The 72089-nt window shown below is 41.2% G+C and overlaps 1 protein-coding gene and 1 long non-coding RNA gene across 2 annotated transcripts; both read right to left on the bottom strand.

Moving 5' to 3' along the window:
• Nucleotides 1-15656: 15656 nt before the first annotated feature.
• On the bottom strand, nt 15657-37406 carry LOC127653380 (epididymal sperm-binding protein 1-like). Its single transcript, XM_052140053.1, has 9 exons — nt 37118-37406; nt 36135-36305; nt 35463-35636; nt 29481-29651; nt 28854-29024; nt 28177-28350; nt 27556-27726; nt 17472-17518; nt 15657-15884 (listed from the first exon to the last, which is right to left on the bottom strand). Exons 1-8 carry the CDS (start codon nt 37185-37187, stop codon nt 17508-17510), a joined length of 1113 nt encoding a protein of 370 aa, XP_051996013.1. The 5' UTR covers nt 37188-37406; the 3' UTR covers nt 15657-15884; nt 17472-17507.
• A 22087-nt stretch (nt 37407-59493) lies between these two features.
• LOC127653387 (uncharacterized) lies at nt 59494-63864 on the bottom strand. Its single transcript, XR_007971798.1, has 4 exons — nt 63209-63864; nt 61021-62407; nt 60765-60796; nt 59494-59786 (listed from the first exon to the last, which is right to left on the bottom strand). It is a non-coding gene; the product is annotated as an uncharacterized LOC127653387 (long non-coding RNA).
• Nucleotides 63865-72089: the final 8225 nt, after the last annotated feature.

Below are 72089 nucleotides of genomic sequence, written 5' to 3' on the forward strand. Positions count from 1 at the left end.
CACAAGAAGCACTCTATGTCTCATAACACTTTTGATTCCATTGACTTATACACCTGTATTATTCAGTGGGGTATTATCTAGGCAGCACTATTGTTTACACCTCTGCCTAGATTCTACCTCCCTCATTATTCTGCATGGATGCTCAAAAAGTCATACAAATAGGTACAGTGCATTGACACAAGAAGCACTGTATGTACCATAACAAATGTGATTCTATTGACTTAAGCACGTATATTATTCAGGGGGGTATTATCTAGGCAGGAACATTTAATAATTAGAACATTGCTATAAATGTGATTTATGAGGACATTGCGTAGTGCAAGCTCCTTTTTTTTCAGAGCCATTCTGTGCCAACTTTCTTTCCTCTGTTAGGAGTTAAAATCTGTTAAACGGTGCGCAGTGAACCTTTTCTCTTTCTTGCATTCAAAAGAAAAAAAAAGGGGAAAAAATAAATAAATATATATATATATATATATATATATATATATATATATATATATATATATATATATATATATATATATATAAATATGACAGGAAGTCAAGACAAATGATTTCCCTGCCTCCGCTCTATATCCATGAGGTACACGCATCAGTTTTGTTATGTTTGTCTGGGGGAAGAGCATGCTGCTGTCGCGTTGGGGCAGGGCGGGTGCGAGCATTGCGATATGCTTTTGGGCAAAATGCTTCGCTTACTTCCGGGAGTAAGTGCCCACACTTTGTTCGTGATGCTCTCGCATGGATCTGGCTGAGGAGCGAGAGACGGGTTCGTCCCTTTCGCTCATTCTCTCCCCAGACCCAGCTGGTCCTTCCCGCGATCTCGAAGTGCGCTCCGGCGCCTATTCGGTTCATGGGGGGACCTTGAGTCTCTTGAGTCAGTAGATTTCGAGTTACCCACCTCCGATCATTCCGGCCGTGATAGTAAATCAGCGGATGAATTACTCGACGTGGTTACTCGTGTGGTGGCCAGGCTACAGTTAGACTGGACACACCAACAAGAGACCCCCAAACGCTCCAAATTGGAGGATAGATTTCTGTCTAGCGGCTGGGGAAAGGGAACGCCTCATGAGTCTCTTCCCTTCTTTAATGACCTCCCTGACGAGCTCTCTCACTCATGGAGGAAGCCTTATACTTCCCGTATCCACGTGCCCTCAACGTCGATATACTCGACTATCGTGGGTGCTGAGACACAAGGTATTCGATGATGCTGACGGTTGAGGAGACACTTGCGGGTTATCTCTCGCCGGGTTCGGCATAATCCCTGAAAAAACCCTCTCTCTCCACGAAGCCATGCAGGACCACCTCCACGCTAGTGGGGAGGGCTTATCAGGCATCGGGTCAGGCTGGTGCTGCTCTGCACACTATGGCGGTGTTGCAGGCATACCAGGCTGATCTGCTGAAGGACCTGAGTGCAAGTTCAACGCTCAACGAAGAAGCACTCACTGAACTTCGTCGAGCCACGGACCTTTCTCTCTGTGCGTCCAAACAGACAGCCTGTGCCATTGGCCGGTCTATGTCTGCTTTGGTCAGCACGGAGAGACACCTATGGCTCAACCTATCGGGCATCAAGGACAAAGATAAAGCTTTCCTACTTGATACCCCGGTTTCGCCTTCTGGCCTATTCAGAGACACGATGAATATAGTTATCTCCAAGCATCGGGAGGCAAAGAGCCATGAGGAAGCATTTGGGCAGTTTTTTCCTCGTTGCACTCAGGGGGCGGGGCCGTTGGCCACCCAGTCAGGCCCGGTCCTTCTAGAAGGGAGGCTCTGAAGCAGAGCGTGGCGAGTCGTGCTCTCCCTCGCGGAGACTGGGGACAGGCTTGTCGCCCTCGACAGCTCCCAAAGCAAGACCTCAGGGAAGTAATTTCTAGAAGGAGAAAGCCCTGACGGTCTTGTGCCTAGCCCTTTGGGGGTAGCTCCTCTCGGGACGGGGCGCGTGTATTATTCACTTCGCCCCTCCCGGTACCCCATGAATTCTCTCCTTTCCCGCCGCCTCTGGTGTTTCGGGAGGCAGAGGCTTCCAACAAAAATGTGGGTGTTCCGCTGCTTCCTGCATTTATCCAGGACGCGGAAGACTCAACACCCCCTCCACAGGATGTCTTAAATTAATACCCATCTCAAAGTACCTGGCAGCGTGGAAACATCTGCCAGATATTTTTATGTGGGTCCTAAGAACAGTAGAATAGGGCTACAGAATTCAGTTAGCTCGCCTCCCTCCGTGTTTCAATGGCGTGGTCCCAACTACCGTAAACAGGACCAGGCATTTCTACTGTGGAAAGAACTGCGAAATCGCTCGGTCTAAGGGGCCAGAGAACATGTTCCCCTTCCAGAGAAAGAGTCAGGTTATTACAGCGATTAATTCTTGGTTCCCAAGAAGGGAGGGGGGTTGCGTCCGACCTTAGGTCTTCAAGGCTTGAACTGCCCAGTCAGGGTGTTCAAGTCCAAGATGCTAACTATCAAGACGATCATGTCTCAACCCCAACATCATGTTTGGCTGGTCATCATCGATCTCATGGATGCATATCTTCATATAGAAATTCCACCACAGCACAGGAAGTTCCTGAGGTTTGCTTTCGGGGGCGAAGCCTTCCAGTATCGGGTTCTTCCATTCGGCCTAGCCCTATTAACCCGGCACTGGCTCCTTTGCGACTCCGGAGCATCCGCATTCTGAATTACATAGACGACTGGCTGATCTTAGCGCAGCTCCAAGAACTGGCAGTTCAGCACAGGGATATTGTCTTAGCTCATCTGGTTTCTCCGGGTCTGAGACTCAACGTGAGCGCTCTCTCTCCCACCCGGGAAATCACCTATCTAGGGGTTATATGGAATTCGATCAAGATGCGGGCACAGTTGTCTCCCGCTCGTATCACGTCCATTCAGAACACCCTGAGCAAACTCAGGCTAGGTCAAGGTTGCACTGTTCACCAGTATCAACAAATACTAGGTCTCATGGCGTCTGCGTCCACAGTGATCCCTTTGGGCCTGCTCCATATGAGACCGTTTCAGATGTGGCTAAAAGCCAGGGGATTTCATCCAAGGGCCAGTCCCCTAGGGCTAATAAGGGTTATGCGCCGCATGCTTCATTCCCTTGTGTGGCAGCGGGGGCGTGGTCAAGCGCCCGTCCGGGAGAGAAAAGCGGTAAGGGCGCTTACACCTGAGCTAAATTATGTCTAACACCTGTCTCTAATTTCAGTGAGTACGAGGAGAGCGGCATAAAAAGTCAGCGAGAGGGCCCCACGAGGGAGAGAGATGACAAGCGAACTCAGTGTTTGGCATTGTATTGTATGTGTGATAGTTGTATGAAGCAAAAGGGAATTAAAAACCTTACCTTGTGGTGAAGACCTGTTTCCTGTCCTCCTTCTTTGGGAAGTATTACACTGGTGCCGAAACCCGGGAATTTAAAAGGAAACATGGAAAGTGGTCGCCCCATAGAGTCCTCCCAGCTGGCAGAAGTCCTCCAGTCCCTCGCGACGCTGCATCAAGGCCACCAACAATCCCTGCTTGAGCTCCGGCAAGACCAAGATCGCCGGTTTTTCGAAATCATGCGGGCTCAGGCAGAGGACCGGCTCGCCATCCGGAGCCTCCTCAGCCAGGAGGATGCGTCAGCCACAACCGCGACCCCGGACACCCGCGCTACGCTGCCCCCCCATGCTACAGAAGATGGGGGCAGCAGATGATCCTGAGGCCTTCCTCGATTTGTTTGAGCGCTCAGCAGAAATCTGGGGCTGGCCCCGCGAACAGTGGGCAGCCCACCTGATTTCCCTCCTGTCCGGGGAAGCTCAACTTGCGGCACAGCAGCTGCCGGCGACGAACCTCCTGGCCTACACCGATCTGAAGAGGTCTATTCTGCAGCGGGTCGGTCGGAGCCCGGAAGAGAATCGCCAGCTCTTCCGGGGCATGAAACTAGGAATGTCCGATCGCCCGTTCGCTTTCGCTCAACGGCTCCGGGACACCTGTCGGAGGTGGCTGCTCGCGGGGGACCACGACGTCGAGGGAGTAATCGACCAGGTGGTACTGGAACAGTTCGTTCAACGGCTGCCTCGGAAGACGGCGGGGTGGGTCCAGTGCCATCGCCCGGCGTCGCTGGAGGAAGCTGTTCGGTTGGCGGAGGACCACTTGGCGGCGATCCCGAGGGCGGACGAGCCCTCTTCTTCTTCGTCTCTCTCTCTTTCCCTTTCCCTTGTGTCTGCCCCTGCCCTCGCCCCCTCCCCTATGTTCTCTCCTTCTGTTCTCTCCCCAGGGCCCGTTCCTGCCCCGCGCAGGCGTGGAGGGTTCCAGAGACCAGATTCCCGGCCTTGGGAGAATGTACCCTCCCATTCCCCGTCATTCAGCCGCTCTCCTCCTCAGGTGGGGGTGCCCGCCAGCACAAGTGCGGCCGCAACGCCTGGGCCGGCCTGTTGGAGGTGCGGAGACCCGGACCACTTCCGGGATCAGTGTCCGCTGATGGAGGTGGGGACGGTGGTGCGGGTCTCCGATGTCCCGCAGGCTGCCCCCCTATCGGGCTGGAGCATACCGGATTCCGGTAAGGATCAGGGGGGGTATTTACCAAGCTTTGCTGGATACCGGCTGCAATCAGACCACCATCCACCAACGCTTGGTTCAACCCGGGGCTTTGGGTTTAGATAAACTGGTGAGGGTGAGGTGTGTGCATGGGGATGTTCACAAGTATCCCATGGTGACTTTGGCGATTAAATTCAGGGGAAAAATCATAGTGTGGAGGCAGCGGTTAGTTCCCGCCTCACCCATCCGCTAATCTTGGGTACTGATTGGCCGAATTTTAAAGATATTTTAGAGGGTATTTGTGCGGATGGGTCCTGCATAAAGAAGTGTGCGGTGTGCGATGCTTTGGCGGGGGAGGCGGAGCCGGGACCGTCCTCGGCTGCTCGGAATGACGAGGGAAGGGGCGAGGTGGCCGCCCCTCCTCTCAGGGAATTCCCTGAGGGGGACTTCCCTCTAGAGCAGTCACGGGACGAAACCCTTAAACATGCTCTTGACCAAGTGAGAGTAATTGATGGTCAACAGCTCCGGCCGGAAATCGCCATTGCATACCCATACTTTGCCATGATTAGAGATCGGTTATATAGAGTGACGCAGGAGGCTCAAACAAAGGAGGAAGTAACACAATTATTGATTCCACGGAGCCACCGGGAAATGGTTTTCCAGGCAGCTCACTATAATCCTATGGCCGGTCACCTAGGGGAACGGAAAACACTTCTCCGTCTAATAGCCCGTTTCCATTGGCCGGGCATTGGCGGTGAAGTCCGCAGGTGGTGTGCGGCGTGCCGTGAATGTCAGCTGGTAAACCCACCGGCCACCCCAAAAGCGCCATTGCGCCCTCTACCATTAATCGAGGTCCCCTTCGAAAGAATTGGGATGGACCTCGTCGGGCCATTAGAACGGTCAGCACGCGGACATCGCTTCGTGTTAGTCCTAGTGGATTACGCGACGCGATATCCGGAAGCAGTGCCTCTGAGCAACATCTCCGCACGTAGTGTCGCAGGGGCACTCTTCAAGATAATCTCCCGGGTCGGGATTCCGAAAGAAATCCTCACCGATCAAGGCACGACTTTTATGTCACGAACACTTCGCGAACTTTACGAGCTCTTGGGCATTAAATCGATTCGCACTAGCGTTTACCATCCGCAGACGGATGGCCTAGTGGAACGATTTAATAAAACGCTCAAGAACATGATTCGTAAATTCGTACACGATGACACTAGAAATTGGGATAAGTGGCTAGACCCCCTGTTGTTTGCAGTACGAGAGGTCCCACAAGCCTCCACAGGGTTTTCCCCGTTTGAGCTGCTGTACGGGTGATGCCCCCGCGGTGTCCTTGACGTCATCCGCGAAGCTTAGGAGGAGGGAACTTCTAATAGCAAAAATGAAATTCAGTTTGTTCTCGATCTTAGAGCAAAACTCCACACACTGGGGCGACTAACACAGGAGAATTTGCTCCAAGCTCAAGAACGCCAACGCCGGCTGTATGACAGGGGTGCTCGGCTACGGGAATTTGCACCGGGAGATAAGGTACTCGTATTACTCCCAACATCGAGCTCTAAATTACTCGCCAAGTGGCAAGGACCCTTTGAGGTCACACGACGAGTAGGGGATCTCGATTATGAAGTTAAACGTACCAATAGAGGGGGCGCACGTCAAATTTATCACCTCAACCTCCTGAAATTGTGGAGGGAGGAGGCGGCCTCTGTGACGTTGGCCATGGTAGTTCCGGAGAGGGCGGAGCTCGGACCGGAGGTAAACAAAAACTACAACCTTAACACTCCGCTTACTTGTGGAGACCACCTCTCACCGCGTCAACTCACAGAGGTTTCTGAATTACAAAAGGAATTTGCGGATGTGTTCTCCCCTCTACCGGGCCGTACAGACATCATACAGCACCACATCGAGACCGAGCCGGGCGCGGTGGTGCGTTGCCGCCTATCGCTTACCCGAACATAAAAAGAAAACAGTATGGGAGGAATTAGATGCGATGCTTGATATGGGCGTAATAGAGGATTCCCACAGTGATTGGTCCAGCCCGGTTGTTCTTGTTCCCAAGAGTGATGGGTCTGTTCGATTCTGTGTGGATTACAGAAAAGTCAATGCGGTGTCTAAATTTGATGCGTACCCAATGCCCCGTGTTGATGAACTGCTCGATCGTTTAGGTACTGCTCGATTTTATTCGACCTTGGATTTAACAAAGGGTTATTGGCAGATCCCCTTGACACCAATGTCCCGTGAGAAAACAGCCTTCACTACGCCGTTTGGATTACACCAATTTGTGACGCTTCCTTTCGGTTTGTTTGGGGCTCCGGCCACGTTTCAGCGCCTCATGGATCGGATCCTCAGACCACACACCGCATACGCCACTGCCTATTTAGATGATATAATCATTTATAGCAATGATTGGCAGCGGCACATGCAACATCTGAGGGCCGTCCTGAGATTGCTGCGGCGGGCGGGGCTCACAGCAAACCCTAAGAAGTGCGCGATTGGGCGTGTGGAGGTACGGTATCTGGGGTTCCACTTGGGTCATGGCCAGGTGCGTCCCCAAATTGATAAGACCGCGGCGATTGCGACTTGCCCTAGACCTAAGACCAAAAAGGGGGTGAGGCAGTTCCTGGGGCTGGCTGGCTATTATAGAAAGTTTGTGCCTAATTATTCAGACGTCACCAGCCCGCTGACTGACCTCACTAAAAAGGGGGCTCCAGATCCGGTCCAGTGGTCGGAGCAGTGCCAACAGGCGTTTATGCAGATTAAAGCCGCACTTTGTGGGGGGCCGCTTCTTCATGCACCTGACTTCTCTCTCCCTTTTTTATTACAGACGGACGCTTCAGACAGAGGGCTGGGGGCCGTACTCTCGCAGGTGGTGGAGGCGGAGGAGCGCCCGGTGCTGTACATTAGCCTTAAGGGAGACTAAGTACAGCACCGTGGAGAAGGAGTGTTTGGCCATCAAGTGGGCGGTCCTCACCCTCCGTTACTACCTGCTGGGGTGGGCCTTCACCCTCTGCTCGGATCACGCCCCGCTGCAGTGGCTCCATCACATGAAAGATACTAACGCCCGGATCACCCGTTGGTATCTAGCTCTCCAGCCCTTTAAATTCAAGGTGGTCCACAGACCGGGGGTGCAGATGGCTGTCGCTGACTTCCTCTCCAGAAATGGGGGGGGAGTGGTAGGCGTCATCCGGCCTGAGTCGGGCGGTGGGGGTATGTGGCAGCGGGGGCGTGGTCAAGCGCCCGTCCGGGAGAGAAAAGCGGTAAGGGCGCTTACACCTGAGCTAAATTATGTCTAACACCTGTCTCTAATTTCAGTGAGTACGAGGAGAGCGGCATAAAAAGGCAGCGAGAGGGCCCCACGAGGGAGAGAGATGACAAGCGAACTCAGTGTTTGGCATTGTATTGTATTGTATGTGTGATAGTTGTACGAAGCAAAAGGGAATTAAAAACCTTACCTTGTGGTGAAGACCTGTTTCCTGCCCTCCTTCTTTGGGAAGTATTACACCTTGCTATGTGGTTCAGACCCTGGTTTCTTACCTTGGGTTCCACTCTAGGTGCGTCTCGTCGTCGCAGGCTGCTAACGGCAGACGCCTCCCTGACGGGCTGGGTAGCGGTCTTAAGTGGTTGTCCAGCTCAAAGGGATGGGAGGGTCGTCAGCTCGGTTGTCACAGTAACTGTCTCGAGTTGATGGCTGTATTTCTGGCCCTGAAATACTTCCTCCAGTGGCTGCAATGTCTTGATGCAGGTGGGCAATACAGCGGTAGTCTCTTACATACACCATCAAGGAGGTCCACGTTCACGTCAGCTAAATTTCTGGCACTTCGGAGGAAGTTTATATCCCTGGATGCCCGTATGTGGGAGCAGATTTACTGTCCAGACAGAAAATACCTACGGGGGAGTGTTTAACCCCTTGAGGGTCTGGATGAGACCCTTTTTGAACCTCTAGAGCATGGATGCTCAAAAAGTCATACAAATAGGTACATTGTATGACTTTTTGAGCATCCATGCAGAATAATGAGGGAGGTAGAATCTAGGCAGAAGTGTAAAAAATGGTCCTGCCTAGATAATACCCCCCTGAATAATATAGGTGTTTAAGTCAATGGAATCAATAGTGTTATGAGACATAAAGTGCTTCTTGTGTCAATGCACTGTACCTATTTCTATGACTTTTTGAGCATCCATGCAGAATAACGAGGGAGGTAGAATCTAGGCAGAGGTGTAAAAATGTTCGTGCCTAGATAATACCCCCCTGAATAATATAGGTGTTTAAGTCAATAGAATCAATAGTGTTATGAGACATAAAGTGCTTCTTGTGTCAATGCACTGTTCCTATTTTTATGACTATTTGGTCATCCATGCAGAATAATAAGGGAGGTAGGATCTAGGCGGGCTTAATATTTTTATGATTCTTTTAATTATTTATTTTTTACTGTCATGTTTGTTTTCTAATTGTGCATGTTTAATGATCTCTTTTCATTTTGTTGAGTTTCTATGTCTTGCCTGCTCAAATAATATAAAGAAATTGCATTATTATTTGGGTTGCCATGGGATTTGTATGTGCACTTACTGTATGCTAAAACATTTTAAAAACAACCAAGAAGAAAAACTGTTTAAGTAAATAGAATATGTTATGGGACAGTACACAGTATATGATATTCGGGATTCATACAGGAGGGATTAGTGTTCACACCTCAAAAGCGATGTGGTCATATGCATTTTTGACCACATCCATATGTGTTTTTTGTTATCCGATTACAAAACATTTTAGACAGCATTTAGACCTGTATATAGAACTGACCACATGTGTTTTTCTTATGTCATCCATCACACATACAAGTACGAGGCAAGACCATACGGTCTGTAGTGTTCATTTTTGTTTACCACAGTGCCACGGTTCTGGCATTAGTGCCAGCTCATTCTGTTGTTTGTTTTACTCTGACTCGTGTCCCACAGGTGGAGATGGCACATGTTTCCATGTGAACGCTGATCGATCGTGAGGAGACTCTGATCATGGCAGTGAATTACTCACCCATTTCCACCTTCTTCACTCTGATTGCACTCTGTTTATTCCTTGGGTTTTCCTTAATTCTTTGCCAATATATTGTTCGCTGTCAATGTTAAAGGGTTAGTTCAACCAAAAATGAAAATTATCCCATAATTTACTTACCCTTAAGCCATCCTAGGTGTATATGACTTCCTTCTTTCTGCCAAACACAATCAGAGTTATATAAAAAAAATGTCCAAAAAAGCTCAACTATCCATCAAAAACGTACTCCATACGGCTCCACGGTGTTAATAAAGGCCTTTTGAAGCGAATCGATGCGTTTTTTTCTTTAACTGTGCTCTCTTGTGTAGTTGGAGCCTGTTCGTGTATCGTTTTTTTTGATACCATTGACTTGCATTGTATGGGCTCCTCAGCCAGATCCATATGTGACCCAGACTATGAAATGATGGGAGCCGGCTCTTGGAAGTAAGCGAGTCAAGCGCACAGCATCTTCACTCTGAGCAGCTCACATCTGCTCATCTGCCTGCTCCAACACAAGAGCAGCGTGCTCTTCCCCCAAACAAACAAAACAAAACTGGTGTGTGCCCGATTCGGCCATATGATGTAAACAGGGAAACACACACCGTTTGCTTTGTTTAAAACTTATTTTGCTCTTTGTTTTTCACACTTTAGTGACACTTAAGATTTCTACACACTGCCTGACAAATCTAACTATTATATAATAAAGAGTTTGAGGGGCTTGAGAAGCACAACACATCACAGAGTGGTCTGAAGACAAAAGACCTGATGATGCACCTGTGGCACATCTATTTATAGCCCTGGTACTGGCGCATTCTGATCACCAACAGAGGCTATAAATGTTGCAAACTTAATCACAGCTGGTCACTCCTAAACAACGTTCCCAAGGGGAGCATTAAGTGCAGCTTTTGATAAGGGAACATAATGAAACAATTATGCCAAATTAGGTAATGATTGCTTTAACAGCATTCAATATATTAATCTCTAACAGCTGAGGGTGCAGACATGAGACTGGTATAAATGTTTGTATAATAGCAACAGCACAACCTTCTGTACAGGGGTGAAATGTTTTTCATTAAATTGTTACATTTTTAAATTGTTTACACATTCTGTGTTTATGTCTTTCGTCGGAAGTTTGTCTGAGGAACCCTGCTCTAGAGTTTATTCAGAATGGTGCTAAAAAACAAAAAAACATCCAGTGAGTGGCAGTTCTGTGGACGGAAACGCCTTGTTGATGAGAGAGGTCAACAGAGAATGGCCAGACTGGTTTGAGCTGACAGAAAGTCTATGGTAACTCAGATAACCACTCTGTACAATTGTAGTGAGAAGAATACCGGTATCAGATGATCTTTATGACTTTCGGTTCCATTAACGGTTCCATTCCTGCATGCAATTTTCCACCGACGTGGCTGGAACAGCGTCCTTAAATTGTCTGACAGTGTTTCCAGCAGCACATCTCTGCAGCAGTGCTGACCTCTACTTAGTCTACAGTGTAAAACACAGTTCGACTCGTGAATTTAATTCCTGATCTCGAGCCGGCTCTTTTGAATCTACAGTGCGAAACATACAGCACTTCCAGTATTGTTAAATTCTCGAAAGAATAATTCTATTGAGCCGGTTCTTTTGAATCTACAGCGCAAAGCATACAGCGCTTCTGGTATAGTTACCGTGCATTTGGACCAGAGGCGGCGAGAGCATCAAAATTCACTCTGGCTGCCCTGCTAACAACACTATTGAAGAGTCATGGATGCTCTGACGTAGTTGAAATAGGCGGCAACGTTCGTTCAGAATGCTTGGTTTTGTGAACTATATTTAAAGGGGCCACAAAACATCCAGACATGTCGACCGGTATCTTTTTGCCGACATATCACAAGTATCCTATATCCTCATGAAATCTTTTAATATAGTATTATATAATATTATATAAACCATAATATCCACTTCATCAACTCACCTGGCACACCAACAATTTCAGACACCTTTGTCCACGTTGTTTTAAAAAAAAAAATGTATATCCTGCAAGCAAATAGGGGTAGATCATATATTACGGGAAAAAGATTCTTCACCATTTTGTCTTAAGAATTAATGTTTGGTGGGAACCAAAGTTTACACTGTTGTGTTCTCTAGACTTCACTAGAGTGGAGCACAATTTTTTTTATTAGAAACAAGCCAGGGGTATACATAGTACACAATACTACAGATATATTTTACAATAATGCAAATACATTATATTCATTACATAGTGCAATGGTTTTCAATGCTTTGGAGTTGTTGGAGGTACAAAGAATATTTAAATAATATTTCAAGTCTTTTCAAAAAAGTGCAAAAAGGGGCTTTATAGACATAAATTTACACTTATGTATAAAAACTTGGCAAGAAAAATAAACATATTAATCAGAAAATACAAACTTTTTAAGTTATCATAACTGTGCAAACCAAATAAAATGTCTTTATAAAGCAAATAAAAACTAGTTAAAAGTGTGTTTTAGTGGTACTAAATTTTCTCCAAAATACTACAGCGTGGACACATTCCCAAAAAAGGTGAGGGGCAGATTCATCTACATTGGGTGTGTATGTGCCGCAGCTGGGCATGCAGTGGCGGTGGGCCCACCTCCGCAGTGCCGAGCCTGCTGTGAATGTGTGGTGTCCGTCGAGCGTGATAACGACGGCCGTAATCAGCGGGTATGAGATCCAGGGAATGAGGAAACATTTTTGTTTTAAAATGTGGGGACCACAACCTCTCGGGCATGCATTGAAATCAAAAGAAAAGGCAACAAAGGATTCTCCTCCCGGTCCTCCACCGGGGGATGGAGTGATCTGTTTACAAACTCCACAGCTGTAGCAGGTCTCCACGTCCCTGTGTCGCCTTTCTCAGGGGTGCTTTGAAGCTTTCCTTGATTTCTTGGCAGCTGACCATGAGATGGGGCATCTGCTTCCTGCAGTGGGCACCACGCCAGGGCCAGGCCACCGGTGTCGTTGCCACAGGGGGATGCCTGAGCAGACGGGGGGGAGGATCTTGATCCGAGCCAGGGAAGGATGTTCTGGTTGGCCTCTGTCTGCTTCTTAACTGCCAAGAACTGCTGCGCAAAGTCCTCAACGGTGTTGCCAAATAGGCCAACTTGGGCGATGGGGGCTTCCAGGAACCGTACCTTGTCAGCCTCCCTCATCTCGACCAAGTTGGTCTTGGACCACCAAGGTGGACGCTGACTGCCCGAGAGTCAGCTCCTGCATTAATCCCGGGTCAGAACTACCCATGTGCAGTTCTCTCAATTCCTTGGCCTGGTGCACCTGCAGGAGAGCCATGGTGTCCAGAGCAGAGACGGCCTGTCCAGCAGTGCTGTAAGCCTTAGTCACCAGTGATGACGTAAATCTACAGACCATGGCAGGAGTCTCGGATGTGATCATCCTTAAACCCTGTTTCCTTCAAAGACTTTATGCTGCATTGTGAGAGCTTCAAAGGGCTGAAAGGTTTGTTCATTTTGTAATTTTTGTGGGAATTTCTGTTTAGAAATGACCCCAAAGCTTGACTACCATTATTATTGTTGCATTGAAAAGTCCTACGAAGGCCTCATTTAAGCCTTTTCAAAGTGTCCAAAAATCCCCAAGGCTACATTGCATTGACACAATATTTAAATGAGCTAAGGTTTTGGAATGTTTGTAATTTCAGCTCCCAAAACTTACACACAAACCCTTTAATCTGCTTTAAGATGCTCTTTCTTTCTTTCTTTCTTTCTTTCTCTCTTGACTTTCAGACAAGGTTTTGTCAGACCAACATTATAGTTTGCCTCGGTATCTAGTTTAATCATTACTTTTGAACCACACATCAATATTTTCTTTTCCCCAAACACCTAAGTTATTTTTTGTAATGTAGGGCAAACATGCAGTTATAGCAATGAATAGTATAATAAACATTTAGTTTGACAGCCCTTTTATACAAAGAATAAAGCTTAACCATATAAAACCTGACATATGAAATAATTTTTTAAACCTGACTAAACCTATTTTTCTATACAATAATGACATTTTAAGCACATGCTGCTTGAATTCAATAAGTACTAATTTTGAAATAAAACAAAATAAACGTTATTGTTAATTGTACTTTAGTCAGCAAAGGAGTCACATAAAAAAACTACATAGCAAGGTGTTCTACTTCCTGCAGAGCATGAAAAATGTCACCAAGAGACATAGACATTGCATACGCATTGTGATGACAATGTAGAGGCTTTAGAAAGTAATGTATCAAATATGATATGCGCAGCGTTATAAGGTTACTAAAAACATTTCTGAGGGGTCCTTTATAAGCTCTTAAATATGTAAGCATTTATTAACATTTGTTTTCAAAGTTGATGGGCCACGAGACCTTGAAGCTTGTTTTTTTTCATGGTCAGTTCCACAAGGATCAGAATACACACACAATGCAATATGACATGCAATGTAAAATAATGCAATAACATTAGGCATAATTTTGACATCTGGGAGCCATGTAGCTACAATGCCCAATGTTTGCAACAGAACAATATCTTTGTGTGTTAATAAATGTCACTAATCTTTGAGAATGTGTTCTTACTGAAGTTTCTGCTTCTGAGGGCAAAACCAAATGTGAGCACATATGGCATGGCAGGTGCCGTCATGTTTCATGGGATTCTTACCACATTTTGGGGTTTTCACGGAAATACATCCTCAAATTCTTTGATAAAAGTCCCATCGATCATGACACATGGGGACATGTGACGCAGAAGTTAAAAAACCATACAAATAAAACACAAATTCTTCCTTTAAGATATTAATTGTTAAGGTTAAAAGATTTGAGTCGTTTTTAAAATATTCACAAGTCCTTTGTGTCGAGTAAAGTCTGAAGTCATTTTAGGTGTATGACTGGAGTTGAGTCTGAAGTCTATAAAAATGCGACTCGAGTGCGAATCTCAAACTCGATTCCCATTTCTGTTTTTTATTTAGTGTATGCTCATGGTTAATTTCAAAATTAATTAAGGATTTAAGCACCTTTTAATTTAGTAAAACATGGTTTCCGCAACTGTTACTTTAAGGAGCTATTTCTCCATGGTCTAACCCTTAAATTGATTTTGTTGGTGTAAACTAATGTAGTCACGTTTATTAAGCAGTAGTGTAGTCTATGGCATACACTATATGCCCACCTATCTTTCAAAGAATTTTGCATATGACCAACTATAAAGAGTTATGTTATGTATGGCCACCAGAACAGAGTAGGATTTTGACCCATACCGTTTAAATATACTGAGGAGATACCCCAGCACCGTTGAGTGAAAAGTGATTTATTATAATTTTTTTAATAAGTGTTTTTAATAAGAGAAGAGATTCTCTCTAAATTTGCATGGAGCAATGGTAGGCGTAAGAGCTGAACTTAAGGCAGCTGAATCAGATGATTGCAACACACTCCAAAAAATGTTGGACAGTCGAGTGTTTACCACTATGAAACATCACCATTTCTTCTAATAACACTTATTAGGCATTTGGGCACTGAAAACACAAGTTTGTTAAATTTAAAAAGTGGAATTTTTCCCCATTCATCATTTGGTCACCAGATTTCTTGAATCTTTTAACTATATTGTCCACTGTAGAGGATGAAATGGCCCAAAATCCTTCCAATTTATCTTTGGGAAACATTGTTCTCAAAGTGCTGGATTATTCGCTGAAGCATCTGTTGGCAAATTGACAAATCTCGAATGATCCATGCTCTTGAATGAATAGGCTATTTTTGGAGGTTCTTTATATACTATGATACGATTGCCTCACCTGTTTAACATCTCCTGTTTCACATTGCCTTGTTATTTTAACTCCTCAAATTGTTATTAGTCTTAAATTGCCCGTCGCAACTTTTTTGGATTGTGTTGCAAACATCTGATTTTAAATTACTATATGTAACAAAAAAACTAAAACAAAACAATGAAATTCACAATGTAAAACATTATATAATGTTTAGTTGTGGTGCTTTCAATATAGCAAAGGGTGAATATAATTTACAAATCTCTCCTCTCAACTTTTTTGGAATTGGGGTTGTATAAAGTGTTCATCATATAAATGGTCATATCGTTCCTCGATAAATGTCCACCTCTTTAGTCAATACTACACCACTGTTATTAAGTGAAGTTAAATAATATGATTGACTTGATTAAAATCAGTTTATTTAGATGTTACAACATGAAGCACATTTTTATGTTAAATTTTTTTTTTCAGTGTATGTGTAAATAAAATAACAAAATAATGTTAAATTATACTAAACTGCAGTTAGCCCATTAGCATGTTAATGGAAGCGTTTGCAAGCATATATATGTGTGTGTGTTTGTGTGTCCATCTTCATGCTCCGGATACATCAGAGGGATCATCAGATCTTAATACAGAACAGAAAACATAATTATAGATAGACATATAACAACCTTTTTACTTTAGTTTACATGCCAAAACTAGGGATGCACCGATACCACTTTTTCTCTTCCGATTCCGATATTGGAAAACAGTAATTTCAGTATAAGTCATCAGCAGCAAATTTTTTTCAGCTCGTATCTCGACTTTAAAGGATTCAGATCTCTTTTTTTTCAATTTAGTTGGAACATTTTTTCAATATCAGCTCACTTTTCATTCACACAGTTATTTTTTGGAATCCATTCAACTTAATCATACCTCAATTTACCTCAATAGTAATATACCTCAATTGTGCACCTTTTGACACGGATCCACCGGTCTCTCTTTCTCTCACTGCTGTCACAGTGATCACTCTCCCCTGATTTCTGATTACATGCACCTACATATCATTAGTGGCTAATCAAGGACTGCATATATACCCCGATTTCACACACACTCTTTGTCTGTTCTCATTGATGGTATCTCTGACTCCAGACCTTTCTACTATGCCAAACATATATGGGTCTGCATTATTGCCTGCAAGCAGAATAAGACTGTTGTGAATTATCTGTTCATCGTGTCTATAACTTGTCTGGATATTACTCACCTGCTGTTTGCCACTCTGCTCAACTGGATTTACTCCCAATGTTTACATCACTGTTTCAGCCATCTGTTCAGTAAACCCTGCTGCTACTGAGTTCATATCTCTGCCTCTGTGAGTCTCTCCGTGTAACCTTTAACTTTTAAACCCTCACACTTTTATTTTTACATTCCGAACTCTCCAGGAAGTCCTGTATGGGTCTGTTTGTAGGCAAGTTCATGGTAGTTTAATTGGCTACTTATTCAAATTCTGGTTAAAAAAAATTATAAGAGCACCTTTTTCCGTTTTAAATGCCTATAAGTGAACTGAACTATTGAGCATCTGCACCTGAGATGTTGTTCATGAGTAGCGCTCAAATATTGTGCACTGCTAGGAAGGCTAAAAATAGGTGTGTGTGTGTGTGTGTGTGTGTGTGTGTATGTATATATATATATATATATATATATATATATATAATCAGTGCAGTGTCATTCAATAACGTGCTGGAGCTGCGCATGCATTTTATATATTTACTTATTAAACAGCCTTTTGTGATTCACAGAGCTGTCGCAAGTCTTCAAGTGGCTTTGAATAAAATGCACTCGAGTCATATGAACTACACTAATTGTGTTTTAATGGTTCTTTTATATAATTTTTTTTTTAGCTTGACAGTAACCAACATGACTAATACATACGATTTGGATCGGGCTCGTAGGACCGATACCTGTTACGTTTCAAAACGTCAGTATCGGAGCTGATACCGATCCAGGTATCTGATCAGTGCATTCCTAGCCAAAACATGTTCAGACACTTGTATAAGTTCAGTGTTTGTGTTTAACAATAACTAGGACTTCATTTCATAAAATTTTTGTGCTAAAAATAAATCTCCTGAAATCACACTCAACAGCATCATCATATGTAACATCATCATGTCCTGTTTGTGGTTCATTCATTTAATGACTCTAAAATTAATTGAGAAGTACATATTTTCATTACCTCAGTGTTTGCAATCCAGTTTCTTTTCAATCAAGATCATTTTTTGCCTGAAGAAAAGTATCACAAGATTATTTGCTGTGTCAATGACATAAGTGCAGAGAATAAAATCATTCAGTGTGAATGATGCTGGTCATTCATCCTAACCCATATTTAATGATATTGTAGCATTTTACTCTCTGCTTCTGGCACTTTAACCCTTTTCAGTTAAACATACAGATCTCCATGAATATAAACACCTTGACTAATGTGGGAGTAAAAATACACATTCAGATGTACTTAAAAAGCTTTGTCAGATTTTAACTCTCCATTAGAACACGACACGTCCAGATAATCAGATCTCCTCACACCTCCAATATACCATCCAGACTGGCAATAAAGTCTATGAGTGCCACCACGTTTAACAAAGATCTTATATTGGGGGGGGTTGAACATTGTTCTTCTCAGTAATGTCAGGTGTAATTTCACAGGGCTCTATGACAGATAAAGTCAATCTGATTAGACACAAATGGCAAAATAGTTCTTGATGAGAGTGAGATTCAAGAGAATAATTTAGAAATAGACGACTCACCCAGACACTTTGGAGGGGTCTCCCATCTCCCATTCTGACACTTATAATATTCCTGTTGTTTGTCTAGCTTTGACCTTGTGGTCAAAATGTATAATGCTATTTCTATTAATGCTAATAACAATGTACTCATTTAGCCTACTGTAACATGTCACAAAGTTTATTTTGCTGCTCATGGTGCCGATAATTGTGTTGACCCCGGTATCGCTGCTTGCAGCTATATTTTTATTCATGTCTGTAACTGTGATCAGATTACTTAATTTTTTTATTTGTAACGCATTACACCCAACACTGATCAATAGTTCCTCTCATTCATGCACAATTATATGAGGGTGATAAAGACCACTCAAAATTGTATGGTATTTGCTATTTCACCTGCTTCTATTAGAACAGCATTAATGGGGGTTGACTTTATGGCTCCAATACAGAGCCGTAGAGCTCTATACTGTAATCTATATATATTTAGTAGTATTGTCTTAGCTGCTGCTCCATAGACTATACATCCATAATCAATTGTTGATCTCATAATAGCTCTGTATATATCAATTAATGACTGCTTATCAGCCCCCCCCCCCCAATCAGATCCAGCTCATAGTAAATGTATTACTTTCTTACATTTTGATTCTATATGTTTAATATGCGCTTTCCATGTGTATTTATCATCTAGCCAAAGTCTTAAGTACTTAAAATCAGACACCCTCTCCATAGGCTTCCCATATAGTGTCAACTTCTCAACGTCAATCTTTTTCTTATTTGTAAATATCATATAGCAGGACTTACTAATTGACAGCTTAAACCCCCATTTATATGACAATTCTTCCACTTTCTTTATTGCTTCTCTTAATTTTCCTATTACATATTTCACATTTCTTCGCCTTATCCATATAGCCACATCATCTGCATATAATGCAGATTTGATACTTCCTTCAAGATCTGAGAAAATGTCATTTATCATTATATTAAACAGTATAGGACTGATTGCACTACCCTGTGGGATACCATTATCAATTTCAATGTCTTTAGACACTTCCTCCCCAACCTTGACTTTAATTTTCCTGGCTGATAAAAAGTCTAGTATCCAATTATATAATCGCCCTCCCAAACACATATTACTTAATTTAATGAGCAACCCTTCCCTCTAAATTGAATCGTATGCCTTTTCAATGTCAAAATAAACTATTGCCATTAGCTCTTTCATTTTCATAGCCTTTTCCACTTCATTACTTACTTGAACAAGAGCTTCAGTTGTGGATCTTCCTTTTCTAAATCCAAACTGATACTTGCATAATAATCCTCTATGTTCCAGAACATATGTTAATCTACTTTTATTTTTTTCCATCCATTTACATAAGTGTGAGGTCAAAGCTATGGGCCTGTAATTTCCCGGATTAGCAGGATCTTTCCCTGGTTTGTTGAATGGTAATATTATCGCCTCTTTCCACACGTTCGGTATAACTCCTTCACTCCATATTTTATTAAAGAGTCTCTAAATAATCTTCAAAGATTCCACAGGCATCTGTCTAAACATGGCATAACTCAATTGATCTTGTCCTGGGGCTGAATACCCGGTGTCTTGCAAAGCTATTTTAAGTTCCGACATTGAAATATCCACATCAAGTGCTGACAAATCATCTTCTCCCTTTTCCCTCATTTTCATTTACTCTGATTAGTAAATTATTTTCTTGTCTATGTTTATCATCTAGACGTTCACCACTGTGTATTGCAGCAAATGTGATTCCAAGAACATCTGCCTTCTCTTTATCTGTTACTGCCATCTTCTCTCCATCTACTTATGCAGGGAGTTTTGTTACCTTCCCATTTCCACTCATTTGTTTAAACATGTTCCAGATATCTTTTAGTTTGGTTTCACTACCAATGGTGGAACAGAATTCCCTCCATGTCCTCTTTGTGGTATTTTTAATTGTCCTTCGGGCAATAGCTTTTTCCTTTGGTAATCAATGATGTTCTTGTGTGTAAAGTTTTTCTTTAATACTCGAAATGCTTTATTTATTTCTTTTAATGGTTCTACTGCACTCCTCATTCCACCACAGTACAACTTTCTTTCTCCCTTTTGTTACTTTCCTTGGTATACATAACGTTGCAGCATTAAGTATGTAATCTGTTACTTGTCTTGAGCATTCCTCTATGGTACCTTCTAATGTAACCATGTGTGCTGATTCCCTACAACATATTTTACATTTTTCAGAATCAGCTTTATCAAAACACCATCTAGTGATTAAGTTCCCTTCTTGCATTGATACGTTAGTAATTATTATAGTAAGAACTGGGAAATGATCACTTCCTACAGTCGAGTCTTTCTTGACATACCATTCTCACTTATTAACTAACTTATCTGATACTAGAGTAATGTCCAAGCATGAAACTGACCCCCTATTCACATCTACTCTTGTTCCTGTTCCATCATTAATACAGACTAATGTTCTTTCATCCATTAACTCTTCAACTATTCTTCCATTACTATCTGTGTAATTTCCACCTCATAAACTACTATGAGCGTTAAAATGAGTGGTGTGGTGGTGGCGTAGTGGGCTAAAGCACATAACTGTTAATCAGAAGGTCGCTGGTTCGATCCCCACAGCCACCACCATTGTGTCCTTGAGCAAGGCACTTAACTCCAGGTTGCTCTGGGGGGATTGTCCCTGTAATAAGTGCACTGTAAGTCGCTTTGGATAAAAGTGTCTGCCAAATGCATAAATGTAAATATAAAATCACCACACCAAATTTCCTTTTTAAAAACCTTTCCACCTGCTTTATTTAACATTTCAAAAGTTAACTTTTTACATGGATTGTAAAAATGTATTAATTTAATATTTCCTTCTTTCCCTGCACAACAGATTTCAATTACAGTACATTCCCATGCCTCAGGAGATGTAATCACTCTGAAAGTTAACCCATCTTTGATAAAGGTAGCACACCCTCCACCACTTTGATTGCTTCCTCTATCAAGTCTTATTGCACTAAATCAATAAGATCAAAACTGGAATTCTAAAATCAAGCTGAGGTTTTAACCATGTTTCTTGAACACATACTATTTCTGGAACTATTTCCAAATCGTAAATATACTTTTTAAATTCTTGACCATTAGCTATAAGGCTTCTCGCATTTCATTGAAGTATGTGCAGAACCATGATCAAAATCTCAACCCTCAGCATGAGCATTTTCTCCACCTTCAGTTACTGTTAACAATGCATGTATATGATCTGCTTTAATTTCTCTCATGTCAAGAAACCTATCTGCCACCTCTACAATGACTTTTTTTTCTTTCACTTTTCTTTTTAAATTGTGAGGTAACATTAATGATGTGACAAATGAAGGCCACAAACTTCACTTTCTTCACTATCAATATATCCTCGTCAACTTTACACTTGTGATTACATTCAGTCACCACAGGGACCAGTCCATGGATTACCTCCTGACAACCTGATGATATGTCAACCCTTAGGCCTGTATAATTGTGGCCTCTTCTGTTGTCAATCCTGTAATATTTCCCTTCTCCTTGACTTGCTTTAGAGCTTCTGCATATGAGGTTTTACTCATTATTTTGACTCTTTGAACTTCTTTGGCTTCTTTTGCACAATACATCCTCCATAAGTTGCTCTGTGATCTCCTCCAAAGTTGTATTTCACTTTGGCAGCCTTTTCACATTTTCCATACTCATGCTGACCATTACATCTTGCACATCTTAGTTTTCCTTTACATTGCTGAGCTATGTGACCCATTCTTTGGCATTTATAACATCTAAGAGGATTCGGGATAAATTCCTGTACTCTAAAGCTCATATGCCCCATTTGCACTGATTTTGGCAAACTTTTCTCAAACTGTATTACTACAGATAATGTTTCCTTAATTGAACCATCCTTTTTACTTTTCAGTCTTGTGGCCTCTATTACTTTACTTCCTTGCATCTCTTTTTTGACATCTTCCATAGACATGCTCAACAGGACTTCTGAAATTACTCCTCTTAACTTTGACATAATTCCAGGTATGTGAGCTTTCATTCTTTCACCATTAAGTGTAGTCATCCCTAGTATCTTATCCTGCTGCTGTTTGTTGGACACATATATTAATACACGTTTGTTGTTCAATAATCTAGCAGATTTTACCCAATCTCTTTCTCTATTGCTCTTGTTGGTTTTATTGGATGATAATGCCCACCATCTTGATTGAATTCAACAACAACTTTCCACTCAATAGTTTGTGTTAGTTGACAACTGCTCTGATTATCATGCAGACTAGATCTCGATTTTTTCATAGTGTTACTTTCAGACTCAGACTCACTATTATCAGTCGAATTTCTCATTCTAGCCCTCCTATCCTCTCCTTTCAATGCTGTTTTCTGCTTCACAGATTAAGCTATAATCCACTCCATTTCATTTCCATTTTCTCCATCTGAGCTAGTTGACATGTTTATACAGTTGGAGTACAGTTTATGCTAACCGCCAGTCGATGTTGATTTACAGAATTCCGTCCGAATTTGCTCTTGCAAACTCCGGCTTCCAGAATGTGTTCCCGCAGCACTGTTAACTGTGGGACCTTACATAGACAGGTGTGTGCCTTTCCAAATCATGTCCAATCATGTCCAAAATTAAGAATTTAATCAATTTTGGAATAAGGCTGTAACATAACAAAATGTAGAAAAAGTGAAGCGCTGTGAATACTTTCCGGAATTTTCCACCTGTATTAAATTCAGTTGATTGGACATGATTTGGAAAGGCACACAACTGTCTATATAATGTCCCACAGTTAACAGTGCATGTCAGAGCACAAACCAAGCCATGAAGTCCAAAGAATTGTCTGTAGACCTCCAAGACAGGATTGTGTCGAGGCACAGATCTGGGTAAGGGTACAGAAAACATTCTGCAGCATTGAAGGTCCCAATGAGCACAGTGGCCTTCATCATCCTTAAATGGAAGAAGTTTGGAACCACCAGGACTCTTCCTAGAGCTGGCCGCCCCGCCAAGATGAGCAATCGAGGGAGAAGGGCCTTAGTCAGGGAGGTGACCAAGAACCCGATGGTCACTCTGACAGAGCGCCAGTGTTTCTCTGTGGAGAGAGGAGAAACTTCCAGAAGAACAACCATCTCTGCAGCATTTCACCAATCAGGCCTCTATGGTAGAGTGGCCAGACGGAAGCCACTCCTCAGTAAAAGGCACATGACAGCCCGCCTGGGTTTGCCAAAAGGCACCTGAAGAACTCTTACACGATGAGAAACAAAATTCTCTGGTCTGATGAAACAAAGATTAAACTCTTTGTTCTGAATGGCAAGCGTCATGTCTGGAGGAAACCAGGCACCACTCATCACCAGGCCAATACTATCCCTACAGTGAAGCATGGTGGTGGCAGCATCATGCTGTGGGGATGTTTTTCAGCGGCAGGAACTGGGAGACTAGTCAGGATCGAGGGAAAGATGAATGCAGCATCCTTGCTGAAAACCTGCTCCAGAGTGCTCTGGACCACAGACTGGGGCGAAGGTTCATCTTCCAACAGGACACAGCCAAGATAACAAAGGAGTGGCTACAGGACATCTCTGTGAATGTCCTTGAGTGGATCAGCCAGAGCCCAGTCTTGAACCCGATTGAACATCTATGGAGAGATCTGAAAATGGCTGTGCACCGATGCTCCCCATCCAACCTGATGGAGCTTGAGAGGTCCTTCAAAGAAGAATGTGAGAAACTGCCCAAAAATAGGTCTTCCAACCTTGTAGCATCATACTCAAAAAGACTTGAGGCTGTAATTGGTGCCAAAGGTGCTTCAACAAAGTATTGAGCAAAGGCTGTAAACTCTTGTGTATATGTGATTTTGTTTTATCTTCGTTTTTTATTTTTAATAAATTTGCAAAGATTTCAAACAAACTTCTTTCACGTTGTCATTATGGGGTATTGTTTGTAGAATACTGAGGAAAATTATGAATTTATTCAATTTTGGAATAAGGCTGTAACATAACAAAATGTGGAAAAAGGGAAGCGCTGTGAATACTTTCCGGATGCACTGTATATCATCGATCAGCCACACACTAAAACCACCTGCCTAATATTGGGAAGGAGCTCATCGTGCCGCTAAAACAGTGCCAACCCGCATCTCAGAATAGCATTCTGAGATTATATTTTTCTCACCACAATTGTACAGAGTGGTTATCTGAGTTACCATAGACTTTGTCAGTTCAAACCAGTCTGGCTATTCTCTGTTGACCTCTATCATCAATAAGGCGTTTCCATCCACAGAACTGCTGCGCACTGGTTTTTTTTTGTTTTTGGCACCATTCAAAAGTAAATTCTAGAAATTGTTGTGTGTGAAAATCCCAGGAGATCAGCAGTTATAGAAATACTCAAACCAGCCCGTATGGCATCAACAATCATCCATGCAGTTATATAATCAGGCAATCGTGTGGCAGCAGTGCATAAAATCATGCAGATACGGGTCAGGAGCTTCAGTTAATGTTCACATCAACCATCAGAATTGGGGAAAAATTTTATCTCAGTTATTAGGACCTTGGCATGATTGTTGGTGCCAGACGGGCTGGTTTGAGTATTTCTGTATCTGCTGATCTCCTAGGAATTTCACACTCAACAGTCTCTAGAGTTTATTTTTTTATGGTTCGAACTGACAAATTCTACGGTAAATCCGATAACCGCTCTGCACAATTGTGGTGTGAAGAATATCATCTCAGAATGCTAATCTATTCTGATGCGGGTTGGTGCTGTTTTGGCGGCACTAGGGGCACAAGCTTTTGACACTTATGACAATTTAGGGACTTGCACACAACTATTACACAAGGTGCAAACATTCATTGATGCTCATGAAGACAACACACTACTATATGCATATGATATTTTATGTATATATCTGTAATGTAGATTCTGAAAAGCAGTACTAAATATATATTTTTTATTTATTATATTTGTATAAATTATGAAAGGGATGTGAAAATTTATGAGACAAAAGGGAATGCAAACTTATTTTCTCAACTATATACCTGGTTTATTAAACATTTGATTAATGGGTTATCAGCTGTCTTCTCTTTGGCTGTCTATCTTGTTTTCTAACAGCAGTCTCAATCTAGCATATATATCGAGCCAATAGCTCCTAAGTAATTTGTTTTAGTCTGGAGCCCTGTGCTTGCACTGTCCACAAAGTGCAAGGATTAACTGTCAATGAAGCAAGAAATGACATCTAAAAAGACTACCATTCCACAAGTTATGCCAGTATATTTCTGTACACATGAATCAATTCATTGTACATTTTCACAAACATAACCGTGTTTCTATAATATATAAAATTGTGTAACTGAATACAGCGTCTGCCTCTTTATTACCATGTTGGTGTAAACGGGAATGGCCAATTGGTAAGCATTCACAATTGGAATCTGATCAGACCAAGCATGACCAAGATATACCCACTTCCTGGCCGACTTCCTGTTGGGTGGAGCTTAAGACTGACAGTGTGAAGTTATCCGGCTTGATGAGATCTATATATGTACCGAGGACCCCCCCCCCCCATATTATCTTTTGCCCAGCCCTAATGGTTAACAACTCTGATGTGTGTGCCACATGTCATGTAAGCATTCCAAGTGCCTCAAAACACACCTAATATATAATGAAAGGAATAATAACATTTAGTGTGTTGCCATTGCAACATGATATCAATAAATCTTTACCAATTTCAAATCAGCATTGTCCTGACATTTTTTAAATAAGTTTGAAGCAATTCAGGTAAATGATGGCACCAGTTGGTGGCACTATGACCATGCCCCACAACAGTCACATCCATATGATCAGCCCCCAATACCAAATATAAATCAAAATTTTGATCTAAATCACACAATGCACACCAAAGATATGAGCACTTCCGGTTTCTCATTTTTCACCATAAATGTATCTCCTCACCATAGCAACACCATTCGATATATCAAAATCTGTTCTCAATTTAGCATATTCAATGTCTTTGCATGATGTTGGCCACGTTTGGTGCCTGTCACATAAATCCCCTAGGAGGAGTATTTCAAATTCCAGACCATGCATTTTACAAACAAACCAAAATGGCTGTTTTCCTGTTGGGCGGAGCTAATACAAGCCAATGGGAGATATGTCTGTCATGGTGAGAACAATGTCTTTACCAAAACTTGTGAATATCAGACAAACCACAGTGGCAACCACAGTGATTAACTAATTTGAAAGGTTAGGGGGCACTATGGAGTCCACTGGCCACACCCAACACAAATGACAAAAGAATTATACAATCTTGCCAAACTTTGACGGGTGTGCCATGTTTCACTAGTTTTGAAAATTTTATAAGCATATACGAACTAGTGGAAGCGATTAGGCATGTCTATGCTGGGTTGCAATATCAAATGAAAAGATGTCCTAAGACAAATGTATGTCCCTCAATACATTGCTGGAAATTTTAAGATCCCAAATTGCATCCAACATGGCTGACTTCCTGTTGGGCATAGTCAAATACAACCAAGTGAACTTTGTCTAACATGATGAGAGCAGTAACCATACCAAATATTGTGCACATCTGAGCAAATTCATCCTAACCATTGCCTGCATTTAGAGGTGCTGTAGAGCTCCTCGACTACACCCAAGCCTAAACACTACATCATTTTTCGATTTTACGCAGGTCTGATATGTGTGCCAATTTCTTGAGTTTTCAATCATGATGAATGCCTTCTAAATGGGTGAATGCATTAAAAATAAAAATATTTGTGAAAAAACATGAAAGATAATAAAAAATAGGGCTTTAGCACCTTCTTCCAGTGCTCAGGCCCTAATAATTGCAATAATTACAAAAACACCAAAGTTTTTTGGAACCTAATTACTCTAAAAACATGGACAGAATTGAATGTGCCTCTCTGGTGATATCATGCATTTAGGCTCACACAATTTCAGCCAATACTGAAAGTGTATAGCCAACATGATTCTCATTATATTTCCTGTGAAATAGCAAGATTCAGCAATTATTTCTGAAACTCCTATAGTTTTACTTCAAATCTACATACTACTGAACTTCACACTAACATACCTGATGTGGGGCAGTATCTGCCTATGCAAAACAGTAGTGAAAATAAACACATCCAATATCTCAAAATCAAATTTTCTTCATGGTTCTGTCTTCCTTCAATCTCCAAATACTTTTCAGATTTGTTATCAAAGACAATATTTAGTAAAACACAGAATAAATGCTAAGCATGTGGAGGCTGAGAAGCACAGAAACAACGATGCAACACTGCAGAGGAAAATATAACTTCAAACTTGAGCTCTCACTCCTAGGAGTATGCATCAAACAACACAAGCATTTACACAATCTGTATGTTTTTTTACTCATATACAGTATTACATCTTTTTGATTGGTTTTATCATGTCATGTCTCCATAGTTTTACTTTCATTCTACATACCACTGAACTTCATAATGTAATACCTTTGTGTATTATCTTTAACTGTAAAAATGTACAGAAATGGCTGTTAATGGCTATTAATGATTACATGTTGATTATTTACCTGTAAAAGGGCAGTTACCCCACTTGTTGTCTTTGGCATAATCACTTGTTGTGGCACACCAGGGAAAGTGGTTGTTATTGATTGTTGTGCATTCGAAGTACATCTGCTTGTCATAGGTAAAGGGGAAGACACACTCTTTTCCAGGATCATTACCGCCTACCGTGACAATGCCTATGCAAAACAGTAGTGAAAATAAACACATCCAATATCTCAAAATAAAATTGTATTCATGGTTCTGTCTTCCTTCAATCTCCAAATACTTTTCAGATTTGGAATCAAAGACAACATTTAGTAGAACACAGAATAAATGCTAAACATGTGGAGGCTGAGAAGCACAAGAACAACGATGCAACACTGCAGAGGAAAATATAACTTCAAACATAAGCTCTCACTCCTAGGAGTATGCATCAAACAACACCAGCATTTACACAATCTGTATGTTGTTTCACTCATATACAGTATTACATCTTTTTGATTGGTTTTATCATGTCATGGCTATTTTTCCAGCTTACACTGAGATGGAGCACCCTCCTTTTTAGTCACATTCATTTTGCATAATTAAAACAATATACAATTTATTCTGCAACATGATCCATCTATAAAGGAGACACACTAACTTACCTGATGTGGGGCAGTATCCCCACTTTGCGTCTTGAGCATAATTTGAAACTGTAGCGCACCAGAGTTTTTTCGATTCCTCATTGTCTGTAGTGCAGTAATAGTAATCCATATCATTGTATTTAAATGGAAATTTACAGGGTGCACCATTACTGTTTCCACCAGTGGTAGGAGGCCCTATGTATAGGATATATAGTTCATGTTAATGACAGAATTACTAGAAATGCTTTATTGAATGTACTTTACAACTGTGGAACCAACGGATGGAGATAACATTGCTTTTTTTGACCAAGTCAGTAAACTCATGTAATCTTGAATGCATGAACTGCTGGATTTTAGCTCTGGCACACAACAGGCCAATGTCCGATTCAAGTCCAGAGGTACAATAACAATTACACACTAAACATGGACAAAAGTTACTGTGCCTCTCTGGTAATCTCATGCATTTAGGCACAAACCATTTCAGGCAATTGTGAAAGTGTATAGCCAAAGTGTTTCATGTGATTTGTTCTGTGAAATAGCAAGATTCAGCAATTAATTCTGAAAGGCCTATAGTTTTCCTTTCATTCTACATACCACTGAACTTCATAATGTAATACCTTTGTGTATTATCTTTTACATGTAAAAATGTACAGAAAAGGCTGTTAATGGCTATTAATGATTACATGTTGATTATTTACCTGTATAAGGGCAGTTACCCCACTTGTTGTCTTTGGGATAATCACTTGTTGTGGCACACCAGGGAATGCGGTTGTTATTGATTGTTGTGCATTCGAAGTACATCTGCTTGTCATAGGTAAAGGGGAAGACACACTCTTTTCCAGGATCATTACCGCCTACCGTAACAATGCCTATGCAAAACAGTAGTGAAAATAAACACATCCAATATCTCAAAATAAAATTGTATTCATGGTTCTGTCTTCCTTCAATCTCCAAATACTTTTCAGATTTGGAATCAAAGACAACATTTAGTAGAACACGGAATAAATGCTAAGCATGTGGAGGCTGAGAAGCACAAGAACAACGATGCAACACTGCAGAGGAAAATATAACTTCAAACATAAGCTCTCACTCCTAGGAGTATGCATCAAACAACACCAGCATTTACACAATCTGTATGTTTTTTTACTCATATACAGTATTACATCTTTTTGATTGGTTTTATCATGTCATGTATACATAGTTTTACTTTCATTCTACATACCACTGAACTTCATAATGTAATACCTTTGTGTATTATCTTTAACTGTAAAAATGTACAGAAAAGGCTGTTAATGGCTATTAATGATTACATGTTGATTATTTACCTGTAAAAGGGCAGTTACCCCACTTGTTGTCTTTGGCATAATCACTTGTTGTGGCACACCAGGGAAAGTGGTTGTTATTGATTGTTGTGCATGCAAAGTACATCTGCTTGTCATAGGTAAAGGGGAAGACACACTCTTTTCCAGGATCATTACCGCCTACTGTGACAATGCCTATGCAAAACAGTGGTGAAAATAAACACATCCAATATCTCAAAATCAAATTGTATTCATGGTTCTGTCTTCCTTCAATCTCCAAATACTTTTCAGATTTGGAATCAAAGACAATATTTAGTAGAACACTGAATAAATGCTAAACATGTGGAGGCTGAGAAGCGTCTCGGGTTCCGTAGCTTAACCCTTGTTCACTGAGAAAAGCGCTTTGGGAACAGTCCTAAATTGTGACCAGCTGTGAATATGTGTGTAACACGTCAATGAACAGTGACCGGAATTTATAGCCTCGGCTGGTGAGATCATTAGATGCACCTGTGGCCAGTGTGATACCTACTGGCGAAGCTTGACGGCACGCCTCGTAGGCCAGGGCAATAGCATCCCTCACTCAATGCGACATAGTCTGCTTGGTGGCGGCTGCCCCCCTGTTGCGGCCCCCATGGCAGATGAATAATTGCCCTGACTTACGCCACTGGCTAGTGCGGTGGACGTAAGTCTGAAAGGCACGGACTGGACAAAGTCAGTGAAGTCTTTCCTGCTCCGGCGTTACAAACGGCGGGGAGCAGAAAGTTTCAAGAGTGACAGGATGTAATGTCGAGAAAGGCACCTTAGGAATGTAATCAGGATGAGGGTGCAAAATTGCTTTAGCCATACCTGGGGCAAATTCTAAACAGGCCGGCAAAACAGACAGAGCCTGTAGATCCCCAATCCTCTTCAGAGAGGTAATGCCATTAGAAAAACCATCTTGAGAGTCAGAAGTCTGTCAGATGCTTACTCTAGAGCTTCAAAGGGTGTCTAAACCAGACCCTCCAGGACTATTGCTAAGTCCTATGAAGAGGTCCTGGCCCTAGCAGGAGGCCACAGTCGCATGGCTCCACGAATGAAGCGAGCGAGTAGAGGATGCCTCCTAATGGGCACCCCGTCCATCAGGGCGTGGCAAGCCGAAATGGCGGCCACATAGACCCTGAGAGAGGCGGGACATATGCCTGCTGACAGTTTTTCCTGCAGAAAGTCCAGAACTGAAGCAATCTGGCAGTTAACTGGTTCTGCATTATGAACTTTTAGTAGAGGGAAACGCATAGAGGCGCATTCTGGGCCATGTATGTGCCACCGCGTCCAGCCCCGGGGGTGGGTGACTCAGGGAGAAGTAGAGGAGACATTGCGCTGTTCATAGAGGCGAAGAGGTCCTCTTCTGCCCTGTAAAATCTACTCAGATTTGTTCCAAGTGGAGGGAGCCATAGCACTTAAAATGGTCACGATAACCTCAGGAGAAAGCCCTGTGTCCCTCAGTGGGGCCAAACATGAAGGTTGCACAATTCTGGCCGGGGATTAAATATTGTCCCCTGTGCCTGAGACAGAAGGTCCCTCCTGTCCGGAATCGCCCAAGGCGAGTCGTCGAGGAGAGACCTTATCTCCGAGAACCTTAACCTGTTTGGCCAGCGCGGCGCTATCAGTAAGAGGCAAGACCCTGGCTGGCGAACTCTGGCCAAGACTCCCGGGAGCAGAGAAACCGGGGGGAAATCATACAGGCGCCTTCTGGGCCATGTATGACCCCAGGGGGGGATTGGTGACTCAAAGAGAAGTAGAGGGTACATTGCGCTATCTGTTAGAAGGCGAAGTGGTCCACTTCTGCTCTTGTAAAATCTCAACCAGATTTGTTCACTACCTCGGGGTGGTGTTTCCACTCCCCCGTCTGTATTTTCTGTCTGGACAGTAAATCTGCTCCCATTCAGGCATCCAGGGATATAAGCCGCTCTGATTAACAAGGGGAACACGTTCTACGGCTCCTTTAACCAAGAGATTTTGCAGCTCTTTCCGCAGTAGACATGACTGCTCCGGTTTTAAGGTAGTGGAAACCACAATGTTGAAACACGGAGATCGGCGAGCAAATTTAATTCTGTAGCCTCTTTCTACTGTCTTCAGAATCCACATTGAAATACCTGGCAGAAGTTTCCATGCTGCCTGGTTCTCTGAGATGGTTATTAATTTCGACACTTCCTGTTGAGGGGGTGTTGAGTGTTCCGCATCCTGGATTAAGGCAGGAAGCAACGGTACACCCAACTCTTTGTTGAAGTCCCGAAACACCAAAGGCGGCGGGAGTGAAGAGGTTCCGTGAGGGTATCGGGAGGGCCGAAGTGGATGGTACACGCACCCCGTCCCGAGGGGAACTACCCCCACAAGGCTGGGTACAAGACCGTCAGGGCTTCTTTCTTTTAGAAATCACGACCCTGAGGTCCTGTTTGTACGGCTTCTGAGGGCTACGAGCCTGTCCCCAGTCCTTACGAGGGGGAGTACGACTCGCCACACTCTGTTTCTGAGCCTCCCTCCTAGTAGAGTCGGGGCGGGACTGGGTGGCCGACGGCCCCGCCCCCGGAGTGCGGCGAGGAAAAAACTGCCCAAAGGCTTCCTCGAGGCTTTTTGCCTCCTGCAATCTGGAGATAACCGTATTCATGCCGTCTCCAAAAAGACCAGAAGGCGAAACCAGGGTATCAAGTAAGAAAACTCTGTCCTTATACCTGATGCCCGAAAGGTTAAGCCATAAATGCCTCTCCGTGCTGACTAAAGCGGACATAGACCGGCCAATAGCACGGGCTGTCTGCTTTGTCGCACGGAGAGATAGATCTGTGGCCTGACGAAGTTCAGAGAAGGCTTCTTCGTCAAGCGTTGCACCCGTACTCAGGTCTTTCAGTAATTCAGCCTGGTAAGCCTGTAACACAGCCATGGTGTGCAGCGCAGCACCAGCCTGACCTGCCTCTTGATAAGCTCTCCCTACTAGCATGGAGGTAGTCCTGCATGGCTTAGTGGGGAGAGCGGGTTTTTTCAATGATGATGCCGAACCCGGTGAGAGATAACCCGCGAGTGTCTCTTTGACCGGCGGCATCATTGAATACCCTCACGCCTCAGCAGCCACCATAGTCGAATATAACGACGTCGAGGGCACGTGAACGCGAGAAGTATAAGGCTTCCTCCACGAACGAGAAAGCTCGTCATGGAGGTCATCAAAGAAGGGAAGGGACTGATGAGTTCCCTTCAAGTAACTCCTCAGAAGATTTTGAGTCATGTTTGAAGTGCTCAGATGTGGGTAACTCGTAGTCCGCAGACCCAAGAGAATCAAGGGCCCCTCATGAATTGAGGAAGAAGCACCAGAGCACACTTCAAGATCACGGGTAGCACCAGCCGGATCTGGGGAGAGAGTGAGCGAAAGGGATGGACCCGTCTCTCGCACCTCAACCAGATCCATACGAGAGCCCCACGAATGAAGTGTGGGTGCCGGCTCTCGGAAGTAAGCAAGGCGAGTGCAAAGCATTTTGACCAAAAGTAGGTCGCAATGCGCGCACCCGCCCTGCCCCAACGTGAGAGCAGCATGCTCTTCCCCCAAACAAACAAAGCAAAACTGATGCGTGTCCCTATTAGTCATAGAACGTAGACAGGGGTTTGCCTTGACCCTCTGACATTTTTCTCCCTTTTTTTTTTTACATATATATATATATATATATATATATATATATATATATATATATATATATATATATATATATATATATATATATGTTTTTTATTTTATTTATTTTTTCAGGGCAAAGAGAGAAGAAAAGAAAGTTCTGCACACTGCCTAACAATTTCTAACTCCTAACAAAGGGAAGAAAGTTTTTACAGGCTTGTGAGACACACACACACACAGAGTGGGCTCTGAAAAAAATTTATCTGACGACACGCTGGTGACGCGTCTATTTATAGCCTCGCCACAGGTGCATCTAATGATCTCACCAGCCGACGCTATAAATTCCGGTCAATGTTGATTGACGTATTACACATATTCACAGCTGGTCACAATGTAGGATTGTTCCCAAAGCGCTTTTCTCAGCAGAGCATCCTAGTGAAGATTTTTGTAAAGGGAACACAGGAACAACGATGCAACACTGTAGAGGAAAATATAACTTCAAACATGAGCTCTCACTCCTAGGAGTATGCATCAAACAACACCAGCATTTACACAATCTGTATGTTTTTTTACTCATATACAGTATTACATCTTTTTGATTGGTTTTATTATGTCATGGCTATTTTTAGCACCCTCCTTTTTTAGTCACATTCATTTTGCATAATTAAAACAATATACCCCCTGTTTGAGAGGGTAAGGCAAGATCTGGAGCGATGGAGTTCTTTACCAGTCTCTTGGCTGGGACGTATAGCCTTGATCAAGATGAATATACTGCCTAGATTAATATACCCTATCCAAATGATTCCTGTCCTGTTTTCAAATGGGGTCATAAAGAAACTACATGGCTGGCTTAGCTCTTTTTTATGGATTAACGTAAACCCAAGCTAAAGATGTCTACCTTGCAATTACTAAGCTCTGTGGGAGGTTTAGACTTAACAAATTTTAGACAGTATCAGTTGTGTGCGCTTATGAGATATATTTATTATTGGGTCTCAAATAAGACAACTTCGGTTTGGCTGGATATTGAAACTTCACTTTCAGGATATCCATTGAGGGACCTGCTGTTTATTAAGAAATGTAAAATTATCAGGTTGAGCTGTGGCAACCCTGTTACACGTAATACAATTAAGTCATGGCGGCTAATGCGTAGACTAGAAAGGAGGTCTAAATTAAAATCTGTTTTCACTCCTATTCGTAATAATCCTGACTTCCAGCCGTGGTTAATTGATGCTGGCTTTAGACAATGGGGTAATAATGGCATAAACACATTGAAATATTTATTTGTTGATAATATGTTACTGTCATTTCAACAAATGGTTGAGAAATATGATATCCCAGACAAGACTTCTTCCGATATTTACAGATTAGGCATTACATATTGCATAGTACAACCTTAATTGGTAATTTTGAAGTATCCCCTCTTGAAAAATGCCTGTTTCAAACAGTTGGGAAAAGGTCTGTCAGCCTGTTCTATGTAGCTATGTGTGCTGAGCCACCTCTGGCTTTGCAAGGGCTTAGAGTTAAATGGGAGAAGGACCTTTCCGTTAGTATCAGTGATAATGAGTGAGAAGATATAGGGAGATCTACTAACTCAATTTCAGTTTGTAATCGTGCCAAAGCAATACAATTTAAGATTATACACAGAATGCATATATCCCCAAACCGCAGACATTATTTCAACACTACTCTTTCAATCATGTGCCTTAAATGTAAAATAGAGTTTGGTACTTTATCTCATTGTCTTTTTCTTGCAACAAACTACAAAGGTACTGGCTTAATATTTTAGAGGAAATGGAAAAGATACTAGGCTTGAAGCTGCAGATGGACCCAATGACTCTCATTCTAGGCCTCCCAGCCAGATATGTATTGTCGGCAAATAAGAGATTGTACTGTATTCTCACATATGCTGCAAGGAAGAACATTTTACTGCAGTGGATAAGCGAAAATGAACCAACTGTTAAGGGTTGGCATAGAGAGCTGTTCAGGTTAGTACCACTGGAGTACTTGACATGCATGCTACATTCAAAGTCAAATACATTTTGAAAAGTTTAGGAGCCTAATATGAATTATCTGGAGCCTGATGTTTCTGCCATCTTGCTACAGGGATTCCCTGAAAGATCTTGATGAGAGACCTGATTTTGCATTATCTGTATAACTTTTGGTTTTATGTACGTAACTGAGTCAGTGTTGTTTTTGGTTTATTTGTTTGTAGTGTGTTGGTATGTTGATTTGTTTTCTTCAATGTATTTCATAGTGGATCCTTGTTTTATTTTTTTGTAAATGTGAAAACAAATAAAAAATATTTAATTAAAAAAAAAAACAATATACAATTTATTCTGCAACATGATACATCTATTAAAACACTAACTTACCTGATGTGGGGCAGTATCCCCACTTTGAGTCTTGAGCATAATTTGAAACTGTAGCACACCAGAGTTTTTTTGATTCCTCATTGTCTGTAGTGCAGTAATAGTAATCCATATCATTGTATTTAAATGGAAATTTACAGGGTGCACCATTACTGTTTCCACCAGTGGTAGGAGGCCCTGTGTATAGGATATATATACTTCATGTTAATGACAGAATGACTAAAACTGCTTTATTGAATGTACTTTACAACTGTGGAAGCAACGGATGGAGATAACATTGCTTTTTTTGAACAAGTCAGTAAACTCATGTAATCTTGAATGCATGAACTGCTGGATTTTAGCACTGGTACACAACAGGCCAATGTCCGATTCAAGTCCAGAGGTACAATAACAATTAAACACTAAACATGGACAGAAGTTACTGTGCCTCTCTGGTAATCTCATGCATTTAGGCACAAACCATTTCAGGCAATTGTGAACGTGTATAGCCAAAATGTTTCACATGAATTGTTCTGTGAAATAGCAAGATTCAGCAATTAATTCTGAAAGGCCTATAGTTTTCCTTTCATACCACTGAACTTCATAATGTAATACCTTTGTGTATTATCTTTAACATGTAAAAATGTACAGAAAAGGCTGTTAATGGCTATTAATGATTACATGTTGATTATCTACCTGTAAAAGGGCAGTTACCCCACTTGTTGTCTTTGGGATAATCACTTGTTGTGGCACACCAGGGAATGCGGTTGTTATTGATTGTTGTGCATTCGAAGTACATCTGCTTGCGATAGGTAAAGGGGAAGACACACTCTTTTCCAGGATCATTACCGCCTACCGTGACAATGCCTATGCAAAACAGTAGTGAAAATAAACACATCCAATATCTCAAAATAAAATTTTCCCAATTCCTGGAGCCAAACTGGATGGAGCAAAATTACTAATTTTGACATTATGGACTCATTCTGGGACATTGGACAGCAAGTCAGTCAACTGTGCATTAAATTCGGTGACTTACCTGCTGGAGGCAATGAGTTCATTGATATCTATTGTTACAGCTGATATGTGTTAACAATAGCAAGCCTACATTCATGGTTTTCTAACATTATGAGAACATTTGTTATGCTGTGTTAGGAAAACAATGTAAAGCAACCTATCTTATCCATGTTTTTTCAAACAAACTAGCCGTCGGCTAGTAATATTTTATTTTTCAGTGCCAGTTAAATCTCTTTTTTTAGGTAATGAAGCGGCCTAATAATTATGCACACCTTGATATAATGAAAATGATTGAATCCAATAAGCATTAAAGTTTATATGGTTTGGAGTTGGAAAATTCTAATATGGCAGACTCCATCAGTGGACCCTCTAAATGTAAAAAAAAATCAGCTTTTATAAGGTTAATGATATGAGTCTGTCTGGCAGTTCATTTTCACTATTACATTATTATTGTAGGAATTTTTCTCCAATCGTTATATGTTTTCCTATTTAATGTCCTTTTGATGACATTCTTAAAAGCACAAACAATGCATACATGAAGACATGAAGAAAAGTTAAAAAGTGCATTTAATGTGTATATCATTGATCAATGAAATCTAAATATAAACGACATTAAAGTAATTAACAAAATGAGAAAAAGTAAAGAAGAAGGGTAGAAAACTTACCTTGAGATTGTACAAATGTAAAGGATAAAACCAAAAAGGCAAAGCCGAGGTGTTTTACACGAACTTTCATTATTGAATGTTTGAGCTCACTTCATAAATCACTGTAACTTTTTTAATCTTTGTCTCTGAAACTCTATTCTGCTTGGGGATAAACAAGTTAATCAGTCAGAAAGACCTCTCACACCAGATCAAGTAGCATATGGCAGTTTCCAAAATGTTTCCAAAGTGTCTTCTGCAGCTTTCTCTTGTTTGATCTTTTGCACTGCCTCATGCAGTTTGATTTTTTTGACTGAAGAAGAGCAGTATTTATTCAGTTAATCTGACCAATGGGGCATTGTTGCAAAAAACTAGAGACATAAGGAGGAAATGTCATCATATTTTTAAGCTTTCAAATATTGTAAAAGTACTGCAAATGCAAAATGCATTTGTCACTGCCATTGCAAAATTAGAATTTTGAATTTTAGAATTGAGCAATCTATTGAGCGGATAAACACAGAGATAGTTTGTAACTAAGGCAACATTTGAGTGTTTAAACTTCCACAAAAAAAATGGTATCTGTTGTCCTAAATGAGCATCATTATCTGACATAAAATAAATGTTTTTAAACCATAAAAGCAGAATGCAGTTTACTTGATCTTACAGTTTTGGCAAACATTAAAATGTTAAACTTAAGGTCTTTGGGGAGGTCACGTGATGGTGAGTTATTTTTATGTCATAAACCAGTAAGATTCGATACACCCTGCTACATATCTGTTCTATGAAGAACATGGCAAAGAATTAAAAAGGGAGATATTAAAAGACACCTACGTACTCAAACTGGTGCCTCGGATGGGCCCGCAGACCAGGGATTTGCGGTGGGAGAAATTCAACGCCAACTGTCCAGCATGTCTGTGATGCTGACGGAAGTTGTTGCTGACTTAGAGGATCTTGCTGTAATACGTCGATCGATTACTGCGATGTAAATTAAATGCTCTGAGTTGGTTACAAGGATCGGGGATGTCGAGATGGAGGATTATCTGGAGTCATCGGAGAGGGAATTAGCTGCTAATCCGCTAGCGGACAAAGAAGATTTGGAACACGTTTGGGAAAAACTGGAGGATTTGGGGAATCGTTATCGGCAAAACAACATCAGAATTATTGGAATTTCTGAGTATGAAGAAGGCAGAGATATGGGGATATTCCTAGATGAGCCCTATCCGAGTCTGCTTAATATAACAGGCCACAAGCTGGAAATCGAGCGAGCTCATGGGGTTCTGGCTCGCAGATCCACTGAGGGAGACAGGCCCTGATCAATTCTGTCCAAATTTCTGAGATCATCCGATAAAGATGTCATGTTGCGCGAGGTGAGGTGCAAAGGAAAGCTTTCTTGGAAGAATCATAGCATTTTCTATTTCTATTTCTACAAACTATTACATCAACGGAAGATCGCTTTTGTACTGATGCTTCTGGCAATTTAAGAATAGATACTAAGGATGGCAGCAAAATGTTTACATGCCCAGTGCAAACATTGTCTCCAGACAATGGGGTGAGTAAACCATTTGATGTTTCTCATGTGGCCCCCAAGTGAGCTGTCTCGCTGTACATACACTTGACAACCTGAAAAAGATGGGTGCCATTTTTGTTTCTTTTTGTGTTGGTTCCACCTAGCGGCTGGAGTATGTTTTGTGGAATAACACTCCTTCAGGACAGTTGTGGATGAATGTGCATGTTCTTTGTGCTTATGCCTCCTGTTGGCTGGAGTTTGTCTTGTGGAGTATTTTTTGCAGGACATTGGAAGGATTAGGGCATCTGCTGTACTTATGAAACAGCCAACTCACAGAACATTAATTTGACTGTCTGAGGAAACTGAACAGCTTTATTTATTTTTTTATGTGCTTGTTCCACTAGCGGCTGGAATTTGTTTTGGGGAGGAACACATATTCGATAGAGTTTTGTGAGTAAATCAAGAAACACATCTTCCCCGCAGGAAGCTGAAAAATTTGGGAAGATATGGGGTGTACATGTTTTCTTTAATGTTGTTTTGAATAAGAGCAGGGGAGTCATTACATTGATATATAAGCATCTACCATTCAAATGTCTCAAACAGATTAAAAATAAATTAGGAAGTGTCATAATTTTTTTAGTAGAAATTCAGGGGCAAAGTTTGATTTTGGCTAATATTTACACATCTAATGCTGATGATCAGGAGTTTTTTATAGATCTTGAAGGGATGTTGCAAGCCACTGGCACCCCTCAAGATATAATATTGTGAGGAGACTTCATATATTGATGGACTCAGTCCTTGATCATAGTGAAGCAAAAGTGTGCAAGCCCCCTAGAGCAATGTTGACACTTCACAGGACATGTAAAAATCTTGGTCTTTTGAACCCATCTGGTAGGGATGATATTTTCTTTTCATCAGTCTATAAGATTTATTCTAGAATAGATTTATTTTTATATCTAAGTCCCTCATTTCTTCTGTCAGTGATTGCTCAGTTGGAAACATCTAAGTCTCAGATCACACCCTGGTGAGTTTAGAGGTGTTGCCACATATGGAGAAAAATAAATCATAAAGTTGGCACTTAAATGTATCCCTTTTGCGAAATTCAAAAATTCCAACAAATGTTAAAGGCTGAATCAATGTCTATATGGAGACCAACTGGTCCTCAGTATCCTCTGTTGGTGTGGTTTGGGAGGCACTTAAGGCAATTCTTAGGGGTCAGATCATACAGTATTCCTCATTCACCAAAAATCCAAAGCACGAGAACTCGTGAAGTTGGAAGAGAATATTAAAATTACAGAGACAGAACTGAAGAGCAGAATGTTGTGTGACAGCCAGCGGCTGCGTGCCCAGCCTAACTTGGAGGCATCTGGACACTTGCTGTAGGGGGGACTCCTGCCCTCAGAAACGTAAGGTCTGTCCAATGGCTGAACAAGTGGAGGCAGACCGGCTTGATGGCCACGCAATGTGTGCTGTGGTGCCATGCCAATCTCGGGACTCCAGTCTAAAGCCAGTGCTGAAGCGGTCTCATATGCATCAACCCAAATGGCGTGACCACCGCCGAGGATGCCATATGCCCCAGGAGCCTCTGAAATTGTTTCAATGGAACTGCTGTCCTCCGCCTGAATGACTTCAGGCAGTTCAGCACCTAGGCGCTATCATCGATACCAAGTTTAACTCCATGCCCAGAAAAGAGATGCTCTGAACTGGGGAAAGCTTGCTCTTTTCCTAGTCGATCCAAAGCCCTAGACGGCTGAGGTGCATGAGCGCCAGGTCCCTGTGCGCAAACAGCAACTCTTGAGAGTGCGCTAGAATCAGGCAGTCGTCGAGGTAGTTGAGTATGAGGATGCCCACTTCCCTTAACCGGGCAAGAGCTGCCTCTGTGACCTTTGTGAAGACACGATGGGACAGGGACAGGCCGAAGGGGAGGACCTTGTACTGATACGCCTGGCAATCAATTCTCCTCCCGGCCCTACACCAGGGGATGGAGTAGACTGGTCACAAGCTACAGGGTCCAGCGGACGTCTTCCTTCTTGGTCTAACAGAACTCTTAGAAGTAACCTAGACAGGTTAGCTACATGGGAAAGAGATGCTGATGTTAAGGCCAAAGTGAGAGTAGCAGCAGCTACGTTTAACACAATGAATCAAGACAATGGATGGCCTAAAAGAGAAGGCAAATGAAACTACTGTGGAAAATTAGGACATTGGGAGAAAGGGTGCAGGAAGAAGTTGCAAGATAGTAAAAGAAATACTATGCATAATTCTGCTCCTTCTCAGACCACCTACAACCCTGAAGTAGTTCCGCCAGTGTCCACTGAAACTTTAGGACAGCTCGCTCAGGCTCTTCTAAGAGCACAACAAGAACAGGGAAAAAACGAATTGTTGGGGCTGTGAGTAGCTACCTTTCCCCTGTAATCCATCACAATAACAAAATAATTTTTGTGAAAGGTAGCATACAAGAGAAAGAGATTGATTTTTTGCTTCATACAGGTGCAGAAATCACAGTAATTCCTACAAAATTGGCTAAAGGTTTAAACATCCCGTACAAGAAAACTAAACTTTGTTTAACTGGCGTAATAGGTGAAGATTCTGTTTTGTATGAAACCCCGCCCATAGAGGTACAATTAGGCCCGAAAACTCTGACTACAAAATTGTTATGTGCTCCATTAAATACAGGTGCAGTTTTAGGCATGGATCTCATGAGACAAGTACATCTAACTTTAGACATGTCCTCAGAATCTGCTAGCATAAAAATTTCCTCAGCACAAGTTTCTACCAACAACACAACCCCTCCAGAGTATGCTTTCTTACAGAATCATCCAGTTTGGGCTAAAGACAAGGATGATTGCGGGTTTTTGACAGGCGTAGAACCAGTCACATTGACTAAATAATTTTGACTAAACTGTACACACGTGCAAGTTCTTTTCTGCACACGCGCGCGCAGATCTGTACACACGCGCAAGTTATTTTCTGCACACATGCGCAAGTTATTTTCTGCACACAAGTCGGTTTTGACACTCAGGGGCGGGGCCCAATCCTTTCTGTTAAAAAATGCTATTGGCTGCTGACCAAATACTGTATTGATTGGCTGCATCTCTTCGAATCTCTCGTGATTGGCTGTTGTTGGACGAGAACAGACAGAAAGTGGGAACTTTTTTTAAGGAAAAAGGAGGAATTTAGAAACCATAAACCATAACCCCTTTACTGTCTGCATCATCCTTCCTACTTTCTGTCTGCGTGTGTGCAGAAAATAACTCATGCGTGTGCAGAAAAGAACTCGCGCGTGTGTACAGTTCTGCGCGCGTGCAGAAAATAACTTGCGCGTGTTTTACAGCGCGCGTGGCTCTACAGAGGTAAACTTTGGCAGGCTAGCTTTGGTGGCTAACCCTGCCCCCAAACGCTTCTCCCTGGAATTTCTGCGATTCGGTCCACATATATTTAGCAGGACTCCTGGATTATATACTGGATTACACATTGCTTCACCAGAACAGTGTTGTGTCAGGGAAAAACACTTGCAGTGTGTTGGTGGGTGGCGACGCGGGACCCTGTGTGCATGCGTGACGCTTGGCCGGTGATATCACGCTGGTTCGGTTGACTGTTTTTTGCTGCCTATAATACTAGTATGTCTCGTTCATTATTGTTTTTGATCTTTACCACTGCATTATTCCATTGTAAATCTTCCATTCATCATGTACCAGGATCATCTGTTTTTTCAACTCCCCTCTTCTCTATAACCTCGTCTGATTTAACTGGCTCTTCTACAGATACAGTTGCCTTTATCGTTACACAATGCTTAGGTTCACCTCCTTTTCATACCCAGGAAGTGATATCATTGTTCGTTTCTAAATCTCTGTATTCATTGTACTATGATCATAATCCTATCCCTTTATTTTATTTTCCTAAGTGCACTAAACGGCCAGTTTTCACAGCCATCAGCCGGGCTCTTATCCTCCTCCTCCTATTTTCTTCAGGTGACGTCCAGTTAAATCCTGGCCCTGTAACCTCTGTTGAAAACTTAACGCCTCATTTATTTTCATTTGATGACTTCTGTAATAGTAAAAGCTTTGGTTTCATGCACATTAACATTAGAAGCCTCCTCCCTAAAATTGACTTAGTCACTGCACTGACACACTCAGCTAACCCTGATATTTTAGCTGTGTCTGAATCTTGGCTTAAGAAATCCATAAAAAATTCAGAAATATCTATCCCAAACTACAATATATTCCGTCAAGACAGATCTGCAAAAGGGGGCGGAGTTGGATTCTATTGCAGAGATAATCTACTATGTTCCATTGTTTTTTCTAGGTCTGCCCCAAAAATGTTTGAGATCTTAATTTTAAAAATACATTTTTCTAAAGACAAGTCACTTACAGTAGCTGTTTGTTATAGACCTCCTTCAGCTCCCAGTTGTGCTATAGATACATTATGCGAATTGATTGCCCCATACTTATCTTCTGAGTTCTTACTATTAGGAGATTTATATTTGGACATGTTAAACGTCTCAAAAAATATACAGTCTAAACTGGATGCACTCAATAATAATAATAATAATAATAATTCCTTACATTTATATAGCGCTTTTCTAGGCACTCAAAGTGCTTTACATAGTACAGGGGGAATCTCCTCAACCACCACCAGTGTGCAGCATCCACTTGGATGATGCGACGGCAGCCATAGTGCGCCAGAACGCCCACCACACACTAGCTATTGGCGGAGAGGAGATGGTAGAGTGATGTAGCCAATTTAGGGATGGAGATTATTAGGAGGCCATGATATATAGGGGCCAATGGGCAAATGATTAATGAACCCACTAGATATAATTTAAAATCTGCAAACAAATGCACTTTAATTGATATAGCCCTGACTAATATGCCTTCAAAATATACTTCAGCAGTCTTCAGTCAGGATCTAAGTGATCACTGCCTTATCGCATGTGTTCGTAATGGGTCTGCAGTTAAAAGACCTCCCCTCATCACCATCAAACTCTCACTAAAGCACTTCAGCGAACAGGCCTTTTTAACAGATCTTGCCCAGGTACCCTGGAAGGACATTGACCTGATACCATATGTGGAAGATGCCTGGTTCTTTTTTAAGGATGCTTTTATTTCTATATTGAATAAGCATGCTCCTTTTAAAAAGTTCAGAACTAAAAACAGATATAGTCCTTGGTTTACTCCGGAATTGACCGCCCTCAGCAAGCACAAAAACATTTTATGGCGGACTGCACTTGCCTCAATTATTCCTCATGATATGCAGCTTTTTAAGGAAATCAGAAACCGGTACACACAGGCAGTGAGGGAAGCTAAGGCTAGCTTCTATAAACATAAATTTGCTTCTTGCAGTACCAATTCTAAGAAGTTCTGGGACACAGTCAAATCAATGGAAAACAAGAACATCTCCGCCCAACTGCCCACAGCTTTAAAGCTAGGAGACATTGTCACCACCAACAAGTCCACTATAATAGAGGGATTCAATAAGCACTTCACTATGGCTGGCCATGCATTCCACCTGGCAGCATCTACACGGCCCAACTATATAGCACCTACGTTAGCATCCGGCTCTAACCACCCACAATTCTCCTTTGCTGAAATTCAAACTGAAGATGTCTTGAGAGAGCTACAAAACCTCAACCCATATAAATCAGCTGGACTTGACAATCTGGACCACTTCTTTTTGAAGATGTCAGCTGCAATTATTGCCTCACCCATCAATAGCCTTTTTAATCTCTCACGTGTTTCATCAGAGATACCTAAAGACAGGAAAGTTGCTGCAGTTATCCCCTTATTCAAAGGGGGGACACTGCAGACCCAAACTGTTACCGACCCATCTCCGTCCTGTCCTGCCTTTCAAAAGTCTTTGAAAGTCAAATCAATAAACAGATAATAGGTCATCTTGAGTCACAACATTTCCTCTCTGATATAAAATCTGGCTTCAGAGCTGGTCATGGGTGCACCTCAGCAACACTAAAGGTCCTAAACGATGTTATAACAGCTCTCGACCAAAAACAACACTGTGTTGCTGTTTTTATTGACTTGGCCAAAGCTTTCGATTCTGTCAATCACAGTATTCTTATTGGAAAACTTAAGGCCCTGGGTCTCTCAAATACGTGCCTTTCCTGGTTTTCTAATTATTTCACTGACAGATTTCAGTGTGTTAAGTCTGAGGGCCTGTTGTCTGAGCCTTTGGCTGTATCTATGGGGGTGCCCCAGGGCTCGATTCTTGGCCCGATGTTATTTTCTGTATATATTAATGATGTCGCTCGTGCTGTGGGCAACTCTCTTTTTCATTTTTATGCAGACGACACCGTTCTGTACACTTCAGGCTCAATACTGGAAAACGTTTTACAAAAACTTCAAAAGAGTTTTGAAGACATTCAATTAGCCTTCTGTGATCTTCAATTGTCTCTAAACTCTAGTAAAACAAAATGCATGATTTTTAATCGTACACATTCTGTATCTTTGTGCCCAGTAAACATCACCACTCTGAATGGGTCTAAGCTGGAATATGCGGAGAAATACAAATACCTAGGGGTCTGGCTAGACCCCTCACTTTCCTTTCAAACCCACATAAACCTTCTCCAGTCAAAGATCAAGTCCAGGATCGGGTTTCTATTCCGAAATAAAGCTTCATTTACTCTTCCTGCAAAACAGGCCCTTGTGAAAATGACCATCATCCCAATGCTTGACTTTAGTGATGTTGTCTCAGAACTGCTTCTAATTCTTTACTCAAGAAATTGGACGTTGTTTACCACAGTGCTATTCGCTTTATTACTAAAGCCCCATATAATACCCACCACTGCACTCTTTATTCACTAGTTGGATGGCCTTCCTTACACAATCGGCGCCTAAATCACTGGTATCAATTAATTTACAAGTCCATACTAGGCAAAACACCATCTTACCTAAGTACTTTAATTACCATATCAGTGCCTGTATTTAACCTGCGTTCGAGTAAATATATTTCTTTAGACTCTACTAAAGCCCGCACCTCTCTCGGCTGCTCTTCTTTTAAATTTTCTGCTGCAAATGATTGGAACACTTTACAAAAGTCTCTCAAATTAGAATCCACTGTTTCGATCACTACTTTTAAAGTTTTACTGTCAAATTTATTGACGGACCACTGTACATGTTGATGTTGATGCTCTTTACGAACAAAGACTTTTTTTTTTTTTTTAATTTTTGCACATATTCAACTAAATGGCTGTCACTGCATTTACTTGCACATTATCAATCTACCCATGTTGGACTGTACTATTATCCGACTGCTATTTCTTTTGCACTGCCATTTGACATTTTTAAACTATCAAGTCTTTCAATTTCTATTCTTATACATTGTCCAGTACCTTTTAACTGAATCTGAATGTTTTCTATATTCATGACTGTGTAATTGTATGTTGATATGTCATGTGTCATTTTATGTCGCCTTGTACCCTGCGCCTTATCTTGGCCAGGTCGCGGTTGCAAATGAGAACCTGTTCTCAACCGATTAACCTGGTTAAATAAAGGTAAAATAAAAAAAAATAAAAAAAGTGTGTGGGACTTGTTAATTTGTGTGCACAATCATATTTTTTGTGCTCGAGTTTGTGATTTGCAAGTTCTGCAGGTTTACATTTTACGTACGAACTGTGTCATGGTGCTCACACTGTTGTAATTCACTTGCGCGCTGTGTTTATGCGCTTGCGCTGTTTTGTCCAACATTTAACGTCATTGTGGCAGGGCGGAGGGCGGGGCCGGGTCGTGATCCTACACAACCGGTCCTGTATTAGGCTAATTATGCATCCATGAGGGATAAAGGTCGACTGCAGGGGATCGTGCAGGAGAGAGAGATCGTTAATGGACATGTCCGGAAAGTGACATTAGGCTGGCACTGAGGTGAGCTGCCTGTCTCATCCCAGAACTGGACCGGGAAGAACGAGCATGCTGGGGATTACCCGACGGAACCGAACCCATTGGCGCCCCCAAATCGCCTCCAGCGTCATTTGAGCCGGCCTCAGACCCGTAGGTAGAAGGTCCAGCGCGGGGGACAGATGAAGCGGCTTTCCCCCGAAAGAAAGAAAGCCGCGACCGCAACGTTGCCATGGTCATGTTCTCGCAATGAGAACATGAACTATCCACGAACGCTTCCTCAACGTGATTACAGCCCAGACATGTGAGGCAGTGATCGTGGCCGTCAAAGGTGGAGAAATAATGATCGCACCCAGAAACTACACAAAGACGGAAGGGCATCTTTAAAAAGACATAGTATATATATATATATATATATATATACTATATTAAGCTGTAAAAGTGCCCAGGTGTGTACTCTACAGCAACTGCTGCAGAAGGAGAGAAAGCAGAAATGCATGTATATCCAGCAGCAATTCACTTCTTTCAAGGTGAATGGACTGGCAGAGAAGTACAGCTGCCTGCTAAATCAACTGCTCGACTCCAAAGAAATAATCTGAATGAGTGGTTGCAAGCCAGCTCCTTTTATACGCGTATGTCCGGGAGAGTGGCATGCAAATTCCACTCGCCAATTCTCATTGGTCTTTTCTCAAAGATCTGAGGTGTTTGGGGCTCCCATCAACACAACGGCAAGTGGGTGATGTTGGTTATCACATTTTACTTCAGTGTATCCTCAGAGTAGTTTTATTTTTAAAAGCCAATTTCTGTATTGGCACATACCTGGATATAAATATGCTAAATAAACATTCACATTTATTGCAGAGGAAAAAATATGCAGTTCATTGAACACACGGTGACCTTTTGTTACAACATAGCCCAATAGCTAAGCATATCCCCACATCAGTCCATGCCAACTCAATTGCATGCTGTCAATGAAGCAAAAATGAGAACATTTCAAGATGATTTTTCAGTATCAACAAATGATGATATAATTTGCAATAAAAAAAATCATATAAAATGGAAGCATTTTCACAAGTGCAATTTTACAGCAAACATATCTTATTTTACTTCACAGTGGTCCCAAGTTTCAGCATGCCACAACCAGAGCAGGCCTACTCATTGGTAATCACATATTTTATGGAGCAACTGCACTACCAAGTGGTTCACATGACAAATCCCTAAGTGGTGGTGTTTAACCAGATCACATGAAACAGTCCAGAGGTTTGTTGTGAACATTTTAATATGAACATATTTCTGAACTGATGATATACAAATTCAGGAGATTATGTTGACATTTTGCTTGGTTTATATATATATATATATATATATATATATATATATATATATATATATATATATATATATACTACATCTTAGGTCTGTATTTTTTAACTCCCTTTAAATTTATATCATAGACTGTAACAGATTAAATTATATGGAAAAACTATAACGTAAAAAGTTGTTTTTAAAATAAAAATAAAAAAAGAAGAAAATTCCCTTCGGCAATATCTTATCTATAAGGCAGTGGTTGTTATGACTGTACCAGTGAGCATGCCATTCAACCTCCCTTCTGTATGCAGTCTCATCGTCATCATGAATGAGGCTGATGACAGTAGTGTCATCTGCAAATTTCAGGAGCTTGACAGAGGGGTCCTTGGTGGTGCAGTCATTAGTATAAAGGGAGAAGAGTAGTGGGGAGTGCACACATCACTGGGGGGCGCCAGTGCTCATCACACATGTGCTGGAAGTGAATTTTCCCAGTTTTACTAGCTGCTGCCTGTCCATCAGAAAGCTGATAATCCACTGACAGATAGACATGAGATCAAAGAGCTGGGTTAATTTATTCCATCGGAGAGCTGGGATGATGTTGTTGAAAGCTGAACTGAAGTCCACAAAAAGGACCCATGCATATGTCCCTGGTATGTCCAGATGTTGCAGGATATGACGCAATCCCATGTTGACTGCATCATCTACAGATCTGTTTACTCTATAAGTATATTGAAGGGGATCCAGAAAGAGTCAGGTGATGTCCTTCCGGTGAGCTAACACCAGTCTCTCAAATGACTTCATGACCACAGATGTCAGAGTGATGGGTCTGTAGTCATTAAGTCCTTTGATAATAGAGTTTTTTTGATAAAAAAAAGAAGAAAATTCCCTTCGGCAATATCTTATCTATAAGGCAGTGGTCCTCGTCCTGGAATACCCCAGTACGGCGCATTTTGAATGTCTCTCTTATCTGACAAACCAAGTTCAGGGCCGCATCTGAAAGCTTTAGGAGTGGTCAGGGCCTCCGATAATGGGGTACAACTGGACCTTTTGTCCTGGGTCCGGGCTTGAGGGGGGCCCAGAGAAGATGGGGAGTCCACGGAAAGGCTATTCCATATTGAATAGCGCATCTAAACGCGTTCAGCGGCAGATGAGGATATAAATACGGATATAGTGTGGAACTGCTAAATCTGTCTGGGTAGCACGTTGATGTGAGAACTCTTGTTTTAATACAGCGGTTGATTGACAGGTGAAGGTGACACTTCACTGCTGCCGAGATGCATATAGGATGGAACTTTAATAAACAATCTGGATCTCCATGAATGTGAGTCAACTGTTCTTGCTCATCTCCAAATGGGATCGACTCCCTGCACTTTCACTAATTGTAGATTCAATTATTAGACCTAGCATAAATATTGTTATTATTCTTAAGAATAATATAACTAAGTATTGCAATCATTTCAATCAAGAATAGGCCATGAGCCAATGGTTTCTTATAAATTATATTTAATATTAGGCTATTCATCATATATTTTACTGTACAATGTTATTCTTACTGTACACTATTCCACATGTATTTGGATCACATTACATTGTGTTATATTATACAGTCATTAATCCCAACATTATACAAAATGTGTTGGATTTGGGAGTCCGTTTGAAATATACTCATAACAAAATACATCTATAAATAGGACATACAGTATATTAGAATCAGAATGAGCTTTATTTCCAAGTATGCTTACACATACAAGGAAAGTTTCTTGGTGACAGAAGCTACCAGTGCACAAAAAAATACAGCAACAAGACAGATAAAATAATAATAATAAAATAATAATTAAAAAATTGCCAATAGAAAATATAAGTATATATAGAAATACACAATGAGACATTTTTTAAATAAATTATATATATATATATATATATATATATATATATATATATATATATATATATATACTGTATTAACACACAAATGTATGTACATATACACATCTGTTATACACAGTAAAGGGAATGTAATGCAGAGAGAAATATAACTGACTAAGCTGTGTATTGCATGTCATTATTGCTCAATGGGGCAGTTTTAACTGCTCATGAGATGGATAGCCTGAGTGAAAAAAACTGTTCTTGTGCCTAACGGTTCTGGTGCGAAGGCAACAGTTCAAAAAGGTAGTGGGCAAGGTGAGTGGAGTCGAGAGGTATTTTTCCAGCCCTTTTCCTCACTCTGGACGTGTACAGTTCCTGAAGGGAGGGCAGGGGGGAGCCGCTCAGCAGTCTGAACTGTCATTTGTAGTGTTCTGATGTCTGATTTCATAGCTGAACCAAACCAGACAGTTTTTGAAATGTAGAGGACAAACACAATGACTGCTGAGTAGAACTGGATTAGCAGCACCTGTGGCAAGTTGAACTTCCTCAACTGGTAAAGGAAGTACAACCTCTGCTGGGCCTTTTTCACAATTGAGTCAATGTGGGTTTCACACCTGTGAGATGGTAGTGCCCAGGAACCTGAATGACTCCACTGCTGCCACAGTGCTGTTCAGAATGGTGATCAGTGTCAATGTTGGGATGTACCTCTTAAACTCCACAATTAGTTGAGCTCCAGGTTGTTATGACTGTACCAGTGAGCATGCCATTCAACCTCCCTTCTGTATGCAGTCTCATCGTCATCATGAATGAGGCTGATGACAGTAGTGTCATCTGCAAATTTCAGGAGCTTGACAGAGGGGTCCTTGGTGGTGCAGTCATTAGTATAAAGGGAGAAGAGTAGTGGGGAGCGCACAAATCACTGGGGGGCGCCAGTGCTCATTGCACATGTGCTGGAAGTGAATTTTCCCAGTTTTACTAGCTGCTGCCTGTCCATCAGAAAGCTGATAATCCACTGACAGATAGACATGAGATCAAAGAGCTGGGTTAATTTATTCCATTGGAGAGCTGGGATGATGGTGTTGAAAGCTGAACTGAAGTCCACAAAAAGGACCCATGCATATGTCCCTGGTATGTCCAGATGTTGCAGGATATGATGCAATCCCATGTTGACTGCATCATCTACAGATCTGTTTACTCTATAAGTATATTGAAGGGGATCCAGAAAGAGTCAGGTGATGTCCTTCCGGTGGGCCAACACCAGTCTCTCAAATGACTTCATGACCACAGATGTCAGAGTGATGGGTCTGTAGTCATTAAGTCCTTTGATAATAGAGTGTTTGAAGCAGCAGGGAAATTCACACTGCTCCAGTTATCTGTTGAAGATCTGTATGAAGATGGGGCCAACTGGTCAGCAAAGGATTTTACACAAGTAGGTGAAACACCATTGGGGCCCTGTGCTTTCACTGTATTTTGTTTCCAGAAGACACGGCACAGATCTTAAGTGCAGGTTGAGTAGCGGGGTAGAGGGGGGTAGAATGAGGGTGGTTGCAGGAGGTGTTGGTGTATGTGTGAAGTGAAGGTCAAACCGGGTGTAGGGTGTGAGGCTGGGCTTCACAAATCTACAGTAAAACGCATTAAAGTCATTAACCATCTGTTGATTCCCTACAGGTTTGGTGTCCTGAATTAGTAATGTCTTTCAGGCATCTCCACATTGATGCAGGGTCTTTAGCTAAAAACTTGTTTTTAGCTTCTCAGAGTAGCTTCTTTTAGCCACTGTAATTTCCTTAGTCAGTGTGTTTTTGGCCTGATTATACAATATTTTATCCCTGCTTCTGTAAGCATCCTCTTTGGCGTGATGAAGCTGTCTGAGTTTTGCTGTAAACCATGGTTTGTCGTTGTTGAACGTTACATAAATCCTAGTAGGAATACACCATATATTTATGCAACAGCGCTCTTTACTCATCTCACTTGCATAAAAACACACCTATCACTGAGTGTATACACATATGAGCCAAAATATTATGACCACTCACAGGTGAAGCGAATAACATTTATCACCTCCTAACAAGGCCACATATAAAGATCTAGCTAGATAATATGGAAAGCGAACATTAAGGTCTCGTAGTCAACGTGTTGAATGCAGGAGAAATTAGCAGGAGTGAAGACCTGAGATACTTTGACAAGGGCCAGTTTTTTATGGCCAGACAAATGGGTCAGAGCATTTCAAAAATGGCAAGGCTTATGGGGTGATCCCAGCCAGTAGCGGTAAGTACCTACAAACAGTGGTCCGAGTAGGGACAAACCACAAACCGGCAACAGGGTTTTGGACTGAAGAAGAGCAGTATTTATTAGATTAATCTGACCAATGGGGCGAACTAGAGATATAAGGATGAAATTTCATAATATTTTCAAGCTTTCAAACATTGCAACAGTACTGCCATTGCAAAATGTTTCTTTTAGAATTGAGCCATCTATTGAGCTGATAAAGACACAGAGCTAGTTTTGTAACTGAGGTTCCCCATCTGTCGCTCACTTCGACGTTGTGTCGAAGAAACGACACTAGGGGTCTCTCTTGAGTGCCGAATATGCCTCTGATCTATGAAAAAAGGCCAATGGGAATTAGGCAGACAGTATTTGCATACCCCGCCCCGGACATACGGGTATAAAAGCGGAGAAATACGTCGAGTTCATTCAGAAATTTTCTTCGGAGTCGATGGTCGTGTCGCAGTCAGCTGCGAGTTACACACCTGTTCCTGTTCCTCTGACGCTGCCTGCTGTTGGATCTACGGTGCACTTCAGCGGCTTTCTCCTTTCCTGCACGGCAGTGCAGTTTGCCCCTGGGCGCTTCAACAGCGCAAAAAACGAAAAGAGTTTATAAAAGAGTGCTTTTTCTCTGAAAGAGTTATTTCCTCTAAAAGAGCAATACGCAGCTGGTGTTGGACGCGTCTTTGTAAAGATGCCCTTCTGCCCCTGCATAGTTCCTGGATGCGGCAGAGTGCTCTCTGCTTCAGATGGCCACAGGCTTTGTCTCATATGTCTGGGTTGCGATCACACCGAGGCAGCGTTTGTTGATGGTTCATGTTCTCACTGCGAGAACATAACCATGGCAACTTTGCGGTCATGGCTCACTTTCAGCAGAAAGCAAGCCACTCCAGCCGCCCCATTGCTCCTTCCCACGGGATTGAGGACGATGCGGCTGGCGATGGAGGCAATCCTCCCTAGCCCTTTTTGGATCTACAGTGCGAAACATACAGTGGTTCCGGTATTGTTAAATTCTCTAAAGAATAGTTCTAATGAGCTATTAAAAGTCTGCAAACACACCTTTTGCACATTTATTTCTGATATTGTTATATCTGCTCTGTAGAAATCTGAAATGATCTCATCATTTGGTAGACTGCAGAGGGTTGTAAATACAAAAATAATTGCATTTCTCATTTCCAAATAATTTAAAAAAAAAAAAGGTGCTTAAAGAATCATCACTGGAACCGTTAAACAACCGGAATAGTTACGTAAGAGGAATCACAACTGTAATCATTAAATTCCTTACAATTCCCATCCCTATCACTGAGTGTATACACATATGAGCCAAAACATTATGACCACTCACAGGTGAAGCGAATAACATTTATCATCTCCTAACAAGGCCACATATAAAGATCTAGCTAGATAATATGGAAAGCGAACATTAAGGTCTCGTAGTCAACGTGTTGAATGCAGGAGAAATTAGCAGGAGTGAAGACCTGAGATACTTTGACAAGGGCCAGTTTGTTATGGCCAGACAAATGGGTCAGAGCATTTCAAAAATGGCAAGGCTTATGGGGTGATCCCAGCCAGTAGTGTTAAGTACCTACAGACAGTGGTCTGAGTAGGGACAAACCACAAACCGGCAACAGGGTTTTGGACTGAAGAAGAGCAGTATTTATTAAATTAATCTGACCAATGGGGCGAACTAGAGATATAAGGATGAAATTTCATAATATTTTCAAGCTTTCAAACATTGCAACAGTACTGCCATTGCAAAATGTGTTTGTCACTGCCATTGCAAAATGTTTCTTTTAGAATTGAGCCATCTATTGAGCTGATAAAGAGACAGAGCTAGTTTTGTAACTGAGGTTCCCCGTCTGTCGCTCACTTCGACGTTGTGTCGAAGAAACGACATTAGGGGTCTCTCTTGAGTGCCGAATATGCCTCTGATCTATGAAAAAGGCCAATGGGAATTAGGCAGACAGTATTTGCATACCCCGCCCCGGACATACGGGTATAAAAGCGGAGAAATACGTCGAGTTCATTCAGAAATTTTCTTCGGAGTCAATGGTCGTGTCGCAGTCAGCTGCGAGTTACAAACCTGTTCCTGTTCCTCTGACGCTGCCTGCTGTTGGATCTACGGTGCACTTCAGCGGCTTTCTCCTTTCCTGCACGGCAGTGCAGTTTGCCCCTGGGCGCTTCAACAGCGCAAAAAACAAAAAGAGTTTATAAAAGAGTGATTTTTCTCTGAAAGAGTTATTTCCTCTAAAAGAGCAATACGCAGCTGGTGTTGGACGCGTCTTTGTAAAGATGCCCGTCTGCCCCTGCATAGTTCCTGGATGCGGCAGAGTGCTCTCTGCTTCAGACGGCCACAGGCTTTGTCTCATATGTCTGGGTTGCGATCACACCGAGGCAGCGTTTGTTGATGGTTCATGTTCTCACTGCAAGAACATAACCATGGCAACTTTGCGGTCGTGGCTCACTTTCAACAGAAAGCAAGCCACTCCAGCCGCCCCATTGCTCCTTCCCACGGGATTGAGGACGATGCGGCTGGCGATGGAGCCCTCCCTAGCCCTTTTTGGATTTACCACCGCGCCACTTTCCACGTGTCGCCTAAAAACCCATGTGACGTATTCACCACTCTTACCTCCCCTTCCGGGCAGGTGTGGTCTCCGCAGGGTCTTTTCCCCCTGAAAGAATAGGAAACTGGTGCATGTAAGGGCCCCGGCCCTTTATTGCTCTATGCGAGAAACAGAGAGAAAAGAGGCCCAGCCAGGCTCGGCCCATTCCCAGGTTGGCAAGCGTCGCCTTGTTCCCCTGTCTAGGGTAACCAGAAGGATTCCAACGAATTTTTTGGGGCATTGGGAAGGGTACGCGCAGTCTGACACAGCTGGTTACTTGTGCACGTAAAATACCTGTCTGCTCCTGTGTCAGCAGAACACGTACACGGCTCAGCGCATGGTGGGATTTAAATTGGACCCCTAGTGTCGCTTCTCCGACACAACATCGAGAGAGCGACAGAAGGGGAACGTCTAGATTACGGATGTAACCTCCATTCCCTGATGGAGGGAACGAGACATGGGGCCTCCAGGCCACATCACTGAGCCGAGCCGAGCCACTGTAGTGGCCGGACCATTTCGGGGCTGAGTATGCAAATACTGTCTTGTGGGGTGCTCCCGGTCAGTAGTGGCAAGTACCTAACATCAGTGATCCGAAGAGGGACAAATCACAAACCGGTGACAGGGTTTTGGCAGGGGTGTAATGTAGTGAATTACAAATACTCACATAACTGTAATTAACTACTTTTTCCCAAGAATTGTACTTTCTTAAATAGTTTAAAAAATGTTAGACTTTTGCTTTTACTTGAGTAAATTAAGTGCTGTACCTGTACTTTTACTGCACTATTGTCCCACCGTCTGTATTCGCTACTTCCCTGTCATGATTTATTTTTATCTATCAACATGATTGGCTGGGGAGAGTCTCGTGACTCCCATCCAATCAAATCACACGTAAACATTTGAACGGGAGCTGCAGATCTGGTGCCAACTGTGGAGAATGCCTCAAGCACAGTTCAACACCTAAACATCATAGCAGCACCTGAAAGGGCTTTTCAAAGTGAAAAGGCCAATTGTTTGATTGTGTCATGTGAGTTTAACTTGCTCTAGCCATATATCAGCATTAATCCTATCTCTAATTTGAAGAAAGATATTGAGGTAAATTTCTGATTTCATTTTACTAGATTCTGTGTGTCTATAATGTAGCCTGTAATTGAACTATCAATGAGATTATTGGGTGTGAGAGATTAATGCAATGTTATCAATGGGGCTGGGCAATAAAATTATCTAGATGTTTATCGGAAAAAGAGAGATGTACTTTTCTATATTTAGCCAATGTTCTACATCTAGACCAGGGGTGTTCATTTCAGTGATCGTGATAGCAAGACAACCACTGGTTGGTTGATCTAGATGAAATATAATATATTGACTTTTTATTTCCCGACGTCTGTTACTGCGTGCTGTTTGATTGACAGGCGGCTGCTGGCTAATGTTCACGCCTAAATTATCAAATACACTTTATAATTCGCAAAATGCCCGTCTTGGCGAGGATTTAATGTAAACACAATCATTTATGTCTAAAGTAAATTTAAACAGTGGGACAAAAAGCATATTTGCATCAAAATGTTGGACTTAAAGTGTACATGTAACTGAATCAAGTACTGTCTAGTAGGCTTATGTCATATAAAGGCTATTAATCAAACAACAATAATAAGAAAACCAATCACTACTTTTGCCGAATAACTTGAGTAGCTTTAGATGTATTCATGTAATAGAATAAAATAGTGACATTTTTAATAATAATATTTTTTTTAAATATTGTTCGTTTTTTAATAACACTGACCCCTGATGTAGATGTGTTAATTTGTATAATAAATTACCAGTAAAGTAGAGATGATAAAATAATGTATTATTATACTTAGCCTTTATCATGTTTTTTCTAATAGAAAAGTATCAACATTTGTAGAGCAATACTTCAGGCAGAACAATCCACCTGTCACAATCTTCAGAAAAGTGTTCATCATGCATTAGAATGAGAACACAACTATTTCTGGGCTTAAAAGATTTAAGAACAAAATCAATGTTAAACAATGTATCTCAAAAGGAGGACAATGTGGCCCCCCATGTGCTACTTAAAAAATAATTCACTCAAAAATGAAGATTCTCTCATCATTTACTCACCATCATGCCATCTGTCTATGACTTTCTTTCTTCAGAACACAAAATAAGATTTTTAGAAGAATATTTCAGCTCTGTAGGTCCTTTCAATGTTAGTTAAGCGGTGCCAAAATTTGGACACTCCAAAAAGCACATAAAAGCTGCATAAAAGTAGTATATACAACTCCAGTGGTTTAATCCATGACTTTAGAACTGATATGACATGTGTGGGTGAGAAACAGATCAATATTTAAGTAAATTTTTGCAAGAAATTCTTCTCTCTGCCCAGTAGGTGGTGATATGCATGAAGAATGTGAATCACCAAAAACACAAGAAGAAAGTGAAAGTTAAAGTGGAGATTGACTGAGCAGGGAGGAGAATTAATAGTAAAAAAGGATAAAATATTGATCCGTTTCTCACCACATCTATCATATTGCTTCTGAAGACATGGACTAAACCACTGGAGGCACATGGATTAGACTATTTTTCTGCTAATTTATGTGATTTGTGGCTCTTCAAATATTTTAGCAACTGATTCACTTTCATTGTATGGACCAAAAGAGCTGAGATATTCTTCCAGGGTGGCATGAGGGTGAGTAAATGATGAGATAATTTCATTTTGATTTAAAATTGTGGTCAGTGTATTGAAAATATCTTTTAAATATTTCTGTTTCTTTTATCATGTCTCCCTTTCATTCTTTTGAAATCAGATGTGTGTAGTTTTTATCATAGATATGTGATGGATTTAAAAATGTGGCATATACTGTTCATTATATTGGGGAATAGGTTTTGAAACTCAGTACTCAATCCTCACTACTCATTAGTGCTTTTAAATGAGCTACTCTTTATCTCTTGAGTAGTTTTTAGGACAGCTACTTTTACTCTACTCACACTACATTGAGTATGATTTTTCATCCCTGGGTGTTGGACTGAAGAAGAGCTATATTTATTTTAATTAATCTGATCAATGCAGAATTGTTGCAAAAAAAAAGTAGCTGTATAAGGAGGAAATTTCATAATAGTTTCAAGCTTTCAATCATTGCAACAGTACTGCCATTGCAAAATGTGTTTGTCACTGCTATTGCAAAATGTGTTTGTCACTGCCATTGCAAAATGTGTTTGTCACTGCCATTGCAAAATGTGTCTTTTAGAATTGAGCTGATAAACACACAGAAATAGTTTGTAACTGAGGTTACTTAAAACATTTGATTATGCTAAACTTCCACAAAAAACGTACTAAACGTACACGTTGTCCTAAATGAACCTCATTATCTCACACTAAATAAATGTTTTTAACCAGAAAAGCAGAATGCAGTTTACTGGATCTTACTGTTGGCGTTTGGTAAACACTAAAATGTTAAACTTCAGGGATGTATTCCAGAAAGCAGGTTATGTGACATACCCGGGTATGTTTAAGAGTAAGTAGCCTAAGCGTATAACCTCAACTTTCGGTTCCAAAAACGGAGGTAACTTTCAGGGTATGTTAGTAGTCATAGCAACTCACTCTCTGAACTTAACCTGCTCCGGAGCAGGTTATGTTGCAGGGTTAGTTTTTTTTCAGAGAGGTTTCCGAGCATGGCGTGCCCTTTTGATGAGGATCCTGTGGATGTAGAGGCACAGATTATACGGGGTTTTATTTGCCGTGAGAGGGTGATAAGACCACATATCGATGTCTTTTCTTATCCTAACGAATATTTGCAGGAGCGCTATCGTTTTTCTAGGGAGTCGTTAATTTATTTAACAAACCTACTAAAACCACACATCTCAAACGTAACAAACCACTGGTCAGCGCTTAGCGCCGAACAAATTCTTTGTATTGCTACGGGGTGTTTTCTCTACAATGTGGGCGATGCAGAGCATGTGGGAAAGGCAACAGTGTGTAGAGCCTTTCGTACAGTATGCATGGCACTGAAACAGTTTCTACACACTTTTGTACAGTTCCCTGGCCATAAACCTGTGCGCTTTATTAAAGAAGAATTCCACAGGGTGGCAGGTTTGCTCTCAGAAATTCTGTCATCTACCTCAATTAAATGACATTTCTTAATAGGTTTATTTTGACTGCACACACACGTAAAGGCTACACAGACTTCTTAAACTTGTAATTAATCTTAGTTTCAGGGTTCCCAAACGTGATTGGGTGCATTGATGGCACCCACATTCCTATTAAAGCTCCATCTATCAATGAGGGAGACCATGTTAATAGGAAGTCTGTGCATAGCATCAATGTGCAGGTAATAGCTATATTTTGGCTCCTTAATATTGGTGTTACAAATAATAAACGTATTGTTCTCCACAGGTAATGTGTGATGCAACCCACCTCATCACTAATGTTGAGGCAAAATGGCCTGGGTCTGTACATGATGCCAGAATATTTAGAGAGTCATCTCTGTGCAACAAATTTCAACAGAGTACGTTTTGTTAGACAAATGCTTGTAGTCTTTATTACATTTACAAAACACCTCAAACATTACAGGACACTTCTATGGTTACTTGCTGGGGGACAGAGGATACCCTTGCCTCCCCTATATGATGACACCCTATCACTGTAAAACTTTTCACTGTAAATTTACAGTAAAATACTGGCAGCTGGGTTGCCAGCCACATACTGTATTTTTACAGAACAAGTACTGTCAACAACATTTACAGTACTGCACTGTAATTACAAAATACAGTATATACCATAGTTTTACAGTATTATACTGTGGTCTACAGCAATAAATTGTACTTTTACAGGGAAAACTGCTTTAATTATTACATAATTAAAAATATTATACTTTAAAGTTTCATGAGTAGTCACACTAGAAAATAGAAACCAACATTCTCTGGGTTTTAAAACATTTATTTTGGTTAAAAGCAAAGACCAGACAATTGCCTTATGTGAACATATTGGCTGAAATGCCAGATGTAATATATATATATATATATATATATATATATATATATATAAATACATATTTTTTAAACATGTAAAATGTTAATTTAACAACAACAAGTTAACACTTAGCACTTAATAATGCAGTAATCTTGTTTACTTTTAATGCACTTGCTGACGGGATCTAAACAAAATTCCATTCAAAGTCTGCAAGTTTTCGCAGAAGTGAGGAAACCTGTGGGCTTACAGTGGTGTTCTTTTTTTGCACAACTTGGCCAGTTTTCTTTGAAGTTACTTTTCCTTTGTTTTTGATCCACGTTCAGGATTGATGTCAAGAAAGCGTCTAAAAGGCAGAAAAGAAAAAAACGCAATGAAATAGACTAGACTAGACTAGACTAGACAGACAGATAGACAGATAGAGAGGATCCACAAACTTAAAATTGTCTTTATAAAAAGACTTTCTCCTCTTATCAGTGCTAAGTGCATTCATATTAGACTTCCGAAAAAGATCATCAGTTTGCAAGACATCAACAACGCTTTTTAAATCATTTTCAGAAATACCAAGCACAGTCAATTTTTCCTTTAGCTTGAGTAGCAAATGAGACTGGCTAATATCATGGATGTCTTGCAGACCATCGATTACCGACTGAATCACAGATGAGGGGAGAATATGCTTTGCCTGTAACTTGAGATAAAACAGAGCCATGTTTTTCAAAAAAAGAGATTCATCTGCATTATCTGGCAATAGTTCATTATCCAACTGCTCTATGCCATCACCACAATCAAAGAATTCAGACTGTGGATGTGAGTGTTCAGCCATGTTAGATACCTCACCATGCGGCCTCTGTACTGAAACATTTGACTGCAGTAACGTTATATTATGACGCAACCTTTCTGCTGAAGAGTTTCGATGATTCCTGTAGAAATGTGAAGTCAATGTAGATGCTACAGAAAAGCTTTTATTACATGTAAATGGACCTTCTTTGATATGAGTTTTCAAGTGTAAAACGACGTTTTTCAAATCACTGCACTTTTCTTGACAAGTACCAATGTCACAGACTAAAGCATCAATTCCTAATGGCTCAACAGATGTCTTTGAGGGCCTGTCTTTGTGATACCTGAATATGTGAGCCTTGAAAGCAGTGAACTTTTTAAATGTTTTGGAGCAATCAGGAATACCACATTTGAAAACAGTATTAGGAATATGACTATGGATTTTCATGTGCTGGCAAAATGCTGACAACGATTCAAAAGCGCAATCACAGAACTGACACCATGGCATTTTTGTTATGTAACGTTAATACCACTATAAAACACTTACGTTAGCACTGGACCATCATCAGATTACAAAACCTGAAACAAAAAAAATACATATTAATTAAAAGCAGGTCAAGCAAATGACATGGTAAATGTTGCCTATGTCAAATATCGAAGTTAAGTTACTTTGTAAAGAGGTGGAACAGAATGATTTTTTTTTTTTTTGCGGTAGCAAAACACGTTCGCAAAATCAAACCATTCGTGTAAACAATATTATATAGAGATGCGAACGCAAAAAATAAAAAAATAGATTGGCTTACCGTATCACTCAGTTGAACAATCTTGTCAAGCTGTAAACTCCACTTTTGGTCACCGGCGCAAGTTAGATTTAGTTGTCAGATTCTTCCTCCCGTCTTCATGTGGCGTTAAAATGTTCTGCTGCATCACGGCAAATATGACTGCAAGATTGCTCACAAATTCACAAACACTGTATTGATACAAGGAATTAAATCAAGTTAGCCTGTACTGTCTGTTCACGTCACGTTTGATCTGAGCGCGAAAAAAAATAATCAATCCCACAATGCAATGCCTTTACAGTATGATACTGTATTACGAATTTATCAGGATGAAAACAGAATTGGGCTGTATATTTACAGCTGTTCTGTAAAAAGTAGTATTATGAAAATACAGTATAATACTGTAAGAAATTACCTGTAAATTTACAGTAAAGGGTTACAGTGATACCCTGATCCTGATCCCGGACTACAGACATGCTTCAACCTGTCTCACAGCAGCTAGAGGAGAAAAGGCTGGCCATTAAAAAGGCCAAACTTGAAATAGTACTGGAGCATCGCCTTAAGGTGAGAAGAATCATATGTGAACATGAATCTGTTATTTGAATTTTTTGTGTGTGTGTGTATAAAGCAATAAATACAAATCTGTCATGTCTCTTTTATTTCAGGATATGAAGAAATAGAACAGATTAAATAAAGTGATTTTGACAGATCATGTCTCTAAGCATTCTGCCATTTCTGTGATCTGCTAGATTCAATGGGTGTTGTTCTAGGTCATCTTCATCAGGACAGGGGGGATGCCTCTCTCCTCTTATTGTGGCAATGTTGTGAAGTACCACACAAGCAACTGTGATGTCACATGCCCTATTTGGAGTGACCCTGAGCCCACGCAGACACTGAAACCTCGCCTTCAGAATGCCTATTGTCATCTCCACCTTGGCCCGTGTTCTGCTGTGAGACAGGTTGAAGCGTGTCTGTAGTCCGGGCTCAGGATCAGGGTAGGGTGTCATCATATAGGGGAGGCAAGGGTATCCTCTGTCCCCCAGCAAGTAACCATATAAGTGTTGTTTGAGGTGTTTTGTAAATGTAATAAAGACTACAAGCATTTGTCTAACAAAACGTACTCTGTTGAAATTTGTTGCACAGAGATGACTCTCTAAATATTCTGGCATCATGTACAGACCCAGGCCATTTTGCCTCAACATTAGTGATGAGGTGGGTTGCGTCACATATTACCTGTGGAGAACAATACGTTTATTATTTGTAACACCAATATTAAGGAGCCAAAATATAGCTATTACCTGCACATTGATGCTATGCACAGACTTCCTATTAACATGGTCTCCCTCATTGATAGATGGAGCTTTAATAGGAATGTGGGTGCCATCAATGCACCCAATCACGTTTGGGAACCCTGAAACGAAGATTAATTACAAGTTTAAGAAGTCTGTGTAGCCTTTACGTGTGTGTGCAGTCAAAATAAACCTATTAAGGAATGTCATTTAATTGAAGTAGATGACAGAATTTCTGAGAGCAAACCTGCCACCCTGTGGAATTCTTCTTTAATAAAGCGCACAGGTTTATGGCCAGGGAACTGTACAAAAGTGTGTAGAAACCGTTTCAGTGCCATGCATACTGTACGAACGGTGTTGTGCCGAAATTTGAGTCCCTGCCAGAATCGGAGTGCCCCTCGCGCGCACGCGCATTACGTCAGTTGACGAGACAGCGGTACAGCGAGTTTAAAACACTTCCGTCTAAAAAGCGTTTATAATCAATATTTTTCACACAATTAACCAAAAGGCAACGTAGTAATTTATTATTTAAATGCATGAAAGTGTGAATTAAAAACCATTATGTAAATTGATTTTGATGAAGTAACAACGAAAGCTGAAACTAAGCAGAGGCTTCGACAGTAGTAGTGGGAAGTTCGGATCATTTTACTGACTCGGATCTTTGAGTCTCGTTCAGCAAAATGAACGAATCTTTTTTCGAGTCATTTCGTTCATTTCGTTCATTTCAGCAGAATATAATTAAATGTCATGTTAAATAGCCCAAAACATCAAGTAGTCTACTTACGAAAATGTTGCTTCAATTTGAAATAAATAAATAAAAATAAACTATAGGGTAATGCAGCCAAAGCCAATTTATAAGAAACCGAAATGTTAATTTATTAATTGGGTCTTAAGTTTAAGCTATTGCAGTTAGTTCACCTCACCTCCTTTTTCTCCGCCTCTTGTGTCATCGGGTTCGAACTTCAAAACGTTAAAAATACTTAGTTGTCGATGTCGACTCGTCAGTGTCTGTGTGTGGGCCGTGTGGTGTGACACAGCAGCCAATGCACTCACTGACTGCATGCACATGCAGCATACCGGTCCGGATCCGGAAAGATAAATGATTAGTTCAAGTCTCGACTCTCGAGTCTTCGGGTTTGGGTTCGGCCGGGTCCGAGTCTTTCGTTCTTCCTGTCAGTCCCATAGAGACTATGCTGTCAGTACCGGAAAGAGAAATGATTAGTTCGTCTCTTCGGTTCGAGTCGTTCGTTCTTCAAGTCAGACTCACAAACCCATAGCACAGCACTATGCAGAGACAGAAATGATTAGTTCATCTTTCGAGTCTGAGTCCTTCGTTCTTTTGTCACGTGACAGCCCTATTAAATACTTAACCTAGTTCATAATTCACATCATTCTTACAAACATGTTGTAGTTAGTTTTTTATTTGATTTTTACTTTTACAGTTACATGTTACGTTTCTGGTCTCAAATTGTATCTTTTTTCATATGTATTTGTGAATTTCTGTCATGAAGATTCTTTTCTATAACATTGAATGTAGTAATGTAGAATGTAGTATTCATGCATTTTTCCATTCACTATGTTTTTTAGTCCATAAAAACCACCTAAAAAGTCTACGAGTTGTTTTGTGAAAAGTCACAGTATATAACTTAAATATGCAGTTATTTAATAAACCTATGAAACCTACACCTTTGTAACATAGCTTATTACAACACTGTACACACTATATTGACTGGATGTTTATTGTTTGTTTATTTTTGCCAACAATGCTTTAAAAAAATTGGATAACTATCCAAAAGGAATTCAATAAAAATAAATAAAAAATAAATAAGAATGAAAAGGACACTATAAAGCCACAGAGCATAACCATATAACTTAAATCACAATATAAAGCCTAACACAATATTGCACAACAAGCCAGGCTTTTCAAATAAATAAAAAAGAAATAATTTTAAAACACACTGGCTATATATTTAGGGCCTGCTTTAAGGCATGTTTGCATTCAAAAAAACAAGCTCCCGGACCTTGGCTGGGCTGAGCCTGTTTCTTCTGTCTGAGATAATCTGCCCAGTCTTAGAAAATACTCTTTCAGATGGTACAGATGTGGCCACAATGCAAAGTCTAGCCTTCATGACCTCAGAAAGGCTTTTATAAACAGGTGAACATCTCCTCCACCATGCCAGAGGGTCTGTAAGAGTGGTTCCGCAAGGTAGGCCCGCATCTCAACCATAGCATCTGATGTAGTTGAAGAGGTAGCAGAAGGCCTCAAGCTTGCTACCCTCTCATCAAAGTCTTCCCAAAACATGGCCCCTGCACTGGAAGTCACACCAGAATCTGGAGGATTCTCCTCTTCACTCTGAGTTGGGTTAATAGCTGCTGCAGCTGTTGTAACCCTCTTCACAGTCTCTTCTGCTGCCTGGTGGTTGACAAAGGCTTGCTTTTTGAACCTTGGATCCAAGCAAGTTGCATCAGCAAGCTTCTCAATGAGCTCCACTCTGCCAAACCTTTTAGTCATTTCTGACATTAGGGTGTCCACTAGTTTTTTAACAGCTTCAAATCTGGATGGATTCCTTTGATTCCGGGCAACAATCCTCCGAAGACCTCTGGTCAGTGGTCATCAAAATTATTTTGGAGGCAGTCACAAACCTACAAAAAAATGTACAATTGTTTACATACTGTACATATAACAAAGCCAAAATCAATATTACACATAGAAATACATGCATGATTAAGAAATATAGAGTTTAAAATGTGTTTTTTTTATATGAATGATAATCAAAAAATTTAAATTTAAAAAATACTTACTTTTCTGCACTCACTTCTGTAGTGACCTCCTCAAATGGATGAATAATATCCACGATTTCTCTGCAGATTTCCCATTCATCAGGCGACAAGGTTGGCAGAGATGCATTAGTGAGAGCCAGGGTGGAGATGATTGGCTCTTTGATTTCAATAAATCTTTTAACATATAAAATGTTGAATTCCACCTTGTGGCCACATCCTGTTTTAAGCGCAGCTGCTCTTGACCCATCTGTTTTTGCGTGGCCTTCAGCTTATCTGAAGCAACTGTGCTTCTATGGAAGAACTCAACAGTTGTCTTGACCTTTTGCAATATTGCTTGGACCTCTTTCAGTGCAGCTCTCACAATGAGGTTCAATAAATGTGCAAAACAAGGTACGTGATCCCAGTGGAGGTGGTCTTTCAGGGCTGAAACAATGTTGCTGGCATTGTCTGTGACACAGGCTACAATTTTGTCAACCACACCCCATTCATTTGTAACCCTGGTCAACTCACTTGCCAGGTGAGCAGCAGTGTGTCTGTCTGTCAAGACAAAGCAGTCAAGGAGAAAAGAGGTCATCTGAAAGTCCTCTATGAAATGGCAAGTCACAGCCATGTAACTTGTGGTGGTCACAGAGGTCCAGCAGTCTGTTGTAAGACATACAGCAGATCCTCTCTTGATTGTGTCCATGATGTCAGCTCTTAACTTCTCAAACAGCCTAGGCATTACAGTTTTTGTTAGAGTTTTTCTGCTAGGTAGGCTGTATGATGGGTCCAGAAGATGTGAGTATTCCTTAAAGCCCTTATCCTCCACTATAGAAAAGGGCTGAAAGTCACAAGCAATCATTTTGACCAGAGCCTCATCTAGTTTGCTCTGTTTTAACGGATCCATTGGACGCATTATGAAACTACTCATAGATGTTTGCTGCTGTGGCCTCCTTGACCTAACTGCTCCTTGGATGGTGGTAGGTGCTGCTGGTATACTGGATTCTGCAGATGAGGTGCCAGCCAAAGAAGTTGAATATCCAGCAGAAGAGGTGCTGGTGGTGGACACAGCTCCAGCTGCTGCAGGGCCACCATCTTCAATCTCTGTTCTAACTTGTGCTAACAGCACAGTTGGATGTGAGCTTTTCAAGTGTCTTCTCAAATTTGAAGTGCTTCCTCCTTTAGTAGAAAATTTTTTCTTGCAGATGTTGCATTTTGCCTCAGTGGCCGAAGTTGCAACAAAATGAGTCCAAACATCACTCCTTTTCTAGAGCTCAACATTGTCCTGATCTGTCTCTTCTCTGCTCCTCACCTTGCGCAAAACAATGGGGGATGGGTGTGAAAGGGTCACTATCCCCTTGGTGACAGCCTTGAGTGACAGTTGCAATTCATCTCAACCATTGGCTAAACTCTTGTTTGAACCAAACACACATTGTGTATGTGTGTGTGTGTGTGTGTGTGTGTGTGTGTATGTATGTGTATATATATATATATACACACACGTTTTATATATATATATATATATATATATATATATATATATATATATATATATATATATATGTATGTATGTATGTATGTATGTATGTATGTGTGTGTGTGTGTGTGTGTGTGTGTGTGTGTGTGTATATATATATATATATATATATATATATATATATATATATATATATATATATATATATATCCTAATAACAATAATAATAATAAAAACTAAAAACATATTAACAATAAAAAAAGAGATGGACAGGGACAATAATAAGATGGACCTTTTTTATTTTTCAGATGATGTTTATTGTACATACATTTTGATAATTGTATGTTAATTCCCAACATATAAAACAATGTACATTCAGACGCAGTCAATAATACGAATCTAATGTTTTATTTGATGCGAGATACCAGCTGTCACGTGACAAAAGAACGAAGGACTCAGACTCGAAAGATGAACTAATCATTTCTGTCTCTGCATTGTGCTATGGGTTTGTGAGTCTGACTTGAAGAACGAACGACTCGAAACCGAAGAGACGAACTAATCATTTCTCTTTCCGGTACTGACAGCATAGTCTCTATGGGACTGACAGGAAGAACGAAAGACTCGGACCCGGCCGAAACCGAACCAGACGAACTAATCATTTCTCTTTCCGGTACTGACAGCAGCATAGTCTCTATGGGACTGACAGGAAGAACGAAAGACTCGGACCCGGCCGAACCCGAAGACTCGCGAAAGATGAACTAATCATTTATGACTTCATGTACCTTATGCGATGTTGCGCGCATGCGCGGTCAACACAAAATGAACGAATCACTCTCTGAGACAACTCGGTAGTCCCGAGTCATATTAAAGATTCGTTCAAAATGAACGAATCGTTCATGAACGACACGTCACTATTCGACAGTGCAAGCATTACACCATATGTTGCTAGCGTTGCAGTTGTGAATAATCTGTTTGTGTAATGTGCATTGATATATTTGTATTCAAATGTGTACATTATGCAAAAAAGTGTAATATGTATATGACGTGTAAGAGGACTGCACATTGGTGGAACAAGCATTCAAGGAATTTCACTACTTTCACAGATAAAACAATGTAAAATTGAACTGCATTGACATGCTATTCATGTAGGTTATGGTGTTATTCTAGTAATTTTATATGTAATATTGACTATATGAACTCTTATGATTGGACCTAAATATGAACATCATACAAATGTATATTAATTAATCTTATGTTTTACACCATAATAAACATACTAAAGTACATTGATGAAATGTGTGTATATACAACAAGACCGTAAATAAGAGAATAAGTAATATAAAATAGTAAGTTAAATACTATTTATTTAGTAAAATAGTAAGGCACACAGACAAATCTGACAATTGAAGTGAATATATGAGGGTAAGTTAAATAAGTGAGCCATTATGTTTGTGGATAGCATACTCACATTTTCACCAAAGGGGAAAGGTAGATACTAAAATTGCTAAAGGATTTAAAGATTTTACTTTGTAATATATTAAAATGTTTATTCCCACAGTGCAAGTATTTATTTGCTCAAGTACTGCAACAAGCAAATTTTTGCACATTTTTTGTATAAAGATTAATATGATCTGTAATAATATCCTTTGGCTATAGCATATCAATTGTAATATCCGTTATCCATAACAACATGGGTTTACCTGTGGGCAAAATCATTTCGACAATCTCATCTGAACACCTGCTAGAATTATATTGCACTCCCTCAACTCAGCATTTTGAGGTCACATCACATTTATGCTGGTGACATATCTTCCTATGAAGGCTGTGTCCTCAAAAGCAGTTAGACTGTAGATTTTTAATAAAATGGGTTTACCAGGGGGGATTATAATTTTGGCAATGTTATATTACACCTGCCGAAATTGTAGTGCCCTCCCAATCTCAGGATTAAAATGTCACAGAGACATCACATTTACACTGGGGACATATCTTCCTATGGATACTGTGTTCTCAAAATAATTTGACTCAGGCATTAATAAAAGGGGTTTACCAGGGGGGATTATCATTTTGGCAATGCTATTATTACACCTGCCGAAATTGGAGTGCCCTCCCAATCTCAGGATTAAAATGTCACAGAGACATCACATTTACACCTGGGACATATCTTCCTATGGCGGCTGTGTCCTCAAAACCATTTGACTGTAGCTTTAATAAAATAGGTTTACCTGGGGGATTATCATTTTGGCAATGCTATCATAAAACCTGCCGAAATTGGAGTACCCTCCTAATCTCAGGATTACAATGTCAAAGAGACATCACATTTTTACTGGTAACATATCTCCCTATGGAGGCTTTGTCCTCAAAACCATTTGACTGTAGCTTTAATAAAATGGGTTTAGCAGGGGGGGTTATCATTTTTGCAATACTATTATTACACCTGCAGAAATTGGAGTGCCCTCCCAATCTCAGGATTAATATGTCACAGTGACATCTCATTTACACTGGTAACATATCTTCCTATGGAGGCTGTGTCCTCAAAACCATTTGACTGTAGCTTTATTAAAATGAGCTTACCAAGGGGGATTATCATTTTGGCATTGTTGTTATTACACCTGCCAAAATTGGAGTGCCCTCCCAATCTCAGGATAACAATGTCACAGAGACATCAAATTTTTACTGGTAACATTTCTCCCTATGAAGGCTGTGTCCACAAAACCATTTGAATGTAGTTTTACTAAAATGGGTTTAACAGGGGGATTATCATTTTGGCAATGTTATTATTACACCTGCCAAAATTGGAGTGCCCTCCCAATCTCAGGATTAAAATGTCACAGAGACATCACATTTTTACTGGTAACATATCTCCCTATGGAGGCTTTGTCCTCAAAACCATTTGACTGTAGCTTTAATAAAATGGGTTTACTTGGGGGGATTATCATTTTGGCAATCTTATCATTACACCTGCCGAAATTGGAGTGCCCTCTTAATCTCAGGATTACAATGTCACAGAGACATCACATTTACACTGGGGACATATTTTACTATAGAGACTGTGTTCTCAAAACAATTTCACTGAGGCTTTAATAAAATACCAGGGGGGATTATCATTTTGTCAATGCTATTATTACACCTGCCGAAATTGGAGTGCCCTCCCAATCTCAGGATTACAATGTAACAGAGACATCACATTTTTACTGGTAACATATCTTCCTATGGAGGCTGTGTCCACAAAACCATTTGAATGTAGTTTTACTAAAATGGGTTTAACAGGGGGATTATCATTTTGGCAATCTTATCATTACACCCGCCGAAATTGGAGTGCCCTCTTAATTTTAGGATTACTGTAACCCGCACACACACAAGATGAGACAGTCACAATGTCAGAGTAAACTGCTTTATTTGATAAAGCAGTCAACAGTACAAAACAGGGCAAATCCAGTGAAGAGTCGTCAAAGGGGAGCGTGAGGTCGAAGCCGGGGAATCAGAACAGAACAAAGGGGCAAATCCGCATGAGAGTGGTCAACGAGAGCGGGAGGTCGAAGCCGGGAAACAGTGAACACTAGACGGGACTAGTGAGGGCAAAAGACAGGGTAACTAGGGGACAACTAGTGCTGGCAAAGCGAAGGGGTAAACTAAACAATAACCAACAGGAGTGAGACGAAAGGGTTGTGATATATATAGGGACGAGTGCAGGTGAAACGAATAACAGGTGATTGGGACGAGACAGGTGAAACTAATGCTCCAGAGATTGGGCGCGAGCATTAGAGCCAGAGAGAAGCAGAACGAGCGTGTGCGCTCGAAGGAGCAGAACGAGCGTGTAAGCTCGAGGGAGCAGAACGAGCGTGTAAGCTCGAGGGGGCGGAACGAGCGAGTAAGCTCGGGGGCGGGGAGCGAGCGTGTAAGCTCGCGGAGTGAGTGTGCGTGTGTGCCCGACGAAGTGGGGAGAAGCAGAGGAGCGGGGTTCGTGACAATTACAATGTCACAGAGACATCACATTTTTACTGGTAGCATATCTCCCTATGGAGGCTTTGTCCTCAATACCATTTGACTGTAGTTTTTATTAAATGGGTTTAGCAGGGGAGGTTATCATTTTGGCAATGCTATTATTACACCTGCCGAAATTGGAGTGCCCTCCCAATCTCAGGATTAAAATGTCACAGAGACATCACATTTTTACTGGTAACATATCTCCCTATGGAGGCTTTGTCCTCAAAACCATTTGACTGTAGCTTTAATAAAATGGGTTTACCTGGGGGGATTATTATTTTTGCAATCTTATCATTAAACCTGCCGAAATTGGAGTGCCCTCTTAATCTCAGGATTACAATGTCACAGAGACATCACATTTTTACTGGTAGCATATCTCCCTATGGAGGCTTTGTCCTCAATACCATTTGACTGTAGTTTTTATTAAATGGGTTTAGCAGTGGGGGTTATCATTTTGGCAATGCTATTATTACACCTGTCGAAATTGGAGTGCCCTCCCAATCTCAGGATTAAAATGTCACAGAGACATCACATTTACACCTGGGACATATCTTCCTATGGCGGCTGTGTCCTCATAACCATTTGACTGTAGCTTTAATAAAATAGGTTTACCTGGGGGATTATCATTTTGGCAATGCTATCATAAAACCTGCCGAAATTGGAGTGCCCTCCTAATCTCAGGATTACAATGTCACAGAGACATCACATTTTCACTGGTAGCATATCTCCCTATGGAGGCTTTGTCCTCAATAAAATTTGACTGTAGTTTTTATTAAATGGGTTTAGCAGGGGGGGTTATCATTTTGGCAATGCTATTATTACACCTGCCGAAATTGGAGTGCCCTCCCAAACTCAGGATTAAAATGTCACAGAGACATCACATTTACACCTGGGACATATCTTCCTATGGCGGCTGTGTCCTCAAAACCATTTGACTGTAGCTTTAATAAAATGGGTTTACCTGGGGGATTATCATTTTGGCAATGCTATCATAAAACCTGCCGAAATTGGAGTGCCCTCCTAATCTCAGGATTACAATGTCACAGAGACATCACATTTTTACTGGTAACATATCTGTAGCGAACACAAGTTGAGACAGTCACAATGTCGAGGAAAAACTGCTTTATTCACAAAGCAAAGCAACAGTACAAAACAAGAGCAAATCCAGTGAAGAGTAGTCAAGGGGAGCGTGAGGTCGAGAGCCGGGGAATCAAAGTATCGTAAGGGGCAAATCCGGGAGAGAGTGGTAAACGAGAGCGGGAGGTCGAAGCCGGGAAAACAGTTAACAATTAGGGTGAAGAACTAGACGGGACTAGCGGGATCAAAGACAGGGGAACAAGGGGAGCTGGCAAGCTAAGGGGTAAACAAGAGGAGGTCAGAACTAGACGAGACTAGCGGGGGGCAAAGATACGGGAAACTAAACACAATAACCGACCCCCGTGAAACGGATGTGCTGTGGTATTTATAGGGGAAGGTGCAGGTGTAAACAATGAAAGGTGATGAGACGAGTGCAGGTGAAACTAATGTGCAGGAGGATTGGAAGCGCGTGAGAAACTCGAGGAAGGGAGATAACCTATGAGCAT

Source organism: Xyrauchen texanus, chromosome 12 (assembly GCF_025860055.1).
Source record: "Xyrauchen texanus isolate HMW12.3.18 chromosome 12, RBS_HiC_50CHRs, whole genome shotgun sequence".
In the NCBI taxonomy this organism is placed as follows: domain Eukaryota; kingdom Metazoa; phylum Chordata; class Actinopteri; order Cypriniformes; family Catostomidae; genus Xyrauchen; species Xyrauchen texanus.

What these genes read in the sequence shown, in the direction of transcription:
- LOC127653380 (XM_052140053.1), bottom strand. Translation starts at nt 37,187, where the DNA reads ATGAAAGTTCGTGTAAAACACCTCGGCTTTGCCTTTTTGGTTTTATCC. An exon ending in GGGATACTGCCCCACATCAG is followed by an intron (nt 29,652 to 35,462) that starts GTAAGTTAGTGT and finishes TGTTTTGCATAG; the next exon opens with GCATTGTCACAGTAGGCGGT. An exon ending in GGGATACTGCCCCACATCAG is followed by an intron (nt 27,727 to 28,176) that starts GTAAGTTAGTGT and finishes TGTTTTGCATAG; the next exon opens with GCATTGTCACGGTAGGCGGT.